Genomic DNA, 72089 nt, shown 5'->3' on the forward strand with positions numbered 1-72089 from the left:
GCACTGGTCAAGAACATATACCCTTGTATTTTTTCTTTCTGTCAGAACTTCCCTCCATTTATTGGTTCACTGCCAAGGTATTCAATGTTGTCAAGGAGGTAAGCAAGTCATCTTACTGGTCAACAGAAACTGACTTCTGTAAAGTGACTTCACAGCTCCAGGAAGAGTAGAAGTGATGGTCTGGTGATGGGGCTGTGCTAGTGTGCGATAAAGACAAATGGTAGCCTACAGGAAGCAAATCCCTAACCTAAATAATACTGAAAGCAACCATTTTCACAGTAACTCGTAGACCCCTTGTTTATTTTGCATATTAAAGTGATGTTATCAGGGCGCAGTCAGTAATAAGAACAACAATAATAAGAACATTTTATAAACTTGACCTTGGTTTGATTGCTGGGAGCATAGATAGTTATACCTGGGAAAAACAGTACCATTTAAAATAGATAAGAGAAAAAGAGCCTTGCATTAATATAGCGCCTTATCACAATGAGCTTCTTTGAAGTGCAGTGATTGGTGTTACATAGGCAAATGCAGCAGCCATTTTGCGCAAGCAAGATCCCACAAACAGCAATGAGATGATTGACCTGTTAATCGGTTTTGGTGGTAATAAGCTGAGGGAGGAAATAGTGCCATCAGATCTTTAACATCCACCTGCACCACTGGAACATGCAGACGGGGCCTTGAGATTTATTACCAAGTTATGTTGCTGCCCCTATTCTCAGTAGATGATAGCACCACTGATGATGTCATGGGTTGATTGATAACCAGGCTGTTTCCATTGCTGATACAAACATGACATCAGCCAGTGGGACGTGATATATAGAAAGCAAGAAGGAAACATTTAAGGTGCAGGATCAGGACTTTTTGGGACTTTAGGTTAAATAATGGAGCCTTTACCTCTCCAAATGTATAAAGCACACTGCTGGGTTAAAAATTTGTTTGAAGTGCATGTCAAATATGCTTCTGACACATATACTTGCCTTAAAGTCAGATTGTGCCATGTTAGTTATTTGGCGTTCTTCATTATTTAACCCTCTGGATTTTTATATACAGCTTTTTTTTAGCGCCATTCATTGCTTTTGCTTATCACAGTATTCTACTTACTTCTCTCATATTGCTAAAAGGTCAGATAATGTCAGTGGATTGATTGATACACTAAAATAAAAAAGAACTTATTGTGAAGCAAGAAATAAAATTGCAAAAGAATCTTTCATTTATCTATTGAACATTTAGGAATTTGGGGGGTTGCTAATTCTGTGCTCCATTTGACCTTCTGATCGATACTAAACACATTCCTCCCCAGTTGGTCTGCAAAAGGACACAAAGGTGCCTTTGCTCAGTCTGGATAGATGATGAAACCGGAAAAGGTGCTATACTTGTTGTTATTGCCGCCATGAACTTTCCCTCCATCAAGCTTCACGTAGACTTCATCTCCAACGTCGAGGTGCAAGATGACACTGTTGCTAGCGTAGTCATAGTTCTGATCAGCGTCTTGGGCAATGGCACTGGCTCGTACCTGAACCAAGATAGAATACAACAGGTATCAGTGGAATTAAACAATCTCTCAGGCTATCTTCTTCACTTCTCATTCCCTGCCTAAGAAAATGGGTAGGTGACCAAGATCAGGGCTTTGTCCAGGCCAGCAAGGATCGACTCATCCTTTGATATTCCCCTTTCTCTTTGGAGAAGCACATCCATCAGATCCAATTTGTTTTGTCTGAAAATGTTTCAGAAATTATAGCATAGCACACCTTTCTTCGAGTATTACTCGAAATTTGTGAATGGAACTTTATGAAGAATTTGCCAAATGCAGTGTTCTGCATCACTGAGAACGTGAGAGAGCTTGTGATGGGAAAGGGCATTTGGCATTCCTATCTCCTTCTCCTCATGAACCATGCCCATGTCCAATTTACCCTATTATCAAATTGTTCTCCTGAGAGAAAGTGCAGCCTGGTTTCTCCCTACTTTCTCACCAGAAGGTAACCAAGCAGAAATCAGGAATGATACAGGTCTGTGTCTGCTAGTTCTCTTCCAATTTCCAATATGTTCCCATACGAAATGCATCAAAACTGTACTGGGTCTCATTTGTTAAGGATATGACTCATTCTATGAAAAGGCTAAAATTTAACTCAGTTAAAACACAGCTAAAGATCTTTTGAGAAACTCGCACACAATTTCACACACATACAGGTGCAAGGAATCAAGAAAACAATCTGAGATAACAAGATAACGTTTTAGATAAGATAACATTTTCGAAAAACGGCTTCTAAAGACCAGGTCATTGAGTGTATTTAAGATAGAGGTAGAAAGGTTCTTGATTGGTAAGAGGAAAAGGCAGGAGAATGGGGTTGAGAAACTCATCCACCATAATTGAACGGCAAGGCAGACTTGGTGGGCTGAATGGCCTAATTCTGCTCCAATATCTTATGGTCTAAAAACTTGCCCAGAACAAAGGGGTCTAACAGTAAGACAGGCAAAGTCAAATAAGTAAAGGTAAAGTCACCATAGTCCCAGATGACCATAGGGTAGAGCTGACTGGTGGTGATTTAACCTGAGGATCACCACACCTCAAGGTTGAGAAGGCGGAGTCTTCATGAATAACCTCAACCAGTATAGGAATTAAACCTGCACTGTTGGCATCGCTGTATGTCACTAACCAGTTGTCCAGCCAACTGAGCTAAAAGGTTGTGATATCACTCTGTAAACTTCACAGACCCTAACTTTTCTAGAATTCTTAATTATAAGCTTCTAAATTCTGAGAGTGGTTACTCTTTGAGAGAAAATTCTGCAATAATGTACTGTGTATGTTTTATTCTGAGATATCTTTGTTTAGCCTAAATACTCCTGGAAGAGGGAATATTTTATTTTAAGACCAAGTCACTAGCTAGCATAGCTCATTTATGTTCTTATGATGATTTAAAATTTCTTTCAGTTGAGGATTTAAGCTAACAATAGCTTGACTGAATAAATTTACCTTGCCGGCGGGATAAAGATAGTAGAACATTACATGTGGAACACCAACCCCAAGATGAAACTGGATGGAATATTAGAAAGATTGGGCAATGTACTGAATTCACACATTACAGGCATTTTTAATTGAGAACAGGTTTTTCGTAGGTGTTAAAATGCATACAAGGACAATTTTTGAACTGAACTATTAAAGGAAAATTAGTGCTCATACTGAGTTAATCTGAGCTTTATTATTTGGGGTCTGTTTTCAGATCAAAGTGAACCCCAGTCAGGATATCACAGACGTGTCACACAATGAGCTGCTGTGTGGAATGATGTTACATATCAGATGTGTGAGTGTTCCATCCAGGTTCATGATTAAAATGGATTTCTCTAAATTGATCTGTAATAAAATGTCCATTTTCCACCAAATTCTGAAACCAGTTATTGCTCATGCCAAAATGGCCACAGAGCTTTGAAACTGTCCTAGGGTTTAGTACAATTCTCTGGAATTTACAGATGATCTAAGAGGGCCTCTTAAAATAGTTTCCACAATCCTGTGAGATACCTACAGAATCACAACAGCAAAACTGCAAATCCTCAAAACAGTCACAGACGTTTAAACACTTGAACAGAACAGATCTGTATACAATGAAGACTAGAAAATTTGTACTCTAGGTTCCTATATATAATTTATAATAAAACTATTTTAATATTTTAACAATGATCTCTGAGTACAGTAAGAAGTCTCACAACACCAGGTTAAAGTCCAACAGGTTTATTTGGAATCACGGGCTTTCAGAGGTGAGGAAGGAGCAGCACTCCGAAAGCTCGTGATTCCAAATAAACCTGTTGGACTTTAACTTGGTGTTGTAAGACTTCTCATGTGCCCATCCCAGTCCAATGCCAGCATCTCCACATCATGGATCTCTGAGTAAGAAATGTTCCTTACACAAGACAAGTAAATTAAAATAAAACCAATGCTTTGTGCTGTGATATTTCCTGTTATGTGCTCTTCATGCCAAAGTCCATGGTTATGATCCAAGTTACATCAGCCTAACTCACATTAGCTCTTTAAAACAGTAATCTAGGCTCTAAACAACTTTCCAGTACTGGCATTGAATGTAATTTCTACATAAAAGTTAGATGTTCTTTTACGTCATCCTGGCTGAGATCACTTAATGCAGCACAGACCAAGAACAGAACCATGGGATCTTTCTGATCAGCTTGGCTGAGTAGAATACCAAGAATAGTATTTAGGAATTCTGCTTATATCCAAATTCTTCTCCACTGTTTAGGACAAGACTTTCTACCCTGGACTTGAGCTACATTACGAAGAATGAAAATGCACCAGAATGTACAGCTAAATTGCATATGGGTTTAATTATACAGTATAATACATATGGTTTTTGGTGAAATACTTTTTTTTACACAACTGCATAGTCTTTTGCACTTATTTTTTAAAAATGTTTTGCACAGTACAATGCTGCTGCTCAGTGCGTGACAGAAACATTCAGCACTGCCAAGGACCACATTTTCTAATACGACATGTCCCTGATTCTACTCTTGACAGGTCCCAAAGCATTAACTGTCAGCAGCAATTGTTGTTCCCTCCCCCCGCTTCTTCACATTCTCAACACATGATCAATCATGCAGCTTAAAAGAGGTATTATGCTATTCTTCAGTGCTATATATAAGGAAAGCTATCCTGCATGTTGCCTTATTTGCTGCTGTTAGGGTGAAAGATGACTCGAAGATGCAGCAATTTTCTTTTTCTGCATCCAGGAATTCATGCAGAGGAACCTAATGGCATGTCGGGCTGCTTCTGACTACACTGCCTCAATGAATTGTTTCGAACTGAGATATGAAATAATGCTGTCACATCAGGAGGATGTTTTTCTGACACTTCTCTTACTATCCTACACTGCATATACAAAAAACATCTAACATTTCCAATCATTTTTAAAATTATGCTACTATCGCACTGGGAACTCTAAATCTTCCTTAATTACAAAAGAACAAAGAACAAATTGTTCCACTAAACTGTCCCAGATGTTCTTCCTTGTATCTTCACTATGCAGATATCAGCACTTCTGCTCCTCAGATCCTCAAAATATGGAATTCCTGATCTCCCTCAATCCTCTCTTTCTCTTTAAATTTTCAGGCTTTTAAAACTGAGCCTGGCATCATATAAACCATACTTCTCAGTCCATCTTGTCTTCCAAACCTTGGTTGTCTTCTGTGTTAAAGACCTTTTCCTTTCCTCTACATTTTTTCAGTTTATAAGTGCTGCTCCAACAGTTTTTTAAGCAACTGCATGATGTATTTTTAATCAGTTCTTTATTCACATCTAACATCATGTAGATTTAAAAATCACAAGTAGAATAAAAATTGTACTGAAATTTGAATATGGATTCACGCTATGCTATAGTTCCAAGGTCAGTAAGATCCTCAAGCCTTGTTACTTAATCCTTCCAGTTATACAAAACTGGTTTTGCTAGCTTACTGTGTTCTATCAATGCCTTGCTTGCAAAATGTTGCCCCATGCTGATGCATATTGTTTATATCAGTGAATGCACTATTTGATTGGATTTGATTTATTATTGTCACATGTATTGGAATACAGTGAAGAGTATTGTTTTTTGCACACTATACAGACAAAGCATACCGTTCAGAGAGAAGGAAAGGAGAGGGTGCAGAATGTAGTATTACAGTCATAGCTAGGGTGTAAAGAGAGATCTGGAGCCCGCCCATTGGCACAGGTTGGCACTGCCAACCTGGCAGTCCACTTTTTTATATTCTTTCATGGGACATGGGTGTCTCTGGTTGGCCAGCATTTATTGCTCAATCCTAGTCACCTGAGGGCAGTGCCAGGGGACACTGCTTGGGCACTGTCTGGCCATGTCCCTCTATCCTGGGGCTATTCTTACCTTTACACCCTGGGGAGACCCACGACACTCACGTCTGTGTAAACCTGTTGTAAATCACATTGATGTGACATTTGAAGATATGGCGAGGGAGGTCAAGATGGCGGGGGGGGGTGGTCTTTAATGACATTAAAATGCATACAAGTGCATACAAACATAATGGGCGTGAACCTAATGATGTTGCCAGCAAGGGGCGGGGAAGATCTGAAGTCTCATTATTGCTGGTGAGAACTGCAACTTCCAGATTGTGAACCCCCAGCGGCAACCTCGCAAACGACAAACACAGGCTCAAGATTTTGCCCATAATCTCCTTAATGAGTAAAATATACGGATAAGCTAATAATTATCTGCAGTGGAGTTGACACCAGGACAGATACACAAGCCATGCTATACCAAGCATGAATAAGAAAGTCAAATCTTTACCCCAGTGCCTACCATAGGTCTCTGGCCAAATTATATTATGTGAAATTATTATTATTTACTGAAAACAAGGTAAAATGTGTGTTCAGAATTGATATTGGAAAGCAACACAAATTATGCTGTTAGTTAAGAAGCTTTGTAACTGAAAACTCTGGCCATTGTAGAATGACAATATGTCTTGCATTACAGAGAAACATATCGGATTGATTGCCTGGGACATTCTGATCTCTAATTAACGTTGCAATGTGTGAACATTTTGATACTTTTGCACATTAGGAACACAAACACATGGAAACCCCTTTGTCATATGAGTATCACGTGAATGTCATAGAAATGACTGGGGTAGAAGGCTATGCATACTACCTTGATTTTTAATAAACATTTCGTCATGTGTGTCCTGCTCATAACATAGTCCTGTCATGGATATCATTTACTGACAGGATTTGCCATCGAATCATTTAGCACAGTAAATGGCCATTTGGCCCATCGTGCACAAATAAGTGTTAACTCCACATTGTAGTTGTTTAATCCTACTTCCCTATTCTTGTCCTGCAATCACTCATATTTCCTCACTTCTTTAGTTGCTTATCCTGTTTCTTCGGCTTATTTCCCAGCAGCATTGAGCAGCTTGAATAGGAAACCCCATTGACAGCGGTGGGACCAGAGAATCCAGCGAGCAGCACGCTGCCGAGAAACATGTGGTTGGGAGGACGAAGAATCCAACCCTCAATGTTATTCTAATTTCAACCTCTTGTGAGAGGGTCACCATTGAGAGCATGCAGCAGTGGGAAAGCTCAGTGAATCTTTATCACATATTATAGTACATGTTTCTGCTAGAGGATACAGTAAAAAGGTATTCTGATGAAAGGCCACAGACTTTGTTTTTCTCTCTTCACAGATGCTGCCAGATCTGTTGACTATTTCCAGAATTTATTTGTGGTTTTATTTCAGATTTCCAGTGTTCACAGTATTGTGTTTTTGTGAGGCACAGTGGTTAGCACTGCTGTCTCACTGCTGCCAGTGATCTGGGTTCAATTTCTGGCTTGGGTAACTGACTGTGTGGAGTTTATATGTTCTCCCCTGTCTGCGTGGGCTTGTTCTGGGTATTCTGGTTTCCTCCCACAGTCTAAAGATGTGTAGGTTAGGTGGATTGGCCATGGTAAATTGCCCTTTAGTATCCAAAGATGTGTAGGTTAGTTGGATTAGTCATGGTCAATATGGGGATAGGGAAGGGGGAGGTGCGTTGGGTAAGATGTGCTTTCAGAGAGGTGGTGCAGACTCGATGAGCCAAATGGCCTCCTCCTACACTGTAGGGATTCTATGCTATGCTCATTAGATCCTGTTTAACTGCAGTATGAGGATGTTACTAATTAAACAGACAACTGCATTTCTCTCCCGAAGTCTCTCTGCCTTTCTGTCCTCCTTTAAGATGCTCCTTTAAATCCATCTCTTAAAACAAGCATTTATCTCTTACATTGACTGAGTTTCAATTTTGACTGATTATGCTCCTGTGAAGTGTCTTGGGATGTTCCACCGCATTAAAGGTATATAAATGCAAGTTGTTGGATTTTGTTGTACAAGAAAATAAAGCAAAATGTTTGTGTTTTTTGTGACATGGCTAGTGACTGATATCACATGGAAAGAGTATGCCTGTATACTAATGAGAAATATGCAAGTATGTTAAATGATATCTAAGAATATTAATAAATAAAATTAGGTTATGCCAAACAATATTTACAATCAAAATTTAAAATCTTTTCCTCACTGGATAATCTGGACACATCAAAGAGTTTTCACCGATGGGTTAGTTTTTCAAACTAATGAGTCACAAGGCAGAAAGATCTCAAGTATAGTCCAGTTGTATGTGGCATTTGCTGATCTAACCTGGGATAACAGTAGCAGTGCTTTCTTTGGGAAATATCTGCCAGAGATCCTGCTTTTCATTTCTATTCAGTGACCTCTTAAGTTTGTTGTCTTTGGATGCAAACAGTGATGTGATGCTGTTCCCTCAGGCAAATGGCTCATTCAAACTTGGACCTGAAGAATGATGCCTTAAAGGAGGCACTGGAGGGCAACTGTGGCCTGTAGATTCAAACCTGGTGTTGTCAGACTTCTTACTGTGGATTCAAACCCCAGCACAGAATGAATTATTCAGAATAGAAGGAGGGAAGGAGGAATTCAGGGGACACATGGGGGCAGGGGGTTTATACAAAATATGTGCCAGTAAGTTGAACCCTCTTTACTCTGCAGAGTTATATTAGTAGAACAGCTACAAGGGGAATTCCAAAAGAAAAATGTTTGAATCCACTTTGACTACTAAATAGGAAAAATCCAATCAGGCTTAAATCAAATAAAATTGTCTCATATTGCCCAAATATTGACTGATGCTGAGGTAGCACTGGTGAAAAATTGCTCAGAGAACTGGAGAAACAATCAATAGTGGTTTACAATCCCTGAGGCTCAAATAGTTATTTAATGTCAAGAATCAAAGAGTAGACATGTAGAGCAACATTTGGCCGTTGTTTATAATCTCTGAAAATGCTATAAAATAGAGACCAAACTTTAATGTACAAATCCTTGTTCATTCTCCCGGTGCTATCCAGTCTGAAATGCTGCAATCAGCCACGACATGGGAATGGAAATTGTTAACGATTGGCACTTTTTCCCCTCACAGCCAGTATCCGCTGCTGCCACCACCACCACCACCCCCCCGGCCCCCAGCTAATCATTGGCACATTCTTCTCCCCCCTCACACAATCTGAGCTGGTACCCATCCTGCCCCTCATCTGCACTCCCTGCTTACAGTGAGCCAGTACTCACCTCCCCCCTCCCCAGTCACTGGCTCCTCCCCCCCATCCCCCCACAGTCTGAGCCGATACCCACCTCCCCTTGAGGCTCTGACTGAGGCCCAATCCTTGGCACAGGTTGTCACTGCCAGATGTTGAATGTGCATAAGAACATAAGAAATAGGAGCAGGAGTAGGCCTTCTAGCCTTTTGAGCCTGCTCCGCCATTCAATAAGATCATGGCTGATCTGAAGTGGATCAGTTCCACTTTCCCGCTTTCTCCCCATAACCCTTAATTCCCTTGTCTATCAGAAATCTATCTACCCGTGACTTAAATATATTTAGCGAGTTAGCCTCCACCACTTCAATGGGCAGAGAATTCCAGAGATTCACCACCTTTTGAGTGAAGAAGTTCCTCCTCAACTCCAATCTAAACTGCCCCCCCCCCCCTTATTTTGAGGCTGTGCCCTCTAGTTCTGCATGGTGCCAACCTGGGAGTGCTAACTTTTGCCAAGGGACAGTGCTAGATGGCATTGCTGGGCACTATCTGGTAAGTAGCCCCTCTTCCCGGGGTGGGTGGTGGCATATATTTACCTTTATGCGCCCCTGGAGAGACCTCCACAACAGGTTCATTCTGTGTGAACTTGTAAACTGCGCTAGTGTCAGTGTGGTGTTGATATACAGCAGGGGAGGGGGTCAGTATATGGCAATGGGGTGAGTTAATAACATTTAATGTAAAGCAGGCTCACACCCATTATGCACATGGCGTCACCAGTGAGGGTCAAGGAAGATCAGATATTGTGTTCTCATCAGGGAGAACTACATCTTCCAGATCTAGAAGCATCATTGACATTCACAGAGACAGCAATCACAGGCTCAATATCAGTAAAGTAAGAAATATGATAGCTAATTTACGCATAGCAAGCTCCCACAATAAGCAATGTGATAATGACCAGATCATCTGTTTTGGGGCTGGTTGCGATAGATAGATGCAAGTCTGCATCAAACAACATAGTCATCAAATGATGCATCTGTGTAAAAACACCCTACCAGACACAAACCAATATTTCACAGGATCTTTGGAGGCATGGATTGAATTTGCCATATATTTGTCATGTGCCCAGATTTTATTGATTTCATGCTGGTAAAGGCAAGACCATATTGCTTCAATTTGCATATGGTCTAAACAAGAGCGAAGCCATATTAGAAATGTGTCAACCTGACAAAGGAGGGACTCATCTAATGCATAATACAACAGCTGCCAGCAGAAGGATGAGCAGGAAAAGATTATATCCTTTGTAGCAGGTTTATGCTTCCTTCCCCAAGCCTTTGAAATCTCTTATGAAGGATAAATCAAAGATAGATTCACTTTAAGCTTAAGAAAACAATTCATAATTGGTCTTTGTGTTGACTTACGGAAAGATCTAGAATCAATCCATAATTAGCATTGCATGTAGTGGTGCCTCTGATGCACACAATTCCTTTCTTCAGTTTCTGACATCGGATTCTGACATGCCCTGTTGCTGGTTGGCTACTGATTCACTGTCAAGGAAGCTGGTCACTGTATTACCTTCCTATCAATCCAGCAACACTGAGAGCAAATTCAATAAGACTTTTATGCTAAAATAAAAGCAAAATACTGTGGGTGCTGGAAATCTGAAACAAAAACGGATAATGCTGGAAAAATTCAGCAGGTTTGGAAGCATCTGTGAAGAGAGAAAGAGTTCACGTTTTGAGTCTGGATGACTCTTCCTCAGCTCTGAAGAAGTCATACAGACTTGAAACATCTTACCAAATAAATTCTAAATGCTGAATGAGTGTGAAAACAGGAGAGAATTGCATCAATTTTTTGGACAAGCTTCCAGTTGCAGTTGTACAGTACTTAGTTAAAAAAAAAGACCAAATGTGATTCTTGCCAGCAGGGGAAGGGGGCGGAGCTGATTCTTACCAGGAAGCCGGCTGCTGAGCTGTAGGGGCACTTTGCGTAGGCAGACAGTGTACACAGTGCATTGCAAGATCTCCTGTCATTAACCCCGCCCCCCACCACCCCCAGACATCATCGATCCCCACAACCTCCCGATCACTGCCTCAGACATCACTGATTCTCACCCCCATGATTGCTGCCCCCAATGTTGCCAATCCCCACCTCCCCACCTGCAGGGTACCCCGCTTCCCTCATCCCAATGGAGCTCCCCCCTGGCACCCCCATTCATGGGCTCTGCTTCTTCAGGCTCCGCCCCCTTGGTGAGCACTGCCAGGCTGACCCTGCACCTGACCACTAGAGAGGGCTTTAATGGCCTCCATTCCCACCGGCAAGGCCATCATATCTGGTCCCCATTGGTGGGGACTATATGTGCTGGTGAGGACCTCGATTGGTGAGCAATTAAGTGCAAATAGGCCTGGACAATAGCATCCGGGACTCACTAACGTAAATTTACATGACTCATGTAAATTAGGTTGGGAATATTGAAATTGGCTTCACGCCCTTCATGGGCACGAAGCTGATTTCGCTGACAAAACCGGGCCGGTAACATCGCAAGAGGTGGAAAACCAGGCGAGAATCCAGTTTTATATCTCTCGTCTGATCTTACTGGCTCACCTCGCTGGTTGACTGGTGGGTCGAGCCGGCAAGATCGCCCTCAAAGACTCTTACATTATTCTTCTAGGGTATCATTTACACATGACAAAGTTGAGCCCTTCTGAGAATTAGATTGCACTGTGCATTTGGGTAGCAGAAAACCATGAGACATAGGAGCAGGAGTAGGCTGTTCAGCCTGTTGGGTCTGCTCCACCATTCAGCGAGATGATAACTGATCTGATATGATGATCCTCAACTCCACTTTCCTGCTTTATCCCCATAACCCTTGATTCCCTTACTAATTAAAAATCTGTCTGGGCGGAATCTTATGCGAAAATGGCAGTGTATGAGTTGTGGGGATAAAACCGGCATGAAACTGTCCAGCTCCACTGGTCTGTTTTATCGCCAGATCTTGCCCCTTTAACTGGTTTAAGATGAGAGAAATCAGGCCTTTTAGAATGATCATCAAGTGAATTCGTTTTTAACTGGGTTGGGAAATTCACTATTACATAGTACTTAGAAAATTATCCACATCTTTGTGTCTTCCATAACGCTGATATTTATCATGGAATCATTGTCAGGCTTCTGGTGAGAAGGCAGGGGAGAGTCAATGATCAGGCAGGTTGATCTCCCAGGATGAGGCTATCCCATTGCACTCTGGGTCTGCTGATGCCCGATGTCCCCAAATGTGGGATAATCGACTGTTAAATTTGTGGTAATGGAGGACTGCATTTGCGCTCTTTGGGTGATATAGTGGTTAGCACTGCTGCCTCACAGCGCCAGAGACCCAAGTTCAATTCCAGCTTTGGGTCACTATCTGTGTGGAGTTTGCACATTCTCCCCATGTCTGCGTGGGTTCCCTCTAGGTGCTCCGGTTTCCTCCCACAGTCCAAAAGACGTGCGGGTTTAGGTGCACTGGCCATGCTAAATTGACTCTAGTGTCAGGAGGATTAGCAGGGTAAATGTGTGGGGTTACAGGAATAGGGCCCAGGTGGGATTGTGGTCAGTACAGACTCAATGGACTGAATGGCCTCCTTCTGTATTGTAGGAATTCTGTGATATTCTATGATATAAGGTTTATCTTTTTTTTAGTAAGCTGCAGAATTGTTTCATGTCTGTTGTCATTGCAGAAACTCTTGAGAGAATGTGGGAAATAAATGCTAATCTTACTAAGTGGCTTTGCCCTTTCACTTCTAGCTTCTGCTATTTGGTAGTTTTGTTCTCTGTTAAAAAGGAGCAGGAAGCTTTAGGGGCAAGTTTAGTTCCCCGACTTGCATAACCTTGATCCAATCTCTGAAATAAAACTATCTATTGAAAAAATAGAATTTAAAGACCACAAAGAGAAGCCGTCTTATATGTCCATTTGTTCAATGAAACTGTGATCGAGTGTTCTTCAGTGATGTTAATTCCAGAGGAGCCCCCTTGAAGCCCATCCTTTTCCTAACTTTGATGTCAATATATTCTTTTCTCAAATTTTGAATCTTTTTTTCTAAGTTTCTTCCAAGCTTTTTGTTATGTTTAGTCTCCTTTAATAGCAGCTGTTTACTGCTGTGACCTGCTCCCTTGGCTCCCGTAAGTCCTGATTACATCTAAAGTGGGGAAACATCTAGAGCCTAATTAGCTCAGAGATCTCCAAACACTGCCAAAAAAAAGGAAGATACATGGAATGTAGATGGGTTTATTGAATAAATTCACATGCTCTGTAAAGTGGTTCCTTTGTTTCTGCACATTACTGGATCAAGAAAGCTAGCTTGTAGCTCCTCTGGATTGAATAACTAAACCACTTGAGTAAATTTGGTTTACACGTCAAGAGTTATTACATTATTTTAAGATATGTATTTATTATCACATTTGAATTTTACAAATTTTATTTATAAATATTTCTAAATAATCAGTCACTTCAAGCCACAGCAAAACCAATATTTTTCATTTGGTAAATTCTCTTTGTATTTAAATACCGATTTCAAGATATGTATTTTTCATCGAAAATACATCAAGCTTTAGCAAATATGATTTGATAAATAAAAGGATGACTACTAATTATTTATTCAATGATTGTATTAAATTGTAAAGTTATTTTGTAATGACTCAGGAAGTCTGACTAGAAAGGAACATAGTTTATTACAGAAAGCAAAGTAAAACCACTACTGTGGTGTACACTAGTCCCTGCCTGGGACTACAATTCAGCAGGCCCTGTCCTGGGCTTGCCTTCTAAAAGGCTCAGGTAATGAGTTCCAGCTGGGCAGGCCACTACCTGTTACCAGAACTCATACTCAACAAGCCCCTCGGAGATCAATCAGTGATACCCCATGGACCTCTTGGGGGTTGTTACACCCCCCCAGACCCCAAATTCCAAGGGTTCCCCCTTGTGCCCATGATTCTCCAAATGTTCTGTTGCAGTAGTTCCTGAGATGAAAATGTTATCAAGATCGACTGCAAACTCTGGGCATCCTTTGAAGGATGTTCTCCATCACTCGTTGAAAAATGGCGCAAGCCGAAGTCTCCCCAAAGGGCAAACAAGTGTACTCAAACAGACCTTTGTGAGTATTTATGGTGACATACTGCCTGGATGACACCTCACATTGGAAACAGGTGTGGCTCATGTCTAATTTGGAAAATATATGACCCTCCCAAGCCAGCTTTGCATACAAGTCTCCTATGCATAAGATATCTGTCTAAGTGGGAGACGCTGTTAACTGTCAATTTATAATCCCCATAGAGACAGACCGAACTGTCAGGTTTTAAAACTGGAAATACTGGCGTGTTCCATTCAGAAAATTGGTGTATAATGCCAATTTCCTCTAGACATTCCAATTTGGTCTCTACTTTGGTGCACAGGCATAGCTTCATGTAGATCTTGGCTCCAGCACCTCTTATTTTTCCGAGGTCTTTTTGGAACTATTTGGGATAGTTTCTGATGACTTTGTATAAATTGCCAGTATCCATTTTAAAGATCTGTTGTCAATCCAGGCAGATTTTCTGTTGCCAGTCCTTCCCAAGAGGCTGAGCCCTGGTTATTGTACCACTATTAGGCACAGTCAGGCTGTCTGCTGCCCGACTGACTAGTGTAACTAAGGTTACAATGGTCTCCAGTGTATGTCGCCAATCAAGCCTTGGTGTCCCACAAGCATAAGGGCAAGATGCCCAAGATGCCTAAAGGTTTGCTCCCCAATAATAGATACAGCAGGTCCTGTGTCCACCTCCATGTTTAGGGGGTGGCCATTTACATGGAGTTTAATCTGGATTGGAGTCACTTTAGGTGCGGCAATGCAATTTAGCTGCATCAATTCCTCATTCTCAGGCTGGTTAATTTGTAACACACTGGCCTGAGGTGGCTTTGCCCTTTGGCCTGGGCAGTACAGGTTTTGCCTGTTTCTGAAGCCTATCCGGGGCAGACCCTGTGATTACGGGTGCAGCATAGATGTGCTTGCTCCTCACTGTATAGTGGAGAAACTTCCCATATAGTTCTGGAATCTCGTGGCCTCCAACTTCAATCACCCTTTCTTCGCAGCAAATGGGAGATGCGAGCGTTACTCGCTGGGGTCTTGGTTCTGCGGTATAGGGATCATCCAAGTCTGAGGATGGGACCATCTGTGGGACCCTGAAGCTCTTGGGCCCCTTATTCCACGGTTCACAGGGAAGGGCCAGCAGTATGGCTTTCTTGAGGTCCAGAGTTGATTCAGTCAGTAGTTTCCTTTGGGTTGTAATATTATTATTTCCATATATTAAACCATTCCTTAATATTTCCGGAAATGCTGACCCATACTCAGGGGGTTCCACCAATTTTCACAGTCGCATCAAGAATTCAGTGACTGGTTCCCCAGAGAGTTTAGTTGCCGTGTTAAATCTGTAGTATAGCAATACAACCGGTGGTTTAGGGTTGTAGTGGTCCGATACCATATCTACCAATTTGTCAAAAGATTTTGAATTTGGGGCTGCCAGGTAGGTTAAACTATTTATGATACTGGAAGTTGGGGCCCCACAAGCAGTCAGGAGGGTGACTTTTTGCTAGTTGCCCCTTTCTCTCCTGTTTGCCTGGAAGAAATATCTCATTCTTTTGGCGTACTGGGACCAATCCTCCACACCTGCATTATAAGTTTCCAGTCTCCCAAACAGCAGCATTTTTAATATCTTCCTGTCACTGAGTTGTTGAAAAGTAAGGCTGTTCAAAACTTTTCTTGTTCCTCGTTGCCAATGTAATGACTCAGGAAGCCTGACTGGGAAGGAACATAGTTTATTCCAGAATGCAAAGTAAAACTACTACTGTGGCATACACACATTGGTCCCTGTCTGGGAGTACAAGACTCAGGTAATGAGTTCGATCTGGGTAGGCCGCTGCCTCTTATAGGGGAACTCATACTCAATGAGCTCCACAGGGAGTTCAATCAGTGATTTCCCGTGCGGGATTATCACAAATTTCAAATAAATAAATTTAGCAAATCAAGGCACATTGATTTAGTATTTTGAAACTAAATGCTTAGTGTAATTAAATGACATGAAGAAGCATTACTTTTGCTCTACAGTTTATGCCCATATTCCTGCAATTGCAAGACAATAGACACAGCCCAATGAGTCAATTGTGCACTCTCTTATCCAATGCACACAGAACATAAGAACATAACATAAGAAATAGGAGCAGGAGTAGGCCAACTAGCCCTTCGAGCCTGCCCCGCCATTCAATAAGATCATGGCTGATCTGTCGTGGCTCAGTTCCACATTCCCGCCCTCTACCCATAACCCTTAATCCCCTCTCTCATCAAAAACCCATCAACCCACGTCTTAAAAATATTTAGCGAGGCAGCCTCCACCACTTCAACGGGCAGAGAATTCCAGAGATTCACCACCCTTCGAGTGAAGAAGTTCCTCCTCAACTCTGTTCTAAACCGCCCCCCCTTTATCTTGAGGCTGTGCCCCCTAGTCCTACTATCCTTTCTGAGCGGGAAGAGTCTCTCCACCTCTATCCTATCCATCCCATTCATCATCTTATACGTCTCAATGAGGTCTCCCCTCATTCTTCTAAACTCTAACGAGTACAAGCCTAATCTATTCAGCCTCTCCTCATAGCTCAACCCCCTCAACTCCGGCATCAGCCTAGTAAACCTCCTCTGCACTCCCTCCAAGGCTAAAATATCCTTGCGTAAGTACGGCGCCCAAAACTGCACACAGTACTCCAGCTGCGGCCTCACCAACGCCCTATACAGCCGCAGCAAGACCTCCCTACTTTTATATTCAATCCCCCTCACTATGAAGGCCAGCATCCCATTCGCCTTCCTGACCACCTGCTGCACCTGCAAGCTGGGTTTTTGCGACTCATGCACAAGGACCCCGAGGTCCCTCTGCACCGTCGCCTGCTGCAGTTTTTCTCCACGTAAGTAATAATCCTTCCTACCATTATTCCTACCAAAGTGGACCACCTCGCACTTGCCAACATTAAATTCCATTTGCCATTTCCTGGCCCATTCGCCCAGCCTATCTAGATCCTTCTGTAGACTCTCCCCACCCTCCGCACAATTTGCCTTTTCACCAATTTTGGTGTCATCAACAAATTTTGACACCCTGCACTCGGTTCCCTCCTCCAGATCATCTATATAAATGGTAAATAGCTGAGGCCCCAGCACCGACCCCTGGGGCACTCCACTAGTCACCATCCGCCAATCCGAATAGCACCCATTGACCCCCACTCTGTGCCTCCTATTTGACAACCAGTCCTCTATCCACGCTAACACCCTACCCCCAACTCCATGCCCCCTCACCTTCTGTAATAACCTCTTGTGAGGTACCTTGTCAAACGCCTTCTGAAAATCCAGAAAGACCACATCCACCGGCTCTCCTCTATCCACCGCCCTAGACACATCCTCATAGAACTCCAGTAAATTTGTCAGACACGACTTCCCTTTAATGAAACCGTGCTGCGTCTGCTCTATCAAGCAGTTCCCCTCAAGATGCCTCGCTATTTCCTCCTTGATGACAGATTCTAACATTTTACCTACAACAGACGTTAAACTAACAGGCCTATAATTCCCCGCCTTTTGCCTGGCACCCTTCTTAAACAACGGCGTAACATTAGCCGTTTTCCAATCTTCCGGCACTTCCCTGGAATCCAGCTACAGGTTGCTACAGATGTGTTACTGGATTGAGCATTTAGGGGAAATTCTACTGATAATCATGATCAGTAGCGCATTGTTTAACACCTAAAAAACAGTTTCCATTAGACTAATGGGTGGAAGGTGAGTCACAACAAAAGGATCCTACTAAATTCATAAAGATTGAGTCGCACAAGTTAAAAATAGTGCAGTCATCCTGCAGAGGTGTTGCAGAATTAAATTTTTAACTGGGCACTTTGGAACATTCCATCAGCTTCCTAATTGTTTTCATTTGTTGCATTTCATTCAGTGGGAACTGTATTTTTAAATGTCAATACTATGTGCACAGCTGTTAGAATGAACTGTCTCTGGGTGCATTTCCACAAAATGACACAATAGAGAGAGATAACTGCATGTGCTCTCTCTCTCTCTCTCTCTCTCCACCACCCTGCACCCTGCCCCGCCCCGCCCTGCCCCAATTCCCTGCTTTTCTGGACTTGCTTAAAAACTTGTTACACCCTGTAACTTTTTTAAAGTCTGATGAAAGGTCATTGACCTGAAACTTGGGCTCGGATCTTCCAAGCAGTGGCAACGATCATCAGATTGCCATTTCTCTCATAAATTCCCCCAATCCAATGTTGCTCCATACTCCATATTTCTTCAGAGACCTTCCAAGCCTGGCTTTTCCAGAAGTGTGCAGTGAGCATCCATCTGGGCATTCCATCCATCAAAGTGGATTGGAGGTAGTCAGGTCAAGGTGACGGGGGGGAGGTGGGAGGGGGCTAGTTGGCTCGGGTCTGTGGGGGGGTAGTTGGGTAGTCATTGCAGGAGTGGGGAGGGGGTAGTCAGGGGCTCAGTGTGAGTGATTGGGGGGGTTAATTGTGCATTTACCCAAATATTAGTCTGGGTTTTAATCTGTCTAAAATATTCTAGGTAACTACCCAGATAAGTACCATGGATTTCTCTCCAATTTTATCTCAGATTTTAAACTTCCCAGGTAATTCCTGCAGAGGTCCACATGTCAGGATGTCCACAGGATCCTGATGCCCATCTTTCATCAGATGTATGGTGTCTGACAATCCAGAGAAAAAAGACTTGGCCCTTTAACTCTGTTCACTCCACGCAGATGCTGAGTACTTCTAGCATTTTCTGTTTCTAAATTAGGATGAAGATTTTCTTTGGTCATTGTATGTTGTAACATGGTAAATACATTCAAAAAGAACACGTCTACCATGTCCCCATATATAGAACCAGAACAATTCAGCCCCCTCGTAATATTTATTTTATATCTTTTAACAGAAGCAACATATAAGTAGAAATAAAGTTAACTTATGCTTAATTTACTTACAAAAGAAATGGGTTCTATTAAAAAATTAAACTCCATAATCTTAGACTTGGATTAACACAATTCACAAAAGCTGCCATGTAATACAAAGAACATGGATAATATTTCTTGCTTGCATTTGTGGCAAGGTTAGAAAGAGAACGAGATCTTGAGTTTGTTTTCAGTGCACTATATTACCTGGGCACAATTAATATTTGGAAATAAGGTGAGTTGGTCCCACACTTGTGTAGGAACCCACGTGATCTCCTTCATATTTAAATGATTGATTTAAGGGGTGGCAGCATAGGGGGTCAAAGCATCTTTCATCCAAACAAGGCTGGAGTCTCAGCTGGACATGATTCTCATCATATATTCTGATGGCAAACAATCAGCTTAAGAATTTGTGTGAAATGTTTTCAAAACTCCACCTTTAAGTATGTGACTAGGTATTGGTACGATCTGCAGAAATTCAATTACAGATATTTACCATCAAATGGGAAGAATCAAGGGGTGGGTCAGCATTTCTCTGATGGAATGCTACTAAAATGTTGTCATTGCAGGCAAATGGAATTTTGATTTTGCTATTTACACATAAACAGACAAGTAGGACTGAGTGCCATCATTAATTTAATCTAAACCTGTGATTATCCAATGCTATAAAAGCATCATTTTTAAATTATGTTCTAACCATCATGGCTAAGAGCACAACTCAGGGGAAAGATTCCCAGATGAGCAGTATCTGGTTATCAGGCTGACACAGTTACGTTTAGATCTCACCAACAATTTTAGACAAGAGCTAAGAACCTGACTTGCAATTCCCATGGACAAAATTAACTACTTAACTAATTGGAGGCACTCTGTATTAATGAGTTTGTCTTGAATATAAATCAGAGCCAGCGAAGGCTATTCATTTTCGTTTTATTTTGTAAGGTTTAAACAGATATTTTGTTCCTTTAAATAGCCCTTAGCCTTTAAAATGGATTATGTGACACAGATAGTGTATGATCATATTAACCCCATGAGTGCTGAAAAGCATTTACATCTTTTCTTCCTGCAAGATCGATACATTGATTTTGCCTACATTCTTACTGCTGATTTTATAAATTATAATTTGACAAAAAACACAGAGCATGCCTTAATTTTTTTAGAATCCACTGAATAAAAATTGAGATGGGTGCTTAAATGCTAGCATTGGATGACAGTAATTATATTTCCCTGTTAAAATTAACCTGCTAACAGTACTGATTCTGCCATGTGGTCTAATACATTTTCATTCTTGTTTGTCAGAGATTCAACTGTAGTTTCAAGGCAATACAGTCAAGGCAATAACAACAGTAAGTACGTAATGTAATTAATTTAAATATGGATTTGTAAATACAAATTATTTTGTTATTTATTGTCACAGAGAGTAAATTATGTCTGAAGATCCTCAAGTTTGATAAAATGTCACATATAATACCAACCTGAATTTGACAAAAAATATTAATTATAATATTGTCCACCACCAAGCATATTTAAGACGTTAATCCAATCTAGACATTCAAATGATGTTCATATTCCATTGGGCCTTTACTCTTGATGTTTATAAATCCCATAACAGATTCTTTCCATCAGATTCACATAGATTTCTGTTGCTCGAGAAGTTATGCATAGAGGCTTAAAAGTGAGAGGCACTGACATTACAAACCATGCAGAATAACTCTTTTTAAATGACACCCGAGTTATTCAGCATACAGTCAACTAAGTTCCACACGGTTGTGTTGACCTGCTGTGCTTCAGAACTGAATTGCAATTGGATTTTACTGTACAAAAGGCTGAACCCTGACTATTGCATTCACTTTCCCTTTTCTAACCTAGTGCAACAAGAAATAAAGCTAATTGCTCTGGTTACAGTGTCGTAATTTTGTACACAATTTCATTTTTAGTCCATTGACAATAATGATAAATGTCATGAGCAGTGAGATTCTTTTCCCATGCTACATATGAATATGAACATTTCTAAGCTTCATTGTGAGCATTCCTTGCAAGATTATCCTCAAAAGAGGGAAACTAATTTCATTAAAATATCAGTATATGGAGAGATTTGTGAACTGGAAATAGGTGCAGCCGATTCTTCCCATCTGTTGCACCCAATTAGCCTGACTCCATTTCAGTACTTGCTGGGTATGTGACATGTGTTGATATTCAATATTATATCATTTACTCAAAGGTTAAAAAAAAGTAAACTTTAATGATGTCTGTTTGTATGAAAGCCAACATCCCCAGTACTAAGACAGCATAAATCAATGATCAGCAAGGATCGCAGCTTCTACTGTCTGTCAGTTAAAGTGACAGTATCTCATTATCATCAATTTATTTGTCAATTTCAGGTCAATTTTCAAGAAATGAGCTACCCAGTTAACACTGTGCTCTTTCATGGGCTAAATGGGGGAAATAAATGGACTAGGTTTTAAAATTTCAAAGGCTTCATGTTCTTTCATCACTTGACAACTCATGGCTATTTATAAGATGCTTTGATTGGAAAATAAAATATCATGGATTTGTGTTTGTTCCAATGTTATTTCTTCTCGTGAAAGCAACAACTCATGCTGGATACAGTTCCATGGACAACAATAACGCTCTTGTAACTTTTCAAAGTAGCTACTCATCATGTGCAAGATTTAAAAGTGACTCCTGGCACGTTATTCAACTGCAGAGAGCATTGCAACCAAATTCACTTTTAGCCTTCGCCAGCATCCATTTACTGGCAGAAACCATAGTATAGCAAGCATAAGGAGGAACTCCAGCTGGTTCATACTGTCTGTAAACCCGAGATGTTCAGGCCCCATCCGAGATCAACTAATTCAGCTCAGAACAGCGATTTCCCAAGGCTGCAAAAACATGCATTGTATCATGTTTTACTCTTAAGTTTCTGGAGGGAGCCTGACACTTCTTTCTGATTCTAATTTCGTGAAATTAATTCAATTTCCAAAGCAGTAGATGTGTAACACAATTTCATTGAAATGTACTAATTCTTCAAAACCACAGATAAGAGTAGGAAAATAGGGAAACAGTTTCATCAAATTCTGCACTGCAACACTCTAAAATATATTACTTTGAAAAATAGTCACAGCGTGAGGACAGGTATCCCTTTCTCCCTACCAGTTCATTTTTGCTGATGTTCTTGTTCGAGCTTTGGTCTTAGTTCTATGAAGCAATATGCAGAAGCTGTTCCTTCCCCATTGCTGTGTTGAATTAGAAATAGTATGAATAAAGGAACACATCTAACCGCAGAATGGTATTTATACGTCAATGGGAAAGAAGAGTATTAACTAAATTGTCAAATACACCCAAGTGAAGGTTCCCTCGCAAAATCTCCCTCCCTTTCATCAGTTTCCGGTTTTCAGTTATTGCAATAATATGAACTACAACTGATACTAAAAATCTAATAATTGAATTTACAACAAATAAGGATATTTAGGGTGTGAGGTTACATCATAGCGAGGGGGATTGAATATAAAAGTAGGGAGGTCTTGCTGCAGCTGTATAGGGCATTGGTGAGGCCGCAGCTGGAGTACTGTGTCCAGTTTTGGTCGCCGTACTTACGCAAGGATATTTTGGCCTTGGAGGGAGTGCAGAGGAGGTTTACTAGGCTGATACCGGAGTTGAGGGGGTTGAGCTATGAGGAGAGGCTGAATAAACTAGGCTTGTACTCGTTAGAGTTTAGAAGAATGAGGGGAGATCTCATTGAGACATATAAGATGATGAATGGGATGGATAGGATAGAGGTGGAGAGGCTCTTCCCGCTCAGAAAGGACAGTAGGACTAGGGGGCACAGCCTCAAGATAAAGGGGGGGCGGTTTAGAACGGAGTTGAGGAGGAACTTCTTCACTCAAAGGGTGGTGAATCTCTGGAATTCTCTGCCTGTTGAGGTGGTGGAGGCTGCCTCGCTAAATATTTTTAAGACGCGGGTTGATGGGTTTTTGATAAGCAAGGGGATTAAGGGTTATGGGGAGAGGGCAGGAATGTGGAACTGAGACACGACAGATCTTATTGAATGGCGGGGCAGGCTCAAAGGGCTGGATGGCCTACCCCTGCTCCTATTTCTTATGTTCTTATGTTTATCAGTTTGTTGAAGTACAGAAATATAAAACATAACAGGGACTAACTGGCAAAAACATAACCATGCACAAATGTCTAATTGGTCACTGCACCCAAACTAAATTTTAAAAAAATGTCTAATGTCACTGCACCCAAATTAAATTTTAAAAAAATTCCTAGTGAATTTTGAGTCAATCCAGATCAAGGATATTAGTGGTGAGGAATAAAGGTTTTTCAACTCCATAGACCCAGAATCAGCAACCAACTTGCTCTAGGTCAGGGTTAGCATGGATTAGATGCAGTTCAGAGCTGCCTCCTTGCTGCCCTAATTGCCAAAGTCCCTTAGCTCAAAAGAGTGCCCTTCACTGAATCAAGATGGCACTTTCATTTCCCACATCAGCCATTCTAATAGCCTCTCTGAGTGAGATTGTCCAATTAGTGTTAATTAGGGCTGAATGATGGGCAGTTTTCTGCTACAGACTGCAAACTAGTCCAAACCTTTCCAGGTTCCTTTCACTTAGAATCTTTTAACAACCATCAACAAGGTAAAACTTTCACCTTATCAGTCTGGACCAAGAAAGACTATATCCCAGAAGCAAAAGGAGAGCATTTTTACCCACTACATCACCCAGTTTACACTTTTTGAACTCTTGACAATTACAATATAAGGTTCTTTTTGATTTATTTTTACCCTCAATTTCATCTTTTCCTGCTCATTGTCTTTTTGTAAGATACAAATTGAGAAATAGTATTATACGCCTTTGTTATGGGGGGTGGGGGGGGGGGGGTGCGGTGGTGGCTTCTGTGAAGTTTTTCTTTGTTAATAAGGACCCTGGCTTAGAAACAGAAGTAACCAACTTTCAAGTGAGTTAAATTGCCTTGTTGAACAGAGCCTGTCAGATTCTGTTATCTGTATCGGTTGTATCTGCTGCTGTATCAGCAGTTATCTGTTAATCAACTGAAGGCCCTTGGTTAAGTTGGTGTTAATTACTGTAGCAGGATGCTAAGTCAACTGATGACTCATCAGACATGGTCAGTAAGACAGACAATGATAGGATTTGGGAATTTGATTTAAAGTGGGAATTTGGTGTGGGATGCGGGAAGAGAATGCTTTAGAGAAGGTTTATTACAAGAAGTGCAGCTTGCAGAGTTGGGGGTTTGGTGAAGGATGGGAAGATGTTCTTTCTTGAACTCTTTTTCAAACTCTAGCATCTGATTTCCCCTTTGGGGCAACAGGAGAAGTAAATTAATCACTGAGAGCTTTAATGACGAAGGGACAGGCTGTCCCAAAAGCTTGTGGCTTTTGCTACAAATAAACCTGTTTGGACTTTAAGCTGGTGTTGTGGGATTTCTTTCTGTTTTACCCCAGTCCAACGCCGGCATCTCCACATCAGCTTTAATATTTAGCAGGAGCTCTGAGCTGACCATATTATGTATGTGATTAAAAAGGGTATCATTGGGAAATGGAAAAGGAATTTAATGGTTCACTTTGTTCATTTATCCTTCAATACTCAGGTGCTTTATTGGTCATTTTAAGGTCTTATTGACATTAGTAAAGTCTACTAACATTGATAAAGCTTATTAGGAGAATTAAGATTTACAAATATAACTTGAAAAACAATAAATTAATGATCACACAATAAAGGTGGCAGGGAGGGTGATGTGTTTCAGTTACAGAATGTGAGAGTTTGTGGACTCCACTGTGGTCTAGGAAAATACATCTGCAGTAAGTGTCTGCGGCTGCAGGCTCAGAGTTAGAGCTGGAGGCTAAGCTGTAGACACTGTGACACATGAAGTGGGACGGTAACCCAGGTGCTTTGTACGAGGAGGCAGTCACACCTCTTAGGATCAGACCTTCTGATTTGGTTATTGGCCAGGTACAGGAGAGTGTCAGTGAATGAGGCAGGTAAGGGGACCCGGAGGGCAGGAGCTTTTGCAATTGTCCAAGAAATTTTTCCAGCTTGTTTGGATGAGAGTGGGGTCTACAGGATGGATGAGCTAACTGACCATGGCACCGTGGTACAGGAAGCCATTCAAGGGAGAACCATAGAACCATAGAAAATTACAGCTCGGAAACAGGCCTCTTGGTCCTTCTTGGCTGTGCCGAACCATTTTTTGCCTAGTCCCACTGACCTGCACTTGGACCATATCCCTCCACACCCCTCTCATCCATGAACCCGTCCAAGTTTTTCTTAAATGTTAAAAGTGACCCCACATTTACCACTTTATCCGGCAGCTCATTCCACACTCCCATCACTCTCTGTGTGAAAAAGCCCCCTCCAATATTCCCTTTAAACTTTTCTCCTTTCACCCTTAACCCATGCCCTCTGGTTTTAATCTCCCCTAGCCTCAGTGGAAAAAGCCTGCTTGCATTCACTCTATCAATACCCATCAAAATCTTATACACCTCTATCAAATCTCCCCTCATTCTTCTACGCTCCAGGGAATAAAGTCCTAACCTATTCAATCTCTCTCTGTAACTCAGCTTCTCAAGTCCCAGCAACAACCTCATGAACCTTCTCTGCACTCTTTCAACTTTATTTACATCCTTCCTGTAACTAGGTGACCAAAACTGTACACAATACTTTAAATTCAGCCTCACCAATGCCTTATATAACCTTACCATAACACTCCAACTTTTATACTCGATACTCCGATTTATAAAGGCCAGTGTACCAAAAGCAGTCTTTACGACCCTATCCACCTGTGACGTCACTTTTAGGGAATTCTATACCTGTATTTCCAGATCCCTCTGTTCAACTGTACTCTTCAGAGTCCGAGCATTTACCCTGTACATTCTACTTTGGTTTGTCCTTCCAAAGTGAGGGGAGGAAAAACGAACGTAGTGGGAGTAGGGGATAGTATAGTGAGGGAGTTTTGCATTGTTCTGTGCAGCCAGTACAGGAGAGCAAAATAATTTTTTCTGTCCCTTAATTTCCAATATTATTAAGAGTACACCAACAGTCAAGACTAGATTTTGCAAAGATAACAAAAAGGCAAAGCTAAAGGCTCTGTATCTGAGTGTGTGTGGCATTCGTAACAAAATAAATTAATAGTGCACGTTGAAGTAAGTAAATATGATCTGACAGCCACTTTGGAGAAGTAGCTGCAGAATGACAAGGATTGGGTCCTGAATAGTGAGATGTACATGACATTCAATGAGAGTAGAAAGCTAGATAAAGGTGGAGGAGTAGCACTGTTAATCAAGGATGGCATTGGTGCAATACTCAGAGATGACCTTGGTTCAGGAATCAGGATGTGAAATTGGTTTGGGTGGAGATGAGGAATAGCAGAAAGAAGTCACTAGTGGGAGTGGTCTACAGGCCCCCTGACAGTAACCACAACGTGGGGCAAGGTATGCAAGAAACAATATTGAATGCTTGCGATAAAAGGATGGCAATAATCCTGGGTGATTACTGGAAAATTCAGATTGGCAAATTCAAACTGGATGAGGAGTCCGTAGCATGCTTTCAAGGTAGTTTCTTAGAGCAGCCTGTTCTGGAATAAACCTGACAGCAGGTTATATTAGAATTACTATGTGTAATGTGACTAGATTAATTAATGACCTCTGAATAAAAGCATCCCTAGTTAGCAGCGACCAAAATATGATTGAATTTTACATCCAGTTTGAAAGGGAGAAGCGTAGGTCTAAGACTAGTATTTTGAACTCAAATAAGGGCAACTAGGTGGACATGAAAGATAAGATTGGTGAAGTTAATTGGGATAGTAGGCTAAGGGGTAGATCAATAGAGAAGCAGTGGTAAACATTTAATGGGATATTTCAGAATACTCTAAGTATGTTCCTACTATAAAGAGAAATTATAAGGGGAGGACCCACAATCCATGTTTAACTGAATTTCAGGAAAGCATCCAACTTGAAGAAAGGCATGTAACTACGCAAAGATGAGTGGCAGGTCAGATTGATTAGAAGGCAAAGAATGACTAGAATGTTAATCAGGAAAAAGAAATTAGAATATGAGAGGCAGCTAACTATAAATGTAAAAGCAAATGGCAAATGTTTCCACGAGTATTTAAAAAGGACTAGATTAAGTAAAGTGAGCATTTGTCCTCTAGGTAGTGAAAATGGAGTGTTAATAGTAAATAATAAGGAAATGAAATATTTTGCGTCTGTCTTCACTATAGAAGATGCAGAAAACATTCCACTAATAGCTGTAAATCAGGAGATGGAATGGAGAGAAGAACTTGGTGAAATTACAATCATGAGGGAAGCAATACTGAGCAAAGTGATGGAACTGTGGGCTGACAAGTCTCTGAGCCCTGATGAGCTTTGTCCTAGGGTTTTAAGATAAGTGGCTAATGATATTGTAGATGCCTTGGTGTTAATTTTCCAAAACTCACTAGATTCTGAAAAGGTTCCATTAGACAATAGAGTAGCAAATATAATCTCTTTCTTCAAGAAGGGAGGGAGATAGAAAATAGGAAACTAATAGCCTATGAGCTTGATGTCTATCATGGGGAAGGTGTTAGAATTGATTATTAAGGACGCTATAGCTGGACACTTCGGAAAAAGGAACACAATCAGGAAGAGTCGGCCTGGTTTTATGAAAGAGAAATTATGTTGACCAAGTTATTAGAATTCTTTCTTGGACTGACATGTGCTGTGGATAAAGGGGAGCCTGTAAATATGCTGTACTTGGATTTCCAGAATGCATTTGACATTAGTGCCGCTTCAAAGGTTATTGCACAAAGTAGGAACTTATGGTGTAGGGGATAACATATTAGCATGGATGCAAGATTGGCTGTTTGGCAGAAAACGCATTATGCATAAATAGGTCATTTTCTGATTGGCAGGATGTGACAAGTGGCATCCCATAGGGGTCTGTGCTGGAAACTCAGCTTTTTACAATTTTTATATCAATGACTTGGATGAAGGGAGCGAAGGCATGGTAGCTGCATTTGCAGATGACACAAAGATAGGTAGCAAAGTATGTTGTACAGAGGACATAAAGAGGTTGCAAATGGATGTAAATAGGTTGAGTGGAGTGAGCAATAATTTGGCAGCTGGAGTACAATATGAGAAAATAAATAAAAAAGCAGAACAGCTTCAGGGACCTGGGTTCAATTCCCAACTTGGGTCACTGTCTGTGTGGAGTTTGCACGTTCTCTCTGTGTTTGTGTGGGTTTCCTCCGGATGTCCGGTTTCCTCCCACAGTCCAAAGATGTGCAGGTTAGGTTGATTGGACATGCTAAATTAACCCTTGGTGTCCTGGATGTGATAGTTTAGAGGGATTAGAAGGGATAGGGCCTAGATGGGATTGTAGTTGGTGCAGACTCGATGGGCTGAATGGCTTCCCTCTGCACTGTAGGGTTTCTATGATTCTATGAACAACTGCAGAATTTTGAGGTGCAGAGTGATCTAGGTGTTCTAGTATGAGTCAAAATTTGTATGCAGGTCTAGCATGTAATTAAGAAGGCTAATGAAATGCTATCCTTTATTATGAGAAGAATTGAACATAAAAGTAAGGTATTATGCTTCAGTTATATAGGGCATTAGTGAGGCCACATCTTGAATACCATGTGCAGTTTTGATCTCCTTTATTTAAGGAAGGATGTAAATGCATTTGGTTTACTAGATTGATACCTGGAATTGAGCGGGTTGTCTTGTGAGGAAAGGTTGGACAGACTGGAGCTGGAGTTTAGAAGAGTGAGGGGTGACTTGTTTGAAGTATACAAGATTTTTGATGGTTTTGATATGGTGGGCATGGAAAGGATGTTTCCTCTTGTGGGCAAGTCCAAAACTAGAGTCACCGTTTTAAAGTTAGGAGTCGCAAGATGAGGAGAATTCTTTTGAGGATTATGCCACTTTGGAACTATCCACCTCCAGAAGAACATAAGAACATAAGAAATAGGAGCAGGAGTAGGCCATCTAGCCCTTCGAGCCTGCCCCGCCATTCAATAAGATCATGGCTGATCTGTCGTGGCTCAGTTCCACTTTCCCGCCCTCTCCCCATAACCCTTAATCCCCTCTCTTATCAAGAACCCATCAACCCGCGTCTTAAAAATATTTAGCGAGGCAGCCTCCACCACTTCAATGGGCAGAGAATTCCAGAGATTCACCACCCTTTGAGTGAAGAAGTTCCTCCTCAACTCCGTTCTAAACCGCCCCCCCACTTTATCTTGAGGCTGTGCCCCCTAGTCCTACTGTCCTTTCTGAGCGGGAAGAGTCTCTCCACCTCTATCCTATCCATCCCATTCATCATCTTATACGTCTCAATGAGATCTCCCCTCATTCTTCTAAACTCTAATGAGTACAAGCCTAGTTTATTCAGCCTCTCCTCATAGCTCAATCCCCTCAACTCCGGTATCAGCCTAGTAAACCTCCTCTGCACTCCCTCCAAGGCCAAAATATCCTTGCATAAGTACGGCGACCAAAACTGCACACAGTACTCCAGCTGCGGCCTCACCAATGCCCTATACAGCCACAGCAAGACCTCCCTACTTTTATATTCAATCCCCCTCGCTATGAAGGCCAGCATCCCATTCGCCTTCCTGACCACCTGCTGCACCTGCAGGCTGGGTTTTTGCGACTCATGCACAAGGACCCCGAGGTCCCTCTGCACTGTCGCCTGCTGCAGTTTTTCGCCACGTAAGTAACAGTCCTTCCTACCATTATTCCTACCAAAGTGGACCACCTCGCACTTGCCAACATTAAATTCCATTTGCCATTTCCTGGCCCATTCGCCCAGCCTATCAGTGTCATTAAGGTGGCGGTAAATAGATTATTGTTCGACAAGGGAATCGAAGGTTATCAGGGGTAGATGGGAATGTGGAATTCAAAGTACCATCATCTTATTAAATGGTGGACCAGGTCTGAGACACCAAATGGTTTACTTCTGCTCCTAATTCATATGTTCATAAGGCCCACAGAAATGTTCAAATCTACTAAAAGTTGCTGAAAAAGGACAAAGAAAAATAAAGGCTGCGTGCAAAGTATTGGATGAGTGAACATGGCACTAAATTTTCCAATCCCAGCTCCAATCAGATTGAAGTGTGGCAGAACTGGTAGTTTTTCCACTTGCAATGGCAAACCTACGAGTATGTATCTGACTTAATTAACAAGCCAGAACTGATAGCATAGCTACACTTCCAACACTGTTGTGGAGGGACTGCTATAAATTTTATATCAGCTTAAATCTAAATGGTGAACAAAGAAAACGGACAGCAGAGATTTTGAAAGCCTTGAACAAATACTTAGAACCCCTGAGTGAACGTTACTTATGAACTCTATGTATTCAATGCTAGAGCTCAAGATGAAACTGAATACGTAGATGAGTATGTGGCCACAATAACACAATTTGGCCAGCTAAAAGATAACAAAGAACAAAGAACAACCCAGCACGGGAAACAGGCCCTTCGGCCCAACGAGCCCGCGCCGCCGCGTCCTCCTACACCTACCCTGCCCTGTGTGTATGTGAGTGGAACCCCTAATTTAGCCAGATTCAGGGGAGAATAGTGTCAATTTGGTATACCAATCAGCCTAAGAGCACATCTTTGAGGTGTGGGAGGAAACCAGAGCGCCCGGAGGAAACCCACGCAACCACAGGGAGAATGCGCAAACTCCCACAGACACCGGCCCAAATCCATGTATCTGCACAGCTAGCAGTGATAGTCACTGAGCTGTTGTGGTGCCCGTCTGCTGGTCCAGGATTAAGCACACACACCGACACGAAGTACTAGGCCACTCCCGGAACCTCCAAGAGCAGCCCACGCACGACCCACCGTGTGCATGCCCCTCGTTTGACAACAAGGTGGACCGACCCTGTGGAATAAAAAGACAATACGTTAACATATAATTCTACATTTCCGGTGTCGTCCCGAGGCTCTGACCCTATTTAATACCCTCTACTATAACCCTCCATCCTTGCTTCGCTCATGTGTCTGTCTAAGTAAACCTTAAACAAGTCCAACGTGCCTGCCTCCACCACCCTACTCGGTAGCGCGTTCCATACCCCCACGACCCTCTGTGTGAAAAACCTTCCTCTCATATCCAAATTATACTTCTCCCCCCTCACCCTTGGATCGTGACCTCTCGTAATTGTCCCCAGTCTAGGGAAAAGCCTACCGCTGTTTACTCTATCTATTCCCTTCAGTATTTTATATACCTCTATCATGTCCCCCCTTAATCTCCGTCTTTCCAAGGAGAAGAGTCCCAGTTTCTCCAACCTTTCCTCGTAACTCAGTCCTTCCATGCCAGGCAACATCCTGGTAAACCTCCTCTGCACTCTCTCCAGAGTCTCAACGTCCTTCCGGTAGTAAGGTGACCAGAACTGGATGCAGTACTCCAAATGCGGTATAACCAATGTTCTGTACAACTGAAGCATTAGACAGCAGCTCCTATACTCTATACCCCTTCCTATAAAGGCTAGCATTCCATAAGCTTTCCTCACAACCTTCTCTACTTGTGTCGCCACCTTCAGAGACTTGTGACCCTGCATTCCCAGGTCCCTCTGTATTTCTATACTCCTAATCGGTCTACCTTTTATCACGTAGCTCCTCCCTGCATTATTCCTTCCAAAATGCATCACCTCGCATTTGTCAGGATTAAATTCCATCTGCCATCTATCAGCCCAATATACCAACCTATCTATATCCTGCTGTGTCACCTGACATTCCTCCTCGGTATCCGCCAATCCTGCCATCTTGGTGCCATCCACAAACTTGCTGATCACACCACGTATGCTCTCTTCCAAGTCGTTTATATATACTACAAAGAGGAGAGGTCCCAGTACTGAGCCCTGCGGCACACCACTGGTGACTGGCCTCCAGCCCGAAAAGGTCCCCTCGACAACTACTCTCTGTCTCCTATTGCCCAGCCAGTTTTCAATCCACCTAGCTACCTGTCCTTGTATCCGATTTAAATATTGAATAGTCTTGGGTCCATGAAACCCTCAATGAGAGTAATTCTACTGACGGAGGAGAAATGTACCCTCAAGAAAGGGATACATGTGTGAAGAAATGCATACATCATCTGGAGCACACATATGGCAGAAGAGACCAGGAGATCATTCTGCTGAACAACATTCCAGGCCAAAGGGGCAAACAACTGCAGACAAAGAGCAGGGTGCAAATACTATGGATGACACCAATAAAGGAAAATAAGGATTGCAGTGTGGAGAGTGTCTTAACTGCAAGAAGCCAAATCATTTTGCTCACAAGTGTCTTGCTAGAAAGAAGTAAAATAAGCTTACACAGATGACCATTGGGGAGACATCAGCAGAAAAGTCTGATGAAGCACTATACACAATGCAACAGGTTGGTTCTGTCAAGGCTATAGGTGATAAATGGTTTGTGACTGTTACAATGATGACTGCAGAAGGAGAGTATCAAGTGAACAAGATGTGTCAGATAGACACTGGTGCATCATGCAACATCAAGACATTCACAGATCTTTGTAGCTCAACATAGCGATCCAAAAATGAAGCCTTCGAAAGTACGGTTGAGGTTATATGATGGCAAGGTAGTAGCACAGTGGTATTGTTGCTTGACTAATAATCCAGACACACAGGGTAATGCTCTGGGGATCAGAGTTCAAATCTCACCATAGCAGATAGTGGAATTGTTTAAAAAAAAGCTTAATAAAATATCTGGAATTGAAAGTTTAATGATGGCCATGAAAAATTGTTGTAAGCACCCATCTGGTTCACTAATGTCATTTAGGGAAGGAAATTTGCATTTTTGGCCTATATGTGATTCCAGACCCACAGCAATGCCCTCTGAAATAGCCTAGCAAGCTGCCCAGTTGTATTCAGCCGCTACAAAAGGAACAAGGAGGAATGGAACCGGGTGGACTACCCGTCATTGACATGGGCACGGAAATGACGAAGGCAAATCTGCAAAATTGTCCTTGCTAACATCTGGAGGCTTGTGCCAAAATTGGGAGAGCTGTCTCAGACAAGTCAAGCAATAGCCCGACATAGTCATACTCACGGAATAATAGTCATATAATGCCCCAGCCGTCACCATTCCTGGATATGTCCTTTCCCACTGGCAGAACAGAGCCAGCAAAGGTGGTGGCACAGTCCTCAGTATTGACTCCAGATCCCATGAAGTCTCATGGTGCCAGGTCAAACATGGACAAGGAAACCTGCTGTAGATTTACCACATACCGTTCCCCTTCACCTGATGAATCAGTACTCCTCCATGTTGAACACCACTTGGAGGAAGCAAGGGTGCAGAATATACTCTGGGTGGGGGATTTCAATGTGCATCACCAAAAGTAGCTTGGTAGTATCACTGCAGACCGAGCTGACCAGATCCTGAAGGACATGGCTGCTGGAGTGGGACTGGAGCAGGTGGTGAGGGAAGCAACAAGAGGGGGAAAAAATACTTAATGTCATCCTCGCCATCTGCCTGCACAAATGCATCTGTCCGTGACAGAAACCACCACACAGTCCTGGTGGAGTTGAAGACTGAGGTTACCCTCCATCATGTGTGGAACTACCACAGTGCTAAACTTCAAACAGATTTAGCAGCTCAAAACTGGGATCTATGAAGTGCTGTGGGTCATCAGCAGCAGCAGAATTGGACTGAACCACAATCTGTAACCTCATGGCCCGGAATATCCCCCTCTCGACCATTACCATCAATCTAGGGGATGAATGCTCGTTCAATGTAGCAGGAGGGCATGCCAGGAACAACAACAGGCATAGCTAAAATGATGTGTCGACCTGGTGTATCTACAACACAGGATCAGTATGCCAAGCTTTAGGAATGGTAGTGGATAGTTGACAACTCACTGGAGGAGGAGGCTCCACAAATATCCCCATCCTCAATGATGGAGGAGCCCAGTACATCAGTGCAAAAGATAAGGCTGAAGTAATCGCAGCAATCTTCAGCCAGAAGTGCCAGGTGAATGATCCATCTCGGCCTCCTCCAGTGGGTCCCAGCATCTCAGATGTCAGTCTTTAGCCAATTTGATTCAGTCCACGTGATATCAAGAAGTGGTTGAAGGCACTGGATACTAGTCAAGCTGTTCTAATACAGCGACAACACTAGCATCTACCCAGGTACATCCTGCACACAAGAAACAGCACAAATCCAGCCCAGCAAGTTACTGCACCATTAGTCTACTCTCAGTCATCATGAAGTAATGGAAGAGGTCATCAATAGTGCTAGCAAGCAGCACCTGCTCACAGATGCTCAGTTTGGGTTCCACCAGGGTCACTCAGCTCCTGACCTTGTTACAGCCTTGTTTCAAACATGGGCAAAAGTGCTGACTGCCTGAGCTGGGAGTGACTGCCCTTGACATCAAGGCAGAACTTGACCAAGTGTGGCATCAAGGAACTGGAGTCAACGGGAATCAGGGGAAAACTCTCCACTGATTGGAGTACCAAGCACAAAGGAAGGTGGTTGTGGTGATTTGGAGGTCATAAGAGTAGGCCATTTGGCCCCTCAAGCCTGTTCTGCCATTCAATAAGATCATGGCTGATCTTTTTGTGGATTCAGCTCCACCTACCTGCCCACTCACCATAATTCCTTTACTGTTCAAAAATCTATCTATCCTTGCCTTAAAAACAGTCAATGAGATAGTCTCAACTGCTTCACTGGGCAGGGAATTCCACAGATTCACAACCCTTTGGGTGAAGAAGTTCCTCCTCAACTCAGTCCTAAATCTGCTCCCCCTTATTTTGAGGCTATGCCCCCTAGGTCTAGTTTCACCCGCTAGTGGAAACAACCTCCCTACTTCTTTCTTATCTATTCCATTCATAATTTTATATGTTGCTATAAGATCTACCCTCATTGGAATTCATTGGAATTCAGAAGAATGAGTCCCAGTTTACTCAGTCTCTTCTCATAAGCCAACCTTCTCAACTCCGAATCATCCTAGTGAATCTCCTCTGCACCCCCTCCAGTGCCAATATATCCTTTCTCAAGTAAGGAGACCAAAACTGTACACAGTACTCCAGATGTGGCCTCACCAGCACCTTATACAGCTGCAACATAACCTCCCTGTTTTTAAACTCCATCCCGCTAGCAAGGAAGGACAAAATTCCATTTGCCTTCTTAATTATCTGCTGCAGCTGCAAACCAACTTTTGTGATTCATGCTCAAGGACACCCAGGTCCCTCTACACAGCAGAATGCTGCAATTTTTTACCATTTAAATAATAGTCCATTTTGCTGTTATTCCTACCAAAATGGATGACCTCACATTTACCAACATTGTACTCCATCTGCCAAACCCTTGCCCACTCACTTAGACTATCTATATCCCCTTGCAGACGTTCAGTGTCTTCTGCACACTGTGCTATACTGCTCATCTTAGTGTCATTTGCGAATTTTGACACACTACACTTGGTTTCCAACTCCAAATCATCTATATGAATTGTAAACAATTGTGGTCCCAACACTGATCCCTGAGGCACACCACTAGTCACTGATCACCAATCAGAAAAACATCCATTTATCCCCACTCTTTGCTATCTGGTAGTTAACCCATCCTCCATCCATGCTAATACATTACCTATAACACCTTGCACCTTTATTTTATGCAGCAGTCTTTGGTAGGGTACCTTGTCAAATGCCTTCTGGAAATCCAGATACACCACATCCATAGGTTCCCCATTGTCCACCATGCACGTAACATTCTCAAAGAATTCCAGTTAAATTAGTCAAACATGACCTGCCTTTCATGAACCCATACTGCATCTTCCCAATGGGACAACGTATATGCAGATGTCATCAAGGAAGAATTTCTTCGTTGATGACAGATTCAAGCATTTTCCCTATCACAGAAGTTAAGCTAATCGGCCTATAGTTACCTGCCTTTTGTGTACCTCCTTTTTTGAACAGTGGTGTCACATTTGTTGTTTTCCAGTCTGCTGGAACCACTCCAGAGTCCAGTGAATTTTGGTAAATTACCACGAGTGCATTTGCTATTTTCCCCCACCATCTGTTCAATCATCGATCATTTCAGCTCCAGGACATCACGACAGGAGTTCCTCAGGGTAGTGTCCTAGGCCCAAACATATTCACCTGGTTTATCGATGACCTTCTGTCCATCATGAGGTCAGAAGTGGGGATGTTTGCTGATGACTATATATGGACCATTTGCAACTCTTCAGATACTGAAGCAAGCCATGTCCAAATGCAGTGAGACATGGACAATATCCAGGATTGGGCTGGCAAGTGGCAAGTAACATTTACACCATGCAAATGCCATGCAACGACCATCTCGAACAAGAAAGGATCTAACCATCACCCCTTGGCATTGCCATTGCTGAATCCCCCACTATCAACATCCTGGGAGATACCATTGACCAGAAACTAAACTGGTCTAGCCATATAAATACTGTGGCTACCAAAACAGGTAAAGGCTGGGAATCCTGTGGCAAATAATTTGCCTCCTGACTCCCGGACCGTGTCACCATCTGCAAGGCACAAGTCAGGAGTGTAATGGAATACTTGCCTGGATGAGTGTGGCTTCAACAACACTCAGAAACTTGACACCCTCCATGACAAAGCTGCCCACTTGATTGGTACCCCATCCACCAACATTCACTCCTTCTGCTACAAATGCACAGTGGCAGCAATGTTACCATCTACAAGATGCACTGCAGGAATTCACCAAGGCCCATTGATAGCACCTTCCAAACTCACAACCACTATCATCTAGATGAACAAGAGCAGCAGATACATGGAACACTACCACTCACTATCCTGACTTGGAAATTGATTTGATTTAATTTATTATTGTCACATGTATTAGCATACAGTGAAAAGTATTGTTTCTTGTGTGCTATACAGACAAAGCATACCGTTCATAGAGAAAGAAACGAGAGTATGCAGAATGTAGTGTTATAGTCATAGGTAGAGTATAGAGAAAGATCAACTTAATGCAAGGTAGATTTATTCAAAAGTCTGATGGCAGCAGGGAAGAAGCTGTTCTTGTGTCGGTTGGTCTGTGACCTCAGACTTTTGTATCTTTTTCCCGACGGAAGAAGGTGGAAGAGAATATATCTGGGGTGCGGGTGTCCTTGATTATGCTGGCTGCTATGCCAAGGCAGTGGGAAGTGTAGACAGAGTCAATAGATGGGAGGCTGGTTTGCGTAATTGATTGGGCTACATTTGTAGTTTCTCATGGTCTTGGGCAGAGCAGGAGCCCATACCAACCAGAAAGAATGCTTTCTATGGTGCATCCATAAAAGTTGGTGAGACTCGTAGCTGACATGCCAAATTTCCTTAGTCTTCTGAGAAAGTAGAGGTGTTGTGGGCTTTCTTATCTATAGTGTCGGCATGGGGGGACCAGGACAGGTTGGTGATCTGAACACCTAAAAGCTTGAAGCTCTCGAACCTTTCTACTTCGTTCCTGTTGATGTAGACAAGAGCATGTTCTCCCTTATGCTTCTGAAGTCAATGGCAATCTCCTTCGTTTTGTTGACATTGAGGGAGAGATTATTGTTGCCGCATCAGTTCACCAGAATCTCTAATTCATTCTGAAACTCTGTCTCGTCATTGTTTGAGATCCAACCCACTACGGTGGTAGCATCAGCAAACTTGAAAATCGAATTGGAGGGGAATTTGGCCACACAGACATAGGTGTATAAGGAGTATAGTAAGGGGCTGAGAAAACAGCCTTGTGGGGCATCGGTTTTGAGGATGATCGTGGAGGAGGTGCCTATCCTTACTGATTGTGGTCTGTGGGTTAGGAAGTTTAAGATCCAGTTGCAGAGGGAGAAGCCAAGGCCCAGGCCATGGAATTTGGAGATGAGTTTTGTGGGAATAATGATGTTGAAGCCACCATAATGATGTTGAAGATTGTTGTTCCTTCACAGTTACTGCTTCAAGATCCTGGAACTCCCTCCCTAACTGCATTGTGGATGTACCTACACCTCATGGCTGCAGCTGCATTATCCCAACCCCACAGCCTCTATTTAGAAGGACAAGGGCAGCACCACCACCTACAAGTACTCCAAATCATGCGCTATCCTGATTTGGGAATATGTTGTCATTCTTTCATCATTGCTGAGTTGCTAACTGCACTATGGGTGTACCTACACTGCATGTACTGCAGCGATTCCAAGATGGCAGCACACCACTAACTAACTTCTCAAGGGCAATAAATGCTGGCCTGGCCAGTGACACCACATTTCTGAATTAATTAAGAAAAAAGCCAATGAATCAAACAAGTGATGACTATCAGTACAGTTGTGCATTATTTTCTCCAATAATTATATCCTGAAGTACAAACAGTGTAACTTGATGTTGTGCTCCCTATGTATACATGCATCGCAACCCCTTAATGATGTTGCAGTAGAATGTCATGTTTGACTCCTGGGATCTAATTAATTGAGAGATACTAAAAGTAGACAATGATGTCCATTCATTAATGCAAGCACATAAAAGCATTCAAAGATGTAATACGTTATCACTCGCCAAAGGTTAATAGTTTACACCACGCTCTCTGCAGTTTCCATTTATTACCTCTGTGTAATCTGATCAAGTCATCTTTTGAAAAATTGGTTTGATCCACATTTCTTCACTGGGTTTGTTTGGGAATGGTGAATGGAATTCAAGTTCATTCATATGTTTAAATATCTCAATCAATTCAATAGGGATTGGATTTCAATTGGCTTAATTAGGATCTGGAAACAACTTTGGAATGCATCCTATTTAGCTGGAGCGAAACACAGCAGAAATCCATAAATTCACTTGCTGCATAAACATTAACACTCATCTTTATGTAACTTGTATTAAAACTATAAGACGCACACGCGTTTACTACTGTCAAACTGATTTAAGTCGCTGTTTAAATACCACAAGTAATTTCCAAGAAAATGTTAAATATTTATCCCATAAACTTTATGCATAAGTCCGAGTAAGTTGCCCAATTATCCTGTTTTATTTCCATTTAAATGGCAGTATAAAGTTTTAATTTACAATGATATACTTTGCTTAGTAGCAATTTACACTTGGAGAATTGCATTCATGTTTTTTGCCAGTAACAGCTGGTCTGATGCTAGTCTTTGATGAAGCACATTGAGAAGCTGATGGGCACTTAGCACTCACACTTGCAAGGCTGTAAACCAGTGCCAATCAACAAAAACAGTAAGAAGGCTCACAACACCAGGTTAAAGTCCAACAGGCTTATTTGGAATCATGAGCTTTCAGAGCGCTGCTCCTTCATCAGGTGAGTGCTGAAGGAGCAGCGCTCCGAAAGCTCGTGATTCCAAATAAACCTGTTGGACTTTAATCTGGTGTTGTAAGACTTCTTACTGTGCCTACCCAGTCCAATGCCGGCATCTCCACATCAATCAACAAGAAAACCTAGACTTTTGCTCCTATGTTTCCCTCTTCTGAAAGGTGCAAAGCCTTATTGGATTACAGTTCCACATGTATCCTCCTTTCTCTAGTATCTTGCTCAAGTAGAGATTCTTCCTGTGTGACCATAAACAGTGAACATCAACAGGCGTTTTAGTCATAATGAAAATTACAGTTAAGCTGAACCTGTCCATATCCAAAATCGAAGATCCATCTCCATCTTCCCAATATATTCCTGGCTGTGTGGCTAAACCTCTCGGGGTTGCAAACCTAGCAGCTGTACCAGAATGGGCCCGTAGGTCTCTCGGTGCACTGATCCTGTCATTCATCAAAGCTTCCCAGATCTGGGAGTGAATTTTCTCGTTCCGTTTGCCACGGGAATCATAGCAGGCAAGGGGTGGACCATGGGACGGTCCATTGGCCTCGGGTGGGATTTTCTGATTTTGGGACAAGCAAAGTTGGAAAATCCCTGCCCTAAACTCTACTGGTCAGGTTCACATCCATTCCGATGGAGGTCGCTACGTCTCGATTTCACTCAGTATATTGGCCACCATTGATACATAAGAGTTTTGCTGGAACTTGAGGGGCAGGAGCTCCTGATTTATAGCATCAGAGTTGTTGGATCTGCCTCATAGTCCTGTAAAGAATGGATAGAAGTTCACTGCAAATAAGTCTTTCCCTTTTCTGGAGGGGGCAGGGGGAGTGGTTCTGCCAGTCTGCTGGAATTACAAGGCCACGGGAAATGTGAACTTTCGGCCACTGAGTGTCCTTGTAGCTTTGAAAGCATTGCATCAATTTTTAAAATCATATCAATATTTATCACAATAAATATGGAATTATGGTTAATACAGGGAAAAGACGTAAGTAATGATGCTTGTTTGGAAGTCCAGTGTCGACACAATCAGCCAAATGACTTCTTTCTGTGCTGCAACAGAGCCACTGTGGTGTGTACATTATTGGGTGGTGGGATATGGACTCAGGTCCACACACTGAGTTAGGCTGTCAAGAAGAGGTGCCATGTTGAGCTGGGAGGTACTGGAAGGACAGAACATTGGAGAGTGGATCATCTCTAGTTGCCCTTGCATGCTTATTAGTGAGAGGGACAGATGGATGCAGAGACATGCATGCACAAACACACACACATAAAGGAAATTAAGCTACATTTGTTGGGCTGAAGCAGAGATCAGCAGTCATTGGTATGTAAATCAACATCAATGCTCTTTCTTTGTAATTGAAGAGTATGTAGGAACCTTTTCAAGTATCAGTGCACAGATGTACCTTTTCTAAAGCAATAGCATTGGTGGCTGTGTGCTGTGAAACTTCTGGATTACAAAGTTACAATGCAAAAGTGAAAAGGACAAAGGTAGACTTCAGTGTGAGTCAACAGATAGAGAGATAGAGTCAGGAGATTGCTCAGTTAAAGTCAAGAGATAGGGGAGGGTAGATCCAAGAAGGACAGAGTGAGCAGATGAAGAAAGACAAAGCGGGCAGATAATGGAGATATACTGGAAACATGGAGAAGGATAGCATGAAACAAAGAACAAACTATGTGCATAATTGAAGCTGATCACATTAATCATAAATGAGGAATATCTAGGTAGTAATTTGATTATACCAGCTCTTTTCTTCATTGGGCACAGTCATCTTCAGCTCTTTTACTGAGGACAGGACATACACCAAACACTTTCCCCAAACTCAAGTGGATTAAAATAGTTACTTTTCAATCATGGGAAAAAGGGGAATAGTAAGTGCGACATATATGCCCATGATGTTCACACTGAAACCATTTATCACAGCATATTCACATTTTATATTTGTTGTCAAATGAATCATGTTTTGTGTATTTTGCACTATCTTCTTCATATTTTTAAAAACAGGAAATTAGAATTTGTCCCCTTCAACTTAGAGATTTGGGTTAAATTCAAACAAGGAAACAATGAAAGTCACATTTTGCTAGGGATTTGATGGTCCAGTCAATCAGAACATTGTCCTTGATTCTCTTTAATCCAAATCTCTTATTCTCTCTGATGGGACACTATGTCATTGACCAAGGTGTATATAATATGGTTCACTCTGTGTTGAGAGAACACACTGGTTTGACTATAGGTTCAGATTACTATCAATTAACGACCAAAACATTACCCTTTTACAGTTGTTACTTGGGTTTAAATACAGTCAGCAAGAGGAATAAGAGTTTAATTGCTTTCTTAGATGGTGTGGGCTGCTAGTATACTGTGTTTTATGATTTTTACATTGGGCTGGTAAGCTGTTGCTCTTCCTATGGTTTGAATCCAACCCAATTGATCTCTGTCTCCTGGCTATATAAGGTCACTAAATGAAAGGAATTTGGTTAGTACCATAGATTTCCAAATTGTACAGCAACATAGAATACTCTGTGAATGCAATTCTCACAGCACATATTAAATTGTCATGAATTTAGACATTTTTGCTAATATTTGGTTATACTAGTGCATAGTTATAGTACTTTGCCAGTTGTAACAGAGTTGAAATGGATCCTTCAAGCCCAGCTTGGCTTGATTATTGCTTCTCCATCCCTTCCTCCCTTGAAGAGCAGCACACACCACAATCTTTGCACCTTTCATCATGAAGGCACAGCTAATGCTGGGAACTCACCATCTGGTGAATAACAAGCATGAGTTTAAGACTGACCTTTCTAGCCCCCACATGGCTGTGCATCAGCTGGGCACCATAGGCAGGTTTTCATCCCAAAAAATGTATTTCTATTCCAAGGAATACTTACTAAAATAACAAGCTTTATACTAAAAAAATGTTTTATTGGGTTACAGGCCAATTGACTATACCTACCCTGGCTGACTCCAAGTAAGCCTAACTATACAACAGAACTTATAGATCAGGAGCTAATTAAGAAGGCAGCATATTTATGCGTAGAAAGGTCACCCTTCAATGCACAAGGAAATTTCCCCCCTCAATCAGCTGTTGTCCACACATGTGAAGTTAGTCTCTCTTGTATTCACCAGGACAAACACATCAATCAATTCATAAATAAAAGCCAATTGCATTTTATTAGATAGAGGATATGTCACAGGCAGCAATAAGGTATGATAAATATTTGCACAAGTAAGGCTGATGGGATAACTTGCAAGTAACAAAGTCATAAATAAGTTATTGTTGATGTCTTGAGATGATATTCATCATACCATTCCTGCAAGTTGTGATCTGTTTTAATTATTCCACATGTTTGAAATGTAATTTCTAAAGATGTTTTTCATTTGAAGACAATTGTGGAGATGTGACAAATACCTCGCAGACCACATGTTGTAGTCTAATTTAAAATTCCACATTAAATATTTTTGGTATCTTTTCTGTGTTTGTGTCAAATGGGGAGGTTTAAGGAGGAAAGCTCAGTTCCTTTGGGAGCTAAGATAATTTACTTAGAAACCCTCTACAGTGCTGCAACATTGGCAGGTGCCTTTCACAATGCAGTACATTTATTAAAGAAGAATCAAACAGATCAGAAGGGGACTGTTCAGCCCATCTCATCCGTGTCAGCTCTTTCACAGATATATCCAATCAGTCCAATTCTGATAAATAACAGTTTAATTTTATAAATAACTTTGACTCAACTAATTCAACAAATGTCAACATATGCACCTATTTGCAAACTGCAGAGAATAAAGATGGTCAGCATATCCATTAATAAAATTCGGGTAAAGCGCAAGTATGAAATGCCACATATCCTGGATGTTAAAAAAGGAGACCTCAATACTTACTGGTGTCTCTCAAATGATCACTTTGTCAATAACCAGTAATTGGGAAGCATAAATTTGTGAACAAAAACTCTTCCTGTGACATCACGAATGGAGGAAATTAAATTTTCTTCAATTAATATATATTCCATATACAACCCTCAAGGCTGTTCTTCTGCAGGTCATACTCAATCCACTGTATCTTAGACTGAGAAAACATTCTACAAAGTTTCTCCCTCCACCACCATGAGAGTAATTTGATTCAAGTTCCAAAATAACCATTTTAAATTATAATACATTAGACATGTCACACCAGTTGCCTCCCTTTATGTAACATTTAATTGGGCCCATCAGCTCAGGAGTCATATTTCACACAGAATGTGATCATCCCCACTTGTACTTACTTTCAATTCCATTCCTAAATGCAAACTCATTCAGCTCTTCTCAAATGGTAGAAACCAGTGCCATCTTAACTGAGTTGGCAATTCTTCAGTAGCTTTAGGGCTGTACAGGCTGAGCTTATTTGAAGGATTTATTTTTTTTCGTCAGATGCTGAATAGTGTCAGGTCTCATATCCAGGACGTATTACTTTTAGCTTCTGCTATTCCTTCTGCTTCTGCTATATAATTGGGTAACTAGTAGCAGGTACTCTCATTTGATATTGTGAACATTTTTAACTAGACACTGGATTTATTTTAAAAGTTTATTTCATGTTTTTGTGACAACTTTATTTTTGAAATGGGGAAAATTGTTAGATGTATTGGTCTGTTACCCTCTCTCCACAATACAAATGTTTCAGTAACTTAAGCTGCATTCTCTTCTAGTAACATTTTCTTTATTCTTCGAAGTGATGTGGGCATCGTTGGCTAGCCCAGTATTTGTTGCCCATCCTTTATTGTCCTTGAGAAAGGTAACATTGCTGAATATACAGTACATACAGGTTTTAAGCCAATACAAGGCTGTTTGGTGTCAAAAATAGCAATCACAAGTTTGGGTCCACAGGCATTTAGCACATCATCCTTTCACCTGTGCAGTGGGTTCAACTCCAGCCAAGAGATTTGGGTTGAAATGCTCATCTTGACAAGGGGCCTATACAAAGTGAGGTTGGATAGTCACGACCCTGTTCCTTGTAGACATGGTTGCACAGTGCAAATGGAGTACTAATTGCCATCAAATTGACAATCTTACTTGGAGAGGTTATAAAGGTGGCTGTGGTGGGAAGTGGAAACATTACACTGGTGTACTAGAGGCTGCTCACCTCAGATTGGGGTTAATGCACATAGCCGAGCAGAGAACAGGAAGCTTTACTCTGCATTTAGCCATACCATACCTAACCTGAGAATCCTTGATGCTAGATGTTGGCTGCTTGAAGTGGAAAATTCTTCCATTTTCAATCATTGATAATCTGATGAACAACAAAAATTACCACAAAAGGAGGGGGTAGGCAGAGGGAAGGGGGGAGCAGGGTAGGGGGGAAAGCAGGTCCTCACATTGCCTTGATTTATGCTATAAATTTTAAGTGATATTAGTTTTATAGGAGAGCACAAAACTAATCAGGTAGAACAAAATAAAGCAGGACGATAGAGTAGATGAGGACAGAGAAACTATCATGCACTGTGAACTCATGATTCAAGAAAACAAAGAAGGAAGGGGATGCTTGAGAGAGCAAAGTTGAGTTGTTGACTCTGAAAAGACAATGTAAGGCAAGCACAGGTTGAAGGCCATAGAAAGGAGCAAGCACAGAGTGCAAAGTGCTTTCCAGAAATACTTCTGTTTGTTTTTAAGAAACAATATTTCTATTAAAATAGTAAACACAATAATCACAGTAAAGTGGGAAAAGCACAATTACATTACTTGAAAGAGAGAAAGAGCAGGCGAAGAAGAAGTGGAAACCAGCAACTATCCAAATAAATGAGAAATAATACAGGGACCAAAGACTTTATGCATTCAGGTAGGTTATGTAATTAAGCACAGTTTAATCCCATGTTGTTTCAAAAAGGATGTTGGGAAGAGCAACAACAAAGCAGTTTAATTCTTGATTTTATTTCTACACTCACCTCGAGTTACAGCATTTTGCCTTCCTGTTACATTGAGCAAGATGTAGAGATGCCAGCGTTGGACTGAGGTAAACTGAGGTGTTTGACAAGGTACCTCACAAGAGGTTATTGCAGAAGGTAAGGGGGCATGGAGTTGGGGGTAGGGTGTTAGCGTGGATAGAGGATTGGTTGTCAAATAGGAGGCAGAGAGTGGGGTTAATGGGTGCTATTCGGATTGGCGGTTGGTGACTAGTGGAGTGCCCCAGGGGTCGGTGCTGGGGCCTCAGCTATTTACCATTTATATAGATGATCTGGAGGAGGGAACCGAGTGTATGGTGTCGAAATTTGCTGATGACACCAAGATTGGTGGAACGGCAAATTGCGCGGAGGGTGTGGAGAGGCTGCAGAAGGATCTAGATAGGCTGGGCGAATGGGCCAGGAAATGGCAAATGGAATTTAATGTTGGCAAGTGTGAGGTGGTCCACTTTGGTAGGAAGAATGGTAGGAAGGACTATTACTTACGGGGCGAAAAACTGCAGCAGGCGATGGTGCAGAGGGACCTCGGGGTCCTTGTGCATGAGTTGCAAAAACCCAGCCTGCAGGTGCAGCAGGTGGTCAGGAAGGCGAATGGGATGCTGGCCTTCATAGCGAGGGGGATTGAATATAAAAGTAGGGAGGTCTTGCTGCAGCTGTATAGGGCATTGGTGAGGCCGCAGCTGGAGTACTGTGTGCAGTTTTGGTCGCCGCACTTACGCAAGGATATTTTGGCCTTGGAGGGAGTGCAGAGGAGGTTTACTAGGCTGATGCTGGAGTTGAGGGGGTTGAGCTATGAGGAGAGGCTGAATAAACTAGGCTTGTACTCGTTAGAGTTTAGAAGAATGAGGGGAGATCTCATTGAGACGTATAAGATGATGAATGGGATGGATAGGATAGAGGTGGAGAGGCTCTTCCCGCTCAGAAAAGACAGTAGGACTAGGGGGCACAGCCTCAAGATAAAGGGGGGGGCAGTTTAGAACGGAGTTGAGGAAGAACTTCTTCACTCAAAGGGTGGTGAATCTCTGGAATTCTCTGCCCGTTGAGGTGGTGGAGGCTGCCTCGCTAAATATTTTTAAGACACGGGTTGATGGGTTTTTGATAAGCGAGGGGATTAAGGGTCATGGGGAGAGGGCGGGAATGTGGAACTGAGACACGACAGATCAGCCATGATCTTATTGAATGGCGGGGCAGGCTCGAAGGGCTGGATGGCCTACTCCTGCTCCTATTTCTTATGTTCTTATGTTCTAAACACAGTAAGAAGTCTCACAACACCAGGTTAAGGTCCAACCAGTTTATTTGATAGTAAACCCACATGCTTTCAGAAACGCTGTTCCTTCATCAGGTGTGTGGAAGGTTCTGATCAGAGAAGGGCATATAGAGGCACACACAGTTTACAGAATACTGATTAGAATACAAGTCTTTACAGCTAATCTGCTATTCAAGTCTTAAAGGTGCAGACAATGTGAGTGGAGATAGCATTCGCATAGGTTAAAGAGATGTGTATTGTCTCCAGACAGGACGGTAAGTGAGATTTTACAAGCCCACGCAAGTCATGGGGGTTACAGATAGTGCGATGTGAACCCAAGATCCCGGTTGAGACCGTCCTCATGTGTGCGAAACTTGAGGACTGTCTCAACCGGGATCTTGGGTTCACGTCGCACTATCTGTAACCCCCATGACTTGCATGGGCTTGTAAAATCTCACTTACCGTCCTGTCTGGAGACAATACACATCTCTTTAACCTATGCGAATGCTATCTCCACTCACATTGTCTGCACCTTTATGACTTGGATAGCAGGTTAGCTGTAAAGACTTGTATTCTAATCAGTATTTTGTAAACTGTGTGTGCCTCTATATGCCCTTCTCTGATCAGAACCTTCCACACACCTGATGAAGGAACAGCGTTTCCGAAAGCTTGTGGGTTTACTATCAAATAAACTGGTTGGACTTTAACCTGGTGTTGTGAGACTTCTTACATTGAGCAAGGACAGCAAATTGTTGAAATCTTTAAATAAGTGAATGGGACAAATTTGAAAGCAGCTAGTTTATGCATGCAGCTGCATTTAATTCAAATGGTTATATCTTATGTAGAAAACACTGGGATAAGATTCAGAAGTTCTGATTCCCATGCAACTGAGTTGTACAATCTAGTGAGTGACACTAAACTTCTGCTTATAGTTTGTACCTGAAAAATATCATATTGTGTTGCATTTAGGATACTTTTGAGTTAAGTGAAATCCCCAAAGGGCTTATACCAAGATAATCAAGTTATTTTGATCAAAAGAAGTTTAACTATATTTCTCTCATTTTATGTCAAACACCTGATTTGATTACCTAAATCATGTGAGAATTCCTGTGTATGTTTTTATGCAATTTCACTGGCAAAAGAAACATTCTGTTCCTTTCCCTCCTGGGTGAATAGGATATTATCCAAAGTACGCAGACTGTTGGTTGTGAACTGAAGGTGAGAAAAGGTGCCTCAGCTGCTCACAAGGCTCTATCCCCACGATGGTGTTGGGAGCGTCACCCTTCACCCTCCCACTGCTCCCACTCAATCAGTTGAATGCCAACACTCCAGCTCTGGAGGAATGACTGCTCATAATGTTGTAGGTGGCATATTTTGTAGTATCAATCAACAATAAATAATAATTATTTATGGGACAGAAAGTATCTGTTTATTATTTCACAAACATTCAATAGTTCCACATGCTTTAGGTTGTGATTAGTTTTTGACAGTACATGGGAGAAAAATATGTAGAAGTTTTTAACAGGCTTTGTTAAAAGACTGATCACTTGTACCCATCTCTTTCTTTGCAATACTGGAGAAATCCTACTGTGTGGGATGACAGCTTTTGATGTGGGACCAAATCTCGTCAGTTTACTTTAGAGTGTTAAAGGAATCCAAAGCTTTGTGAAGTGCATTACCACAGAAAGTACAGAACATATGAAATTTAAATCCATTAATTTGCAAATACTCAAGTTACTGATACTAACAGAGCTCCTGCTTACTTAGGATTTAAATCTGACCAACATTCTAGACCCTTAAAATCTATTCACACCAAAGCAGCAAATATTGACTTGCGTGGGTTTTGTGGACCAGACTGCCAGAGCTCAGGAATTGAACATTCCTGGGCCTCAACAGTTAACTGCAACTCACTAGTTAGTCCAAAGCAAATGAAACCTAAACAAAAAGCACAAAATCTTCCATCCATGAGGTGACTGCCAATTTAAGTGTTGCTGACCAATCAAGGTGGCAGCTTTGGGTTACAATGGCAGCTTATGACAGCTGCAGCCCACGCACTCAATACTTTGCTGTTTTGATGGGAATTGACCATGGGCTTATGCAAGATATTCAAAATACGAAACAAACAAAAGTACAGTCGGATTATGGGGGACAACTACACTTCTCTCCCTTTACACAGGTTTGATGCACACTTTTACACTTTTAATATGGAATTACATTAAACACATTTTTAGTTTGTCATTGCACAATAGTTATACACACACATTAAGAAGTATACATGATCCTGGGATTTATAAACAACAGCATTGAGTATAAAAGCAAGTAAGTTCTGACAAATCTGTATAAGTCACTGGTTATGCTTCAGTTAGAATGTTGTGTTCAATTTCAGGCACCTCATTTTAGAAGGATGTCAAGGTCTTGGAGAGGGTGCAGAGGAGACGAGAGTCGTAGAATCATACAGCACGAAAGAGGCCCTTCAGCCCATTGTGTCTGTGCCAACCATCAAGCACCTATGTATTCCAATCCCACTTTCCAGCACTTGGTCTATAGCTTTGTATGCTGTGGCGTTTCAAGTGTTCATCTAAATGCTTCTTAGATGTTGTGAAGGTCTCCGCCTCTACTGCCCTTTCCCATCACTCTCTGGATGAAAAAACTTTTCCTCAAATCCCCTCCAAATTTCCATCCCCTTACCTTAAATCTGTGCCCCCCCCCTCCTGTCATTGACCCCTCTACTAAGAAGAAAAGTTTATTCCTATCTATCCTATGTCCCTCAATCAGGTCCCTCTTCAACTTTCTCTGCTCCGAGGAGAACAACCCCAGCTTAATCAGCTTTTCTTCATAGCTGAGGCACGTCAGCCAGGCAACATCCTAGTCAATCTCCTCTGCACCCTCTCCAGCGCAATCACATCCTTCCTATAATGTGCAGGCCAGGACAGCGCACACTGTGTCTTAACAATTGTTTTATACAGCTCCATCATAACCTCCCTGCTCTTATATTCTATGCTTTGGCTAATAAAGGCAAATATCCTATTAACCTTCTTAACCACCTTATGTAGCTGTCCTGCCGCCTTCAGGGATCTTTGGACATGGTCCCTCTGATCCTCTATACTTCATAGAATCATAGAAACCTACAGTGTAGAAAGAGGCCATTTGGCCCATCGAGTCTGCACCGACCACAATCCCACCCAACCCCTAACCCCATATCCCTACATATTTACCAGCTAATCCCTCTAACCTACGCATCTTAGGACACTAAGGGGCAATTTTAGCACGGCCAACCTAACCCACACATAGAACCATAGAACACTACAGCACAGAAACAGGCCTTTGACCCTTCTTGTCTGTGCCAAACCATTTTTCTGCTTAGTCCCACTGACCTGCACCTGGACCATATCCCTTCACATCCCTCTCCTACCCGTCCAGGTTTTTCTTAAATGTTAAAAGTGAGCCTGCATTTACCACTTCATCTGGCAGCTCATTCCACACTCCCACCACTCTCTGAGTGAAGAAGCACTCCCTACTATTCCTATTAAACTTTTCCACCTTCAGCCTTAACCCATGTCGTCTAGTTTTTTTCTCCCCTAGCCTCAGTGGAAAAACCCTGCTTGCATTCACTCTATGTATACCCGTCATAATTTTATACACCTCTAACAAATCTCCCCTCATGCTTCTACGCTCCAGGGAATAAAGTCCTAACCTATTCAACCTTTCTCTGTAACTCAGTTTCTTAAGTCCAGGCAACATCCTTGTAGACCTTCTCTGCACTCTTTCAACCTTATTAATATCCTTCCTGTAATTAGGTGACCAAAACTGCACACAATAAATTCAGCCTCACCAATGTCTTATACAACCTCACCATAACATTCCAACTCTTATACTCAATACTTTGATTTATAAAGGCCAATGAACCAAAAGCACTCTTTACGACCCTATCTACCTGTGATGCCACTTTTAGGGAATTACGCATCTGTATTCCCATATCCCTCTGTTCTACTACACTCTTCAGTGTCCTATCATTTACCTTGTATGTTCTACTTTTGTTTGTCCTTCCAAAGTGCAATACCTCACACTTGTCTGCATTAAACTCCATCTGCCATTTTTCAGCCCATTTTTCTAGTTGGTCCAAATCCCTCTGCAAGCTTTGAAAACCTTCCTCACTGTCCACTACACCTCCAATCTTTGTATCATCAGCAAATTTGCTGATCCAATTTACCACATTATCATCCAGATCATTGATATAGATGACAAACAACAATGGACCCAGCACTGATCCCTGTGGCACACCACTCGTCACAGGCCTCCACTCAGAGAAGCAATCCTCCACTACCACTTTCTGGCTTCTTCCATTCTTCACATCATTCTTCCATTGAGCCAATGTCTAATCCAAATTACTACCTCTCCATGTATACCTAGCAATTGAACCTTCCTAACTAACTTCCCATGTGGGACCTTGTCAAAGTCTTTACAGAAGTCCATGTAGACAACATCTACTGCCTTCCCTTCATCCATTTTCCTGGTAACCTCCTCGAAAAACTCTAATAGATTGGATAAACATGACCTTCCACGCACAAAGCCATGTTGACTCTCCCTAATAAGTCCCTGTCCATCCAAGTATTGTAGATCCTATCTCTTAGTACTCCTTCCAATAATTTACCTACTACTGACGTCAAATTTACCGGCCTATAATTCCCTGGATTACTTTTTGAGCCTTTTTTAAACAACTGAATGACATAGGCTATCCTCCAATCATCCGGCACCTTGCCCGTGGACACTGACATTTTAAATATATTTGCCAGGCCCCCTGCAATTTCAACACTAGTCCCCTTCAAGGTCCGAGGGAATACCCTGTCCGGTCCTGGGGATTTATCTACTCTGATTTGCTTCAAGACAACAAGCACCTCCTCCCCTTTAATCTGTATAGGTTCCATGACCTCCCTACTTGTTTGCCTTATTTCCATAGACTCCATGCCAGTTTCCTTAGTAAATACGGATGCAAAAAACCCATTTAATATCTCCCCCATTTCTTTTGGTTCCATACATAGCCAACCACTCTGATCTTCAAGAGGACCAATTTTATCCCTTACTATCCTTTTGCTCTTAATATACTTGTAGAAGCTCTTAGGATTATCCTTCACCTTGACTGCCAAAGCAACCTCATGTCTTCTTTTATCCCTCCTGATTTCCTTCTTAAGTAGTCTTTCCTTCTTCCTTCTTAATCTTTGGACTGTGGGAGGAAACCAGAGCATCTGGAGAAAATCCACGCAGACACAAGGAGAATGTGCAAACACTGCACACTGATCCAAGCCAACTTCCTAGCATCCTATCATTCATTATGCATTCCCTTGCCTTGCTAGTCCTCCCAAAAAGCATCACCTCACACTTTTCAAGGTTAAATGCCATTTGCCACCACTCTGCCCATCTGACCAGCCTGTCTATATCGCCCTAATCTAATGCTATCCTCCTCACAATTTACCACACCACCTGAACCATACCAAGAATGAGGAAATTTGGTTATATGGAGAGACTAGAGAGGCTGGGATTGATCTCAGAGCAAAGGATGTTATAGAGAAGATTTAAGGGGTATGATGAAAACTGTTTTCACTGGGAGGAAAGTTGGTAACCAAGGGACACAGATTTCAGATAATTGACAAAAAAAGCCAGAGGAAATTTCAGAATATTGCGTTTTGACTCCATGGAGTTATTATCTAGAATGCATTGTCTAATTGCCTCAAAGTGGTGGAAATAGATTCAATCGTAACTTTCTAAAGGGAATTGGATGTATACCGCAGGAGAATTCCAGGGCTGTATGGGGAAAAAGCAGGGGTGGGGGACTAGCTCTTTCACAGATCCGCAAAGCCAGGAGAGCTTCCTTCTGTACCATATGGTTCTAATGATATAACACTTATGCACACAACCATTTTTAACAGCGCAGGCCTCTCTGGTCTCTGTAGAATTATACCCTTGTGTTATCTGATGTTTGGATGTCTTTTATGTTAGTGAGCATCGCTCCTTATGGGAGGATAACCGGAGAGGGTGGAAAATACAGAGAGAAAATATTGCAAATCCAGCAACAACTTCCACCGAAAATCACTAGTTTGCCCTTCAGTAAACGAACCTTTCATGAAAATTATGTCCAACTCTAGCAACCCCGATCTCAAACCTCTTTCCAGTATTTCTGTCGAAGTTTGCAGGGGAGAACTGCGGAACTTTTTCTTACTGAGTAAACTTTACAAACTTTTATTTCTGGATATAGGACTTACCTGCCCATTCTTGCACAGGTCTGCCCACATGCTGGTCCCGTCCCCTCCTCTCATCAGTACGTGGTAAGTAAAGAAGTAGATCCCGGGGACGGTGCAGGTGAATTTGCCTGTAGAAGCCTCGTAGTGGTTCCCAACGTTAGTCACCACGTCGTCAAACTTAAGGATCTCGTAGCCCTCGTGCGGTTTCTTGAGCCCGGCGTAAAAGGCGATCTTGGGGCTGTGAAAGGCTGTGCTGAATGTCCCTGTCCCTGATCCCGGTAACCCGGGTGGACCCGGTTTGCCCAGATCTCCCCATTCGCCAGGTGGACCCCGGGGACCTGGGGGTCCAGGCTCTCCCGGAGGTCCCCTGGGTCCAGGCTTGCCTCGGCGCCCCTGGTCGCCTTTGCCCCCGTGGATGAAGGGTGGCGGGGACATAACGGCCAGATCCTGGATGGCTTCTGCCGCCGTGGAGCTGGGCTTTGGGCTGTAGGGGTCACAGACCATTCTACAGCTGCCCAGCATCTCGTAGTGGGCAGACGCCTTGGAGCTTTGGACCAGCAAAGGAATGGCGATGAGCAGAACCAATACCATGGCCACTCCAATGGCTGCTCCAATCACTCGCTTTCTCCGACTGATCCTGGACGCAGCCAGCGTCAAAAAATCGTCTTCACTTTTGGAAGTAATGGTGAAAGATTTAGCAGAGACCACGGCAAAAGAGAAAAAAGAAAATCTATCTATCGAGAGACAAAGAGTTTCTGGAAAAGGGAGCAGGAATTGCCAGAGAAAGTTTTGCTCTAGGCTCCCTCTCTCCTGCCAGATCCAATGTCCGTCAGCGAGAAAAGCAGGTCTGTTCGGAGAGGCTGCTGAGAAGCTCTGACGAGGGAAAGGGGGAATTTGTGGACCATCTGAGCGACCCCTGCCTTCAGATCGTGTGAAATCACATCTTCCTGACGCCAAGCGCCCTAGGCAGGGATTGCTTTACACAGTGCAGGCAGCTCTGCAGCCTTTTATATTAAAAAAAACAATCGGGTATTTAAAACAATCAAACAGTAAAGTAATACTAACTACAACATTCAAGTTGCTGACAATATCGCAACACTTAAAAGTGATGTAACCATTTGCGGTTTGCATTTAAATAAACGTAGCAATAACTCATATTTAATGTACTTGTAACTTTTAAAGGACCACTCATTCTGGCAAGTTGGAGGATTAGACTAATTTGAGCACAGATCACAGCATGTCTGTGTGGGAACGGCAGAACTCACCCAATACAATTTCATCACACGCACACTTGGTTGCAACCACGGTATGAGATAAACTGTACAAATAATTAGTTTTATGTCCTTCTGCTACCAGATTTCTATAAAATACACAATTTTCCCTTTCAACACGATTTATGAATTCAGTGTGCCGTAGGGCTGCGTCCCACCAAGTTACGCTATTCGGATTTGAACAGAAAGTCGCCGCTGATTTACAGAAAGCACAGAACCTGAAAGATTAGTTGGAGACCTGAGTTTCCAAGAAGCATTTCAGCTTTAAAAAAACGCGTTTGGGACAAAGCTTTAGCAACAAAGCGATTTCTTTCTCACTCGTTTTGTGGCTGTTTTATGAAACTCCCTGTCTTCTCCCTTTTTAAAACAGCACAAATCTCGATTCAGACTCGCAGGAAACACTGTCAATTTACATTTACAATTCCGTTTCCAACACCAATTGCAACTAACATAGCAACAAGGTGAATGAAGCAATTTGCAACTTCGAGCCCGGGAGTACGCATTTCTTTCCTATGTAACTTATACCTGTTTTGACTGTCGAACTTAATGTAATATTCACCAAAATCAATTGAATGAATGCAGGTTTGAACTTCTGAATTCGCGTATGAACGAATGAGCCTTTCAGTGTCATTTTTTTGTCTAAACAAATGTACAATTCACCCAACTTGTTTATGTGTCTGTAGATAAATACTACAGGGGCGGATGCTTCATAAAACAAACAATTAAACCACGTTTCTTCCACGCTGTGATATAATGGACACACCACTGAAATGGTCAATAAAATGTAATTTCAGTGTGATCAGACAATTGTGTGTAGGGCTTCTGCCAAAACAATACTGTTCTCCCTAAACTCAGACTGCCTTGTCTCGCGCTGCAGATGATGTACCATATTTATCAATTCTCCTCTTAACTTGATAAACACGTAAATGAGATCCACAATCAATATCATCGCTTACCATAATTAATCATCGCCATCCAAACTGCAACAGTGGGCTCTGCCTTTCGAAGAGATTGTCTCTCCGTGCAAAGTTTTATTGCTAAATTATTATTTTTAAATAACCAAATTAACTCGAATTAAATTTTAATAGACCGCCAGTTAGACAGAATGCTTCATATTCCAGCTTCCTAGTTCCTAATGCTATCCTATTTTATTGTTGAAACTGGACTTTAAAATGGACCATTGTTGAACTTGCTGCAAATCAACATATATAGCGATAACAGTGACCTTAGTTATTAGGTTATATTTGAAAAATTAAATTCAATTGCCTGATCGCTAGAATACGAGTCAGGATGGCTTTTGACCCCCCAATTTTCTGGTTCATAGGTGAGGAGATTGAGGTGGTTACAATGAATGGATAAGAGTCGCGACAACATTAGAATGTTTGCGACCTTGTGTTGTGGCTGTGCTTTAACATATAAAACAGCCTCTCCTAAAATAAATCTCTCAGACATTCATTCAGATTGTGCTACGCTGTAAATAAAAAAAGAGGCGTTTGTTTATCTGTCTGGTGAGATCGGCAGGGCCAAGTAATTGGGTATACTTCACGACTGGATCAAAAACAGGATCAAGGTTGCGAATTAACTGGGATCAAGCCTGGCACAATGTAAAATATGGTTAAAAAAAATGCTGCACTTGGCCACGATAGTGTATGACTATTAGGGATGCTCTGGGCAGCATGTAGTTTCCCCGGACGCAGATGCGGGTAGTTACCCAACCAATTAAAAACCGATCGTAACCTTTTCAGCAATTGAAAGAAGGAAGATGCTTTTTAACAAAGCCGGAGAACAGTCCACATTAAGAAATATGTTATAATATTCCTTGCAACCTTCGTATAAATATCGAATACCAACACATACAATTCAATCCAAGGGAAATTGTTGAGTAGAATACACCCACGTTCATTTAAAAAAGGAAAAATAGATCCAGTCTCTTTGGATGTATGATTTTGACTCATTTGCACAAAGTAGGCCCATAGTAGGGTAAGTGAGATACAGTATTATCTAGGATAGCCGTGGGCTTCAGTATGAGATGTTCACGATATCACACAGAATGCGACATTCGCCTGCATGCAAGGCAAGACGTTGAACGTTTTTTTTCCCTTTAACGAACTAAATTACTTCTGTCCCGGAAAATCTTGGAATCAAAAACTATAGTGACAAATATCACTGATTGGTCGCTAGGCTGGAGTTTAGGAGCTCATTATTTTGTTACGGTCAGTCAGTTTTCTCGGATTTTTTTCCTTTGCTGGATTTCCTGCGACAAGCAAAGCTCCCAAATTGTGTGACTTAAATTGTCTGCTATTGTTCCCCTTTCAATTCAGGAGCCTTTCAGATGCAGCACCGATTCTAGAGGTAGTTTTACAACAGAGCTTTTTTTTTAAATGCTGTGAGTGAGATTGCAGAACTGTATGGTTTTAGTTTTAATATATCTGTTTCTTATGCCCAGGGTTGGTGATCAGACTGGTGGGTTTTCCAGACCTGAACTTATTCGCTCAGGCATATTTATTTACAGCGTAGCACAATCTGAATGAATGTCTGAGAGATTTATTTTAGGAGAGGCTGTTTTATATGTTAAAGCACAGCCACAACACAAGGTCGCAAACATTCTTATGTTGTCGCGACTCTTATCCATTCATTGTAACCACCTCAATCTCCTCACCTATGAACCAGAAAATTGGGGGGTCAAAAGCCATCCTGACTCGTATTCTAGCGATCAGGGGTGCTGTCCTTCAGAGGATATATTCAACCTGCCTCTCCTTTTCCAGTTGCTCAGATATATATTAAAGATCCCATGGTACTAACCAATTTCCAAGTATGTGGAGAATACTTGTAAAACAATTTGAATGTAAGAGACCATAATAGTATGTAAAGTTTCAAGTTTATTTCATCTGCCCAGTGACAACATTCCACATCTATTAACTTGACACAAAATATAAGACTACTTAAAAGAGGCATAGGTATTAAAGTACAAAATTATGCCTGTTTGCTTTGAATTGTGGACTCGAGGTTTCCTCCTGTAGAGGGCTGTACTGTGGTAGGGATTAGGATGATAGTGTAATTTTTGGACCAGCCTGAATGAAGTTATACTGCTTACTCACTCTGTGGTTTAATTGGCTAAACACAGTTTTAAGCGTTTGTACTTAACCAAATAAATTCCAGAATCACAGAATTGTTATAGCTCAGAAGGAGGCCATTTGGCCCATCATGTTTGTACCAGCTCTCCGTAGGAGCATTTTACCTAATACCATTCTCCCGCCTTCTCCCCATAGCCCTACACATTCTTCCTTTTCTGATAATAGTCTAATTCCCTCTTCAATACCTTGACTGAATTTGCCTCCAACATACTCTCAGGCTGTGCATTCCAGACCCTACCCACTCATTGCATGATGAAGTTTTCCCTCACGTTACTTTTGCTTCTTTTGCCAATGACTTTAAATCTGTACCTCCTTGTTCTTGATCCTTCCACCAGATAAAAACATTTTCTCCCTATCTACTCTGTCCAGACCCTTCATGGTTTTGAAAACTATTATCAAATCTCCTCTTAACCATCTCTTCAATAAGGGAAATAGTCCCAAGTTCTCCAATCTATTCATGTAACTGAAAATGTATTACAGATTGTATTAAAGAATTGTTACAGCACAGGAGGAGGCCATTTGGCCCATCATGTCTCCACCAGCTCTCCAAATAAGCATTATGACTTAATGTCATTCTTCTGCCTTTTTCCCATATCCCTGAACATTGTTTCCTTTTAAGTAATCATCCAGACTTAAGGTGTTAAATTGGGGGAAGGCTAACTACAACCGGATTAGGCAGGATTTGGAGGCTGTTGTTTGGGAGAGGCTGTTTGAGGGTAAATCCACATCTGGCATGTGGGAGTCTTTAAGAAGCAGTTGATCAGCGTACAGGACAGGCATGTGCCTGTGAAAAGGAAAGGCAGGATTCGGGAACCGTGGATGACCAGAGAAATTGCGAGTCTAGTCAAAAAAAATGATGCATACATGAGGTCCAGGCAACTAAAAACAGATGAAGCATTTGAAGAGTACAAGGAAAGTAGAAAATAATTCAAACAGGGAGCTTGAAGGGCAAAAAGTAGTCAAAAAATGTCCTTGGCAGTCAGTATTAAGGAGAATCCCAAGGCATTTTATACATATATTAGGAACAAGAGGGTAGCTAGAGAAAGAGTAGGTCCACTTAAGGAAAAAGGAGGGAAATTATGTGTAGAACCAAAGAAAGTGGGCGAGATCCTTAATGAGTGCTTTGTATCAATATTCGCTAAGGAGAAGAACACATTGATTGTTGATGTCTTGGAGAGGTGTGTAAACCTTTAGAACAAGTCACCACTATGAGGGAGGAAGTGTTAGGTGTACTAAAAAGCATTAAGGTAGACAAATCCCCAGGGCCAGATGGCATCTATCCCAGATTACTGAGGGAGACAAGAGATGAAATTGCTGGACCTCTAACAGAAATCTTTGTTTCCTCATTGGCTGTAGGTGAGGTCCCAGAAGATTGGAGGATAGACAATGTTGTCCCATTACTTAAGAAGGGTAGCAAGGATAACCCAGGTAATTATAAGCCAGTGAGCTTGACATCAGTGACAGTGAAACTGTTGGAGAAGATCCTTAGGGATAGGATCTATACACATTTGGAACAGAATGGTTTTATTAGTGACAGATGACATGGTTTTGTACGAGGGAAGTCATGTCTCACTAATTTGATTGAGTTTTTTGAGGAGGTGACAAAAATGATTGATGAGGGAAAGGCTGTGGATATTGTCTACATGGACTTTAGTAAAGCATTTGACAAGGTCCCTCATGGCAGGCTGGTGCAAAAGGTTAAATCACATGGGGTCAAGGTTGAACTAGCTAGATGGATTCAGAACTGGTTTGGCCATAGAAGACAGGATAGCAGTGGAAGGGTGTCTTAAAATTAAGGTCTGTAATTAGTGGTGTCCTGCAGGGATTAGTGCTAGGACCTCTGTTGTTTGTAATGTATATAAATGACTTGAAAGAAAATGTAGATGGTCTGATTAGCAAGTTTGTAGATGATACTAAGATTACTGGAGTTGTGGATAGTGGTGAAGATTGTCAGAGAGCAGATATAGATAGACTGCAAAATTGGGCGGAGAAATGGCAGATGGAATTTAATCCGGACAAATGCAAGGTGATGCATTTTGGGTGATCCAATACAGGTGGGAGCTATAAAATAAATGGCAGAACAATCAGGAGCATAGACACACAGAGAGATCTGGGCATGCAAGTCCACGGATCCTAAAAAGTGGCAGCACAGATGGAAAAGGTGGTGGAGAAAGCATACAGCACGTTGCCTTCATTGGACAGGGCATCGAGTATAAAAGTTGGCACAGTATGTTACAGTTGTATAAAACGTTGGTTAGGCCACATTTGGAATACTGTGTCCAATTCTGGTCGCCACACTACCAGAAGGACGTGGAGGTTTTGGAGAGAGTACAGAAAAGGTTCACCAGGATGTTGCCTGGTGTGGAGGGTATAGGCTATGAGGAGAGATTGAATAAACTGGGATTGTTCTCCCAGCAAAGATGGAGGTTGAGGAGTGACCTGATAGAAGTTTATAAAATTATGAGAGGGAAAGATAGGGTGAACAGTTGGAACTTTTTCCCAGGGCAGAAATGACAATTACAAGGGGGCACAAGTTCAAGGTAAGGGGGGAAATGGTTCAGTGGAGATGTGTGGGGGAAGTTTTTTACACAGAGGGTGGTGGGGCCTGGAATGCACTACCAAGTGAAGTGGTTGAGGCAGATACATTAGTGATATCTGGATAGACACATGAACAGGTGGGGAATAGAGGGATACAAGCGGTTGTTCTAGAAAGGACAATGTGATTGGCGCAGGCTTGATGGGCCAAAGGGCCTCTTCCTGTGCTGTACTGTTCTTTTTCTTTGTTCTAATATTCTTTTGAATACCTTGATTGAACCTGTCTCCACCACACTTCCAGGTAGTGCATTCCAGACCCTAACCACTCACTGTGTGAAAAAAAGTTTTCTCTCGACAGCCCTATTCATCAGCCTCTGATTGGTGGCAACATCTCTGACATTAGAAAAAGAGGTGAACAGCTGATGTCAGTCTTCCGACTAGTTAATAACTCAAGAGCTGTCTGAGTTATTTCTCTTTTTATAACTGTCACAGTTATACTGCATCTAATGTACGTGTGGATGCTGCCTCACCATTGTGACCAAGAAGTCCTTTGCACTTGGAAAAACACTCAAATTGATGCAGCTTCAGCAGAAAATGCTGCACGCCCTGACCCAGCACTACACCTTTCATAGACACAAAACATGCAGTATAACTGCAGAGCTGAACAATATATAAATAATCGATGCCAAACTATTAAATCCTGAATTTATCCCATGAGGGAGAGGGACTGAACAACTGTCACAGGTGATATGGAGATACTATGAAGCCGCCCCTGCACAAGTGTGACAAAGCACTTGGTACTGAATGAGAAGAAAGTTTAATCATAGAATCATCCTGTCCAGAAGGAGGTTATTCAGCCCATCATGCCTGTGTTGTGTCTTTGGAAGAGCTATCATATCATTCCAATTCTCTTGCTGTTTTAACATAGCCCTGTAACTTTTTTTGAACCCTTACAAGTATGTATCCAACTCCTTTTTGAAAATTGCTATTGAATCTGCTTCCACCGCTCTTTCAGACATTGATTCCAGCTCATCATAACTTGTTGCGTTAAAACAAAATCATCTGCTCCCAGTTGCTTTGACACAATTACTTTAAATTGGTTTCTCTCATTACTGACGCTACGACCAGTAGAAAGAGATTTTCTTTATTTACTCAATCAAAACCCTTCACCATTTTGAACACATCTATTAAATATCCAAGGAGGTCTTGTAGTGCAGTCTAGTGTCTGCTCTGAGCCAGAATCCCAAGACGCTACCACGCACAAAGCCATGTTGACTCTCCCTAATAAGTCCCTGTCTATCCAAGTATTTGTAGATCCACAGAAGGTGCATTCATAACATTACCAGACAGGGACGACACAGTAGCACAATGGTTAGCATTGTTGCTTCACAGCGCCAGGGCCCTGGGTTTGATTCCTGGCTTGGGTCTGCACGTTGTCCCCGTGTCTACATGGGTTCCCTCCGGGTACTCAAGTTTCCTCCCACAGTCCGAAAGAAGTGCTGGTTATGTGCATTGGCCATGCTAAGTTCTCCCTCAGTGTACCCAAACAGGCGCTGGAGTGTAGCAACTGGGGGATTTTCATGGTAACTTCATTACAGTTTTAATGTAAGCCGACTTGTAACACTAAGAAATTTTTAAAAAGTTGATTATCAACCTGATGATGCTCGAAACATACTATGGCAGGCAGTAAGAGCGAGATTCCTGGGCAGCCATATGGAGTGGTGCTGCTCAAGCTATAGCCTCTGGCTTCAAGCTTAGTGACCTGTTCCAGGAAAAACAAGCTATGGAAAAAGCAAGTGCTTTGTTTGCCTTAGGCGTCCCTAAATGTGGGAAGCCTTCTAAGTCTATTGAATACCCCTTAGCCTTCTCTGTGCTAAGTACAACAATCTCTGCTTCTCCTGTCTCTCCACTTGGAGAGCAAAAGGATAGTAAGGGATAAAATTAGTCCTCTTGAAGATCAGAGTGGTTGGCTATGTATGGAACCAAAAGAAATGGGGAAGATATTAAATGGGTTTTTTGCATCCGTATTTACTAAGGAAACTGGCATGGAGTCTATGGAAATAAGGCAAACAAGTAGGGAGGTCATGGAATCTGTACAGGTTAAAGGGGAGGAGGTGCTTGTTGTCTTGAGGCAAATCAGAGTAGGTCCCCAGGACCGGACAGGGTATTCCCTCGGACCTTGAAGGAGACTAGTGTTGAAATTGCGGGGACCCTGGCAGATATATTTAAAATGTCGGTATCCACTGGATGATTGGAGGATAGCTCATGTTGTTCCATTGTTTAAAAAAGGCTCAAAAAGTAATCCGGGGAATTATAGGCCGGTAAGTTTGACGTCAGTAGTAGGTAAATTATTGGAAGGAGTACTAAGAGATAGGATCTACAAATATTTGGATAGACAGGGACTTATTAGGGAGAGTCAACATGGCTTTGTGCATGGAAGGTCACGTTTAACCAATCTATTAGAGTTTTTCAAGGAGGTTACCAGGAAAATGGATGAAGGGAAGGTGGTGGATGTTGTCTGCATGGACTTCAGCAAGGCCTTTGACAAGTTCCCGCATGGGAAGTTAGTTAGGAAGGTTCAGTTGCTAGGTATACATGAAGTAGTAAATTGGATTAGACATTGGCTCAATGGAAGAAGCCAGAGAGTGGTAGTGGAGGATTGCATCTCTGAATGGAAGCCTGTGACTAGTGGTGTGCCACAGGGATCAGTGCTGGGTCCATTGTTGTTTGTCATCTATATCAATGATCTGGATGATAATGTGATAAATTGGATTAGCAAATTTGCTGATGATACAAAGATTGGAGGTGTAGTGGACAGTGAGGAAGGTTTTCAAAGCTTGCAGAGGAATTTGGACCAGCTAGAAAAATGGGCTGAAAAACGGCAAATGGAGTTTAATGGCGTTTAGTGAGGTATTGCATTTTGGAAGGACAAACCAAGGTAGAACATACAAGATAAATGATAGGACACTGAAGAGTGCAGTAGAACAGAGAGATCTGGGAATACAGATACATAATTCCCTAAAAGTGGCATCACAGGTGGATAGGGTCGTAAAGAGTGCTTTTGGTACATTGGCCTTTATAAATCAAAGTATTGAGTATAAGAGTTGGAATGTTATGGTGAGGTTGTATAAGACATTGGTGAGGCTGAATTTAGAGTACTGTGTGCAGTTTTGGTCAGGAAGGATATTAATAAGGTTGGAAGAGTGCAGAGAAGGTTTACAAGGATGTTGCTGGGACTTGAGAAACTGAGTTACAGAGAAAGGTTGAATAGGTTAGGACTTTATTCCCTGAAGCGTAGAAGAATGAGGGGAGATTTGATAGAGTGAATGCAAGCAGGCTTTTTCCACTGAGGCTAGGGGAGAAAAAAACCCATGTTCTCTAGTTAACATGGGCTAAGGGTGAAGGGGGAAAAGTTTAAAGGGAATATTAGGGGGTATTCTTCACACAGAGAGTGGTGGGAGTGTGGAATGAGCTGCCAGATGAAATGGTGAATGCGGGCTCATTTTTACCATTTAAGAAAAACTTGGACAGGTACATGGATGAGAGGGGTGTGAAGGGATATGGTCCAGGTGCAGGTCAGTGGGACTAGGCAGAAAAATGGTTTGGCACAGACAAGAAGGGCCAAAAGGCCTGTTTTTGTGCTGTAATGTTCTATGGTTCTATGATTCTATTTAACTGAAGTCCCTGATTCCTATCCTAATACAGTAAATTTCCTCTACAACCTGTCCAAGGCCTTGACATCCTTTCTAAAATATAGTGAGCAGAATTGGACAAAATACTCCAGCTGAAGCCTAACCAATAACTTTTAGAAATCATAACCCTTTCTTTATAATCTGCCTTTAACTTACTTACGTGGCGAAAAACTGCAGCAGGCGACGGTGCAGAGGGACCTCGGGGTCCTTGTGCATGAGTCGCAAAAACCCAGCTTGCAGGTACAGCAGGTGGTCAGGAAGGCGAATGGGATGCTGACCTTCATAGCGAGGGGGATTGAATATAAAAGTAGGGAGGTCTTGCTGCGGCTGTATAGGGCACTGGTGAGGCCGCAGCTGGAGTACTGTGTGCAGTTTTGGGCGCCGTACTTACGCAAGGATATTTTGGCCTTGGAGGGAGTGCAGAGGAGGTTTACTAGGCTGATGCCGGAGTTGAGGGGGTTGAGCTATGAGGAGAGGCTGAATAAACTAGGCTTGTACTCGTTAGAGTTTAGAAGAATGAGGGGAGATCTTATTGAGACGTATAAGATGATGAATGGGATGGATAGGATAGAGGTGGAGAGACTCTTCCCGCTCAGAAAGGACAGTAGGACTAGGGGGCACAGCCTCAAGATAAAGGGGGGGTGGTTTAGAACGGAGTTGAGGAGGAACTTCTTCACTCAAAGGGTGGTGAATCTCTGGAATTCTCTGCCCGTTGAAGTGGTGGAGGCTACCTCGCTAAATATTTTTAAGACGTGGGTTGATGGGTTTTTGATAAGAGAGGGGATTAAGGGTTATGGGGAGAGGGCGGGAATGTGGAACTGAGCCACGACAGATCAGCCATGATCTTATTGAATGGCGGGGCAGGCTCGAAGGACTAGATGGCCTACTTCTGCTCCTATTTCTTATGTTCTTATGTTCTTAATGACCCAGGTTCTTTTTTAGCAGCCTTACTGAATTTTTCAAAGATTCGTGGATGAACTCCCCATCCCCCCACCACAAGTGTCTCTGTTCCTGAACTCCCTTTAAAACTGTACCTTGCGTTTACATTGCCTCTCCTTATTCCGACATCTGCCCATTTCACTAGACTCTTTCTGCCCTTCTGAAATTGGCTACTTCCCTCCTTACGGTTTTCTATATTTCTGAGTTTTGTATCATCTGAAAACTTTGAAATTATACTCTATATCCATAAGTCCAAAATTATTAATTTATATCAAAAAGAACACTAACAAATGGGTGGTGGTGGGAGGGCGGGGAATCAAAGGTACAAAGCCCGATCCTTCCTCCATGTATTTCAATGTGCTGTGCAATGGCACCACTCTGGTTATAGATTCAAATAACAAGAACAAAAGAAAGCTGAGTTCACATTATTTATTTTTTGTGAGGTCTACAGTTTTTTTGGATACCACTATGCCTGTAAACAAATAGCCAATTGAGTTTTATAGGATTGGATAAATGATAAAGCAATAGTGGGAGCTTGTAAAGCCTACTGGGTGCATTCATAAAGTTAGCTGACATTGTATTGTAGAATGTTCAGAACTAAAGGGTGTTCTTGGAGATATCATACAGTGTGCTAATTGGCATTGATATCTCCTGCCTTCCTAAACTGATAGAATATCTAAAGTGCAGAAAGAAGCCATTGGCCCATCGAGTCTGCACGGACTCCTGAAAGAGCATCCCACCCAGGCCCTCCCTTCCATCCTAGCCCCGTAATCCCGTGCAGTTACTATGGTTGATCCACCTAACCTGCACATCTTTGGACACTAAGGGACAATTTAGCATAGCCAATCCACCTAACCTGCACATCTTTGGACTGTGGGAGGAAACTGGAGCACCAGAGGAAACCCACACAGACATGGGGAGAATGTGTAAACTCCACACAGTCACCCAAGGCCGGAATTGAATCTGGGTTCCTGGCGCTGTGAGGCAGCAGTGCTAACCGCTATGCCACTGTGCTGCCCTGAATTACTGAAGTAATTGGTCTATGTTAACAACAGCTCCGCATTTGGAAACAATTGTCCAACTGACCTCCATTGGATTGGGTATATTAATGACAATTAATATGGAGAAGGCTGTGAAAAAGCCAGAATAAACAAATGTATTGGTTATATTGCATTTATTAAAAATGTGGATCTGGTCCCTACTAATCCAGTAATAGATCAACCAAACAACTGTACCTAAAAACAGTCTTAAGACTAACCTGTTCCTATAAAACAATGTTTATTCCATTACAACATAAGTCAAATAAATGAGTACTTGATCACCTATTCTCCTTTAACCAAAGATCCCCATTAACAGAGTGGTCACATGGTAGCACAGTGGCTAACACTGCCTCACAGCGCCAGGAACCCAGGTTTGATTCCATCCTTGGGTGACTGTGTGGAATATAGAACGCACAACATTACAGCACAGTACAGGCTCTTCGGCCCTTGATGTTGTGCCGAGCTATATCCAAACCCAAGATCAAGCTATCCCACTCCCTATCATTCTGATGTGCTCCATGTGCCTATCCAATAACCGCTTGAAAGTTCTTAAAGTGTCCGACTCCACTATCACCGACTCCACTGCATTAGGTGCAATATGTGGGAGTTCCTGGAGACACCGTGTCTCCCAAAAGTCCACATCTGCACTGAATGTCTGGAGTTGCAGTGTTTGAGGGCCCGGGTTAGGCAATTAGAGCTGAGACTGGAAGATTTATTTTTAGTCAGGGAGAATGAGGCATTAATGAATAGGAACCACAGTCACGTGGAGATCCCAGAGCCGGGGGTGGGGGGGAGCGGATGGGTGGGTTACTGTTAGGAAGGGGAAAAAGAAGAGGAATCATGGTCCAAAGACTACTCCAGAGGTAGTCTCCCAAGATATCAGGGGTAAGGCAACAACTGGGATAGAAAGGGCAAGAGAGGAAGACAAGAATGCCTCAGAGGGAAGGAAGGGGGCTGAATGTGAGATAGTGGTGGGGGATGGGAGGGTTAAAGGAATTGATAGGCAGTTCTGTGGGCAAAAGCGGGACTCCAGGATGGTAGTCTGCCTCCCTGGAGCAGGGGTACAGGATGTGTCGGAGAGGGTAGAGGGGATTTTGAAGGGCCAAGGGACCCAGGCGGATGTAATTATACATGTAGGAGAGAGGGACATAGGAAGGAAGAGCAGGGGGGATATACGTAGGCAGTTCAGGGAGTTGGGGGCCAGGCTGAGGTGCAGGGCCTCCAGGGTGGCATTCTCTGGGCTGCTGCCAGTGCCCAGTAATAGCAGGACTAAAAATAATGAGATCCTACAGCTGAATGCGTGGCTGAAGGATTGGTGCAAGGACAGAGGGTTTTACTTTTGTAGACCATTGGGAAGTCTTTGTGAGGGAAGGGCACCTGTACAAGTGGGATGGGGAACATTTAAATGGGAAGGGCAGAAATATTTTAGCTGGGAGGTTAGCTGGAGTGTTTCGGCAGGGTTTAAACTAATATGGGTGGGGAGAAGACAGATAGCTCAGTAGGCACTGGGATTGGGAGTGAGTTGGGTGACAGGGTAAGTCTAGATGATAGGAAAATCTCCCAGGAGAAGGAGGATCCGAGTGGGCCTGAGGATTTTCAGTGCATCTGTTTTAATGCGAGGAGTGTGACAGGTAAGACGGATGAACTTAAGGCCTTAACGTTCGCGAGGAATTTAGATGTGGTTGTAGTGACAGAGACGTGGTTAAAGGAAGGGCAGGACTGGCAGCTAAATATCCCTGGGTATAAGTGTTTTAGGCATGACAAGGGAGGGTCGAAAAGAGGAGGGGGAGTGGCGCTTAGTTAGGGAGCACATCACAGCGGTGCAGAGGGAGGATAATATAGAGGGGTTAGGAATTGAGTCTCTGTGGGTGGAGTTGAGGAATAGGAAGGGAGTGATTACTGTGCTAGGGGTGTACTACAGACCGCCCGACAGCCCGCGGGCAGTGGAAGAGGGTACATGTAGAGACATTTTGGATAAGTGTAGGAAGAACAGGGTTGTTGTAGTGGGAGATTTTAATCTCCCTGGGGTGGATTGGAAGGTGCCGAGAGCTGGGGGTTCGGATGGGGAGAAATTCGTAAGATGTGTATTGGAAGGGTCCTTGGAGCAGTATGTAGCTAGCCCGACTAGAGAGGGGGCTATACTGGATTTAGTTCTGGGCAATGAGCCGGGTCAGGTGGTTGAGGTTGCAGTAGGTAAACATGTGGCTAATAGTGACCACAACTCTGTTTACTTTAGGATACTAATGGAAAAAGATGAGTGCTGTCCTAAGGGGAGGGTGCTAAATTGGGGGAAGGCTAGATACAGCCAGATTAGGCAGGAGCTTAGGGATACAGACTGGGATAGGCTGTTGGAGGGCAAGTCCACGTTAAGCATGTGGGAGTCTGTCAAGGGAAAACTGAAATGGATACAGGAAAGGCATGTGCCAGTTAGGAGGAAGGATGGGAAAGGTAGGATTAGAGAGCCGTGGAGATATTGAGGACCTGGTCAGGAAGAAACGAGAGGCGTATGTTAGGTCTAAGCAACTGGGAACGGAGAGAGCGTTGGAGGAATACAGAGAGAGTAGGAGGGATCTCAAAAGGGGAGTTAGGAGGGCAAAAAGGGGGCATGAAATGGCTTTGGCAGGGAGAATTAAGGAAAATCCAAAGGCGTTTTACTCCTATATTAGGAACAAAAGGGTGGCTAGGGGTAAAATCGGTCCCCTTAGGGACAGAGGAGGGGAATTGTGCTTAGAGTCCGAGGGAATGGAGGAGATCCTGAATGAATACTTTGCATCAGTATTCACGAAGGAGAGGGGCTTGATATCTGGTACAGTCTTCGAGAGAGCTTTGGACCAATTGAAGGAACTATCGATTACGAGGGAAGAAGTATTAGGGCTTTTAGGTCATCTTAAAACTGATAAATCTCCGGGGCCTGATAGCATTTATCCTAGGCTGCTTAGGGAGACGAGGGATGAAATTGCTGGACCTCTGACGCAAATCTTTGTCTCTTCTTTGGACACAGGTGAGGTCCCAGAGGACTGGAGGATAGCGAACGTGGTACCGTTGTTTAAAAAGGGTAGGAGGGATAGCCCAGGTAACTATAGGCCGGTGAGCTTAACGTCAGTGGTAGGCAAGTTGATGGAGAGGATTCTTAGGGATAGGATGTATGAGCACTTAGAGCGTTGCGATCTGATTAAGGATACGCAGCGTGGCTTTGTAAAGGGGAAGTCCTGCCTTACGAATCTGGTAGAATTCTTTGAGGAGGTGACAAAAACGGTCGACGAAGGACGAGCCATTGATGTCGTCTATATGGATTTCAGTAAGGCATTTGACAAAGTCCCTCATGGTAGGTTGGTAGAAAAGATTAATGCTCCTGGGATACAAGGCCAGGTATCTAGATGGGTTGAGAACTGGCTTAAGAGGAGACAGACAGTAGTAGTGGAAGGGTCCTTTTCTAGCTGGAGGTCTGTGACTAGTGGTGTGCTGCAGGGCTCAGTACTAGGACCTCTTCTCTTTGTAGTGTATATAAATGACTTGGAAGAGGGAGGAAGTGGTGTGACCAGCAAATTTGCAGATGACACCAAGATGGCTGGATTGGCGGGCAGTGAGGAGCAGTGTCTGGCAATACAACAGGATATTGGTAGGCTGGTATATTGGGCAGATATATGGCAAATGGAGTTTAATCCTGATAAATGTGAGGTGATGCATTTTGGCCGGAATAAGGTAGGGGGGAGTTATATGATAAAGGGTAAGCCTATAAAGAGTATAGAAATGCAGCGGGACCTGGGGGTGCAAGTGCACAAGTCTTTGAAGGTGGCAGTACAAGTGGAGAAGGTTGTGAAGAAAGCCTATGGTATGTTAGCCTTTATAGGAAGGGGTACAGAGTATAAGAGCTGGAGTCTAATGTTGCAGTTGTATAGAACGTTGGTTAGGCCGCATTCGGAGTACTGCGTCCAGTTCTGGTCGTCTTACTACCGGAAGGACGTGGAGACTCTGGAGAGAGTGCAGAGGAGGTTTACCAGGATGTTGCCTGGTATGGAAGGACTGGGGTATGAGGAAAGATTGAGCAAATTGGGGCTGTTTTCCCTTGAAAGACGGTGGCTGAGGGAGGATCTAATAGAGGTATATAAGATTATGAAGGGTATAAATAGAGTAAAACAGAGGTAAGCTATTTCCTATGTTAGAGACACACAGTACGAGGGGCCACGGGCTTAGGGTGATGGGGGAGAGATATAACACGGATATTAGAGGGAGGTTTTTCACACAGAGGGTAGTGGGGGTATGGAATGCTCTGCCAAGTAAGGTGGTGGAGGCAGGCTTGCTGGAGTTGTTTCAGAGTTACTTAGACAGGCACATGACTAGGTTGGAGATGGGAGGATATAGGAGATTGTTTTAAATAAGGTTCATTAGCATTGGTACGTCCCTCGTAATGTAAAAGGATATGGTATGATACTAATGTTTTTCTCTTTTAATTCACGGGTTTTAAGTCGGTCCGCCTTGTTGTCCAACGAGGGGCATACACGCGATGGGTCGTACTAGGGCTGCTCTTGAATGTTCGAGAATAGCCTAGTGCTTCATGTTGTTAGTGTGTGCTTAAACTGGACCAGATGCTAGGCAACACGACAGCTCAGTGACTATCACTGTTTGCTGTGCAGACACGTGGATTTGGGCCGGTGTCTGTGGGAGTTTGCACATTCTCCCTGTGCTTGCGTGGGTTTTCTCCTGGTGCTCCAGTTTCCTCCCACACCCCAAAGATGTGCTATTAGGCTGATTGGAGGTAATAAATTGTCCCTAAATTAGTTTCCCTCAATGTGGAATGCCATAAACAATAGATAAGGGTCATGGGTGGAGGGGGGACTGGTAATGTTAAAATGGTGGCGTGGGCTCGTTGGGCCGAAGGGCCTGTTTCCCGGGCTGTTTTTGTTCTTTGTTCTTTGTTCTATCACAGCAGTCAGTGCATTCCACACCCCAACCATTCTCTGAGTAAAGAATCTACCTCGGACATCCCTCCTGTATCTCCCACTATGAGCCTTATAGTTATGCCCCCTAGTAACAGCTACATCCACCCAAGGAAATAGTCTCTGCACGTTCCCTCTACCAATCCCCCTCGTCATCTTATAAAATCCTATTAAGTCGCCTCTCATCCTCCTCCGCTCTAAAGAGAAAAGCCAGCTCCCTCAACCTTTCTTCATAAGACCTACCCTCCAAACCAGGCAGCATCCTGGTAAATCTCCTGTGCACTCTCTCCAATGCTTCCACATCCTTCTTATAGTGAGGTGACCAGAACTGCACACAATATTCCAAATGTGGTCTCACCAAGGTCCAGTATAGTTGCAGCATAAGATGGAGTACAAGAATGAGATAGAGAATCTGGTGAACTGTTGTGACAACAATAATCTTGCCCTCAATGTCAGTAAAACACAACAGATAGCTATCAACTTCAGTAAGCATAGTGGAGGACACACCACTGTCTATATCAATGGGGACAAAGTGGACATCTAAAAACTTGGACATCAAGTTTTTAGATGTCCAGATCACCAGATCATCAACAATCTGTCTTGGTCCCTCCATGTCAATGCTGTACCAACACCTCTACTTTCTCAGAAGACAAATGAAATTTGACATGTCCTCTATGACTCTCACTAACATTTATAGATGCACCACAGAAAGCATTCTTTCTGGTTGTATCACAGCTTGGTATGGCTCCTGCTCTGTCCAAGACCACAAGAAACTACAATGGGTCATGAACAAAGCCCAATCCATCATTCAAACCAGCCTCCCAGCCATTGAATCTGTCTACACTTCCCGCTGCCTGGGAAAAGCAGCCAGCGTAAGTAAGGACCCCATTCACCCCAGACATACTCTCTTCCATCTTCTTTCGTTAGAAAAAATATACAAAACTCTGAGGACACATGCCAACCGACTCAAGAATAGCTTCTTCCTTGCTGCCATCAGACTTTTGAATGGACCTATCTTAAGCTGATCTTTCTCTACACCCTAGTTATGACTGTAACATGACATTCTGCACTCTCTCCTTTACTTCTCTATGTATGGTATGCATGCAAGAAACAATATTTTTCACTGTATACTAATACATGTGATAATAAATCAAATCAAATCAAATATCCTAAATTATTTGTAGGAAGAAATGTGTAAAAAAGAGAATGCCAATAATGTTTTAAAAATTCACACCACAATGTCTGGTCTCCTGACCAGGGGTTCAATCTCTTGACATATTTTGGAGACAAGGTCCAGAAACTTGATGTTTCATTACATTGCTTCTGTTCCCAGCATCCCCTGCTACTCCAATAGGGTCTACACAAGATTATTTGTCAGACAGATTACACAATTAAATCAAATCCCTCTTCATCACATACTTCACTAATCAAACAACACTGTATAATTAACAGTGAGATGTGTTAAACAAGAGATGTTCACTATGCTCTCAAAAGCAGTTCTCCCAAGTCACCATCAGGCTTTTCCTATATACAATGCATTTTTCCTTGATGGTTTTACAAAGGTGAGAATTCATCACGAACAATGCAAAAAGAATGAAGTTATCGTGATCGGAGGCAACAATGTAACATTTCTATTTTGCGATTTTGAGCTGCTTATGTTTCTTTGTTTTTCATTCTCAGGGCGTTTGATTCTCTATCTCTTTACTTAGCAGTCGTCTTGTTTTTTTTGTTAATTCACAGGATGTGAGGATTGCGGTTAGGCCAGCATTTGTTGCCCATTCCTTGAGAAAGTGGTAATGAGCTGTCTTCTTGAACCATGATGTGGAGATGCTG

General features: G+C 42.4%; 1 protein-coding gene and 1 non-coding gene across 2 annotated transcripts; one reads left to right on the top strand and one right to left on the bottom strand.

Annotated features, from left to right (window-relative positions):
- Positions 1-511: 511 nt before the first annotated feature.
- On the bottom strand, positions 512-53368 carry LOC145362028 (complement C1q-like protein 2). Its single transcript, XM_080218057.1, has 2 exons — positions 52730-53368; positions 512-1516 (listed from the first exon to the last, which is right to left on the bottom strand). The coding sequence occupies exons 1-2, from the start codon at positions 53297-53299 to the stop codon at positions 1337-1339; spliced, it is 750 nt and encodes a 249-aa protein (XP_080074183.1). The 5' UTR covers positions 53300-53368; the 3' UTR covers positions 512-1336.
- On the top strand, positions 12245-12404 carry LOC145362080 (U1 spliceosomal RNA). The gene has a single exon (XR_013889933.1). It is a non-coding gene; the product is annotated as a U1 spliceosomal RNA (small nuclear RNA).
- Positions 53369-72089: the final 18721 nt, after the last annotated feature.

This window comes from Carcharhinus amblyrhynchos, chromosome X, assembly GCF_965287045.1.
Source record: "Carcharhinus amblyrhynchos chromosome X, sCarAmb.v2.hapA, whole genome shotgun sequence".
NCBI lineage: Eukaryota > Metazoa > Chordata > Chondrichthyes > Carcharhiniformes > Carcharhinidae > Carcharhinus > Carcharhinus amblyrhynchos.

What these genes read in the sequence shown, in the direction of transcription:
- LOC145362028 (XM_080218057.1), bottom strand. Translation starts at nt 53,299, where the DNA reads ATGGTATTGGTTCTGCTCATCGCCATTCCTTTGCTGGTCCAAAGCTCC. An exon ending in ACCTGTGCAAGAATGGGCAG is followed by an intron (nt 1,517 to 52,729) that starts GTAAGTCCTATA and finishes ATCTTGGTTCAG; the next exon opens with GTACGAGCCAGTGCCATTGC.